The sequence below is a fragment of the Vipera ursinii genome, assembly GCF_947247035.1.
Source record: "Vipera ursinii genome assembly, chromosome: 2".
NCBI classification, from domain to species: Eukaryota; Metazoa; Chordata; class Lepidosauria; order Squamata; family Viperidae; genus Vipera; species Vipera ursinii.
Window position 1 is genome coordinate 266,774,814 of NC_139513.1, and position 72,089 is coordinate 266,846,902.

The 72,089-nt window shown below is 39.5% G+C and overlaps 1 protein-coding gene across 1 annotated transcript; it reads left to right on the plus strand.

Annotated features, from left to right (window-relative positions):
• Nucleotides 1-15,770: 15,770 nt before the first annotated feature.
• LOC310634979 (endogenous retrovirus group 3 member 1 Env polyprotein-like) lies at nucleotides 15,771-47,366 on the plus strand (the record flags this gene model as incomplete). The annotated part of the gene is made up of 3 exons (XM_083353516.1): nucleotides 15,771-17,537; nucleotides 47,016-47,080; nucleotides 47,318-47,366. The coding sequence occupies 3 exons, from the start codon at nucleotides 15,771-15,773 to the stop codon at nucleotides 47,364-47,366; spliced, it is 1,881 nt and encodes a 626-aa protein (XP_083209642.1).
• Nucleotides 47,367-72,089: the final 24,723 nt, after the last annotated feature.

Here is a 72,089-nt window from a genome sequence, read left to right on the forward strand (position 1 = left end):
CTTTTAATATCTACTTTAAAGGTAAAGGTAAATGTTCCCCCGCACATGCGTGCTAGTCATTTCCAACTCTAGGGGCCGATGCTCATCTCCGTTTCAAAGCCGAAGAGCCAGTGCTTGTCTGAGGACGTCTCCGTGGTCATGTGGCTGGCATGACTAGATGCCAAAGGTGCACGGAACGCTGTTACCTTCCCACCGTAGTGGTCCCTATTTTTCTACTTGCATTTTTACGTGCTTTCGAACTGCTAGGTTGGCAGAAGCTGGGACGAGTAACAGGCGCTCACTCTGTTACGCGGCACTCGGGATTCGACCCGCCAAACTGCTGACCTTCTGATCAACAAGCTCAGCATCCTAACCCACTGAGCCTAACCCACCGCATGCCTCCTAATATCTACTTTACGTATGTTTTAATATAATCTACCTTGATGTATATAGAGAATGGACACTAAATAAATAAAAAGCAATTCTTGATAATATAAAAAGAAAGCAAAATCATATAGAATAATTGTATATAACCTCTACTAAGTTTGGGAGTATTTCTTCTCAAAACTATATAATTGGAATTCACCCTGAGCTATACACCTGCATTTAATGGTATTGCTCACAGCAGTACATAACATATTTAACAAAAGGCAAATGAAAAGTTCACTTCTTCAGCCATATATAATAAGACATTTACATGACTGGAATTTTCATTGTATTTATTTCTAAACAGTAAAGTAGCATCCATTACATCCATGGTGAGCAAAAGATCCAACTCTTAACTATATAAAAAGAATTATGTAATTTTCTTAGTAAATGGTTTATTGTTGCTTTTTTGCAAGATGTTTTTTCAACTTTCTAGTTTAACCCCCCCCCCCCTTCACTCCTTTGAAGGTAGGGCTACAGAGCTGTAAAGCATAGCATAATCACAAAATGCCAGCAAAGAAATATAGAAAAATTTAACTATTCATGTATTGTCAATCTTTTGCAGCCTGGATTTGAGGGCTCTTCATGATAGTTGTCAATTAGACTCTGCTTTGCTTTCAAGACTAGATCAGGGCACTGCTGATGCACTGCTACCAAGGCACTTCCTATATAGCATTTTTAAAATATTACAATAGTTTTTTATATAAAGGACTATTCTGTTATTATACTCTGCAATAAAGATCATTTCTGCAGTCCTTGTGGTGTCTGCTTTTGCAATATTTCCCTTCATTTAGTGTCCTAAGAAAATAATTGCAGTCTTAGCAACTGCTAGTATTTTTCTCTGTAAGAAAAGAAGCATTTTTATACAGAGTAAACTCAGTGGTAAAAATTTTTGAGTGAAACAATTAAGCTTGCATTACAGGCAGAACATTGATAAAATTATATTAGCACTTGATCAGGCCAAATGTGTTGTTTATATGTACTCCAAATCTTTGTTGGCATTAATGGAACAAGATTAGGAAGAATAAAAAAGGCATAGTAAATTGGACAGTTTATTGAAGTGCAGATCTGGACTTTTGAACTGTCCAGAATTCTAGAAGTAGAATTATGGATATATGGTTTTTATTGTTATTACCTGCTCTAATTTGACAGCAGAAGCTAACAATTTCCTTATCAGGCCAATTTATAAAAGTAATATTATAGGTAGTAAACCATCTGCATTTTCTATCAAAACACCTCTATGTAGATTGAGTCAACAATAGACATTGTTGATCATTGTATCTTTTGTCTTATAATTACCTCTGATCAAAGCTTTACAAACATTGCTATTTATTTATTTATTTATTTATTTATTAGTTTTTATAAACCGCCCTTCTCCCGAGGGACTCGGGGCGGTGTACAGAGGAAGGGAAGGTATACAGACCGAACAATAAAATAATAAGAAACACTAATGCACACAAACTGGGACCCCAATTAACGCTATCATGCCAGGCCAGCCTGCTGGAACAAAAAAGTTTTTAAGTCGCGACGGAAGGTACGGAGGTCAGGGGCCATCCGGATTTCGGTAGGTAAGGTGTTCCAGAGGGCTGGCGCACCCACTGAGAATGCCCTCCCCCTGGGGGCCACCAGCCGACATTCCTTGAGCGGTGGCACCCTGAGGAGGCCCTCTCTGTGGGAGCGCACAGGACGGTGGGGTGCTGACATCGGCAGAAGGTGCTCCCGTAGGTAGTCCGGACCCATGCCATGTAGGGCTTTGAATGTCATTGTTAGCACCTTGAACTTCACACGGAAGGCAACCGGAAGCCAGTGCAGCGCACGGAGGAGAGGTGTGATATGGGAGTATCGGGAGGCTCCCAAGAGTGTCCGTGCCGCCGCACTTTGCACCAGTTGAAGCTTCCGAGTGGATCTCAAGGGCAGCCCCATGTAGAGAGCGTTACAATAGTCTAGGCGAGATGTCACAAGGGCATGGGTGACTGTACGTAAGGAATCCAGGTCTAGATAAGGCCGTAGTTGGCGAACTAGTCGAACCCGGGAGAAGGCCCCCTTGGTCACAGCTCCAATGTGGTCTTCCAGGGAGAGCTGCGAGTCTAGGAGGACACCCAGGTTGCGGGCCCTATCAGCCGGGGGAAGTAACTTGTCCCCAATGTTAAGCAGTGGGACGTTCTGACTCTCCTGGCTTGCCGGTACGTACAGCCATTCAGTCTTGTCCGGGTTCAGTTGAAGCCTGTTTCTCCCCATCCATTCCCGGACCGCTTTCAGGCAGCGGGACATCACGTCTAGGGCATCACTGATATTGTTAGGAGTTGAGATAAAAAGCTGGGTGTCATCAGCATACTGATGGTACCCTACTCCAAAACTGCGAATGATCTCACCCAGCGGTTTCATGTAGATGCTGAACAGGAGAGGCGAGAGGACCGACCCCTGAGGGACTCCGCAAGCGAGAGGCCTCGGGGTCGACCTCTGTCCCCCTGTCAGCACCGACTGCGAGCGACCCTGGAGAAAGGAGGAGAACCAACGTAGAACCGTGCCTCCCACTCCCAGTCCCCTGAGGCGTCGCAGCAAGATACCATGGTCGATGGTATCGAAAGCCGCCGAGAGGTCTAATAAGACTAGGACAGAGGAATGGCCCCTGTCCCGGGCTCTCCAGAGATCATTCATCAGAGCGACCAATGCCGTCTCCGTGCTGTAGCCCGGCCTGAAACCCGATTGGTACGGGTCTAGATAAACCGCTTCATCCAGGATCTGAGGAAGTTGGTGCGCCACCACGCTCTCAACAACCTTCGCAAGGAAGCGAAGATTGGAGACTTGTTTTTTTTAACTTGGGAAATATAATGAGTGTATATGCCATGGAAATAACATTTCTGTCTACTATTTATTTATTTCATGGTTTTCTAATATGTTTTTCTATTTCCATTGGACTCAAGGTTGTTTATGAAATGAAGCATAAATACAGTAAAAATAAAAATGGGCAGCATTTAACTAATTACCTAAATTGCAAGATGTATATCAATGGGAAGAGCCAGTCTAGTTTTAGTGGTTAAGGCTTGAGTCTGGAACCTAGGAGATCCTGAGTTCAACTGAATAATTTTGAGCCAACTTTGACTAAATTCTTTGCAGAATAGCCAGGTCTTGAACAGTTTTCAAAAGGCAGGAAAGTTTGTGGTATTTCATATCTCAGGAGATGAGGTGTTCTCCAGCAACAACAGAATAGGCATTCAGTAGCCACCTGTCCCTTGACTTCATGTGGAGTGGTTACCCTCAGTAATCCCCCCTTGTAAAAAATTCATTGGGAAGAACAAATCTTGGCGTTTCTGTTAACTTTTATCTCTTTTAGGTTTTTTCACAACCTAAGGGTTAAACAGATAGCAGGTAAAGATGGAAGCAAATTTGTGTTAATTGATAAACACAATGTTTTTTTAAAAATGGGGAAGAACAACTAATTGTTGATCTTTTCCCCCATACCCGATTGCAACTTAGCAACAGTCTGCATCTGATCAGAATAATGTGCATGTCTGTAGTCACCAGAGGTATTTTAACTGATGCAAACATGCTGTAAATACCAACCATTTTCCTATTTGTTCCACTACTTTCTCTGCTTTTTTAACCAATATGACACTCAAAAGCTTTCACATTGTTTGAGAATCTTAATATGGTAGATTGTGAAAACAACTAATCTTCTTAAGATAGTCTTTATAACACTACTACCATTGGCTGGGTTTTATAGCATCTGAGCAAGCATTAAGACCCACTGTTTCTATCTGAAATGTTTAATCTTGATTTTATAACCTTAATTTAGTTTGTTCCTAGTGAATAGCTAAAGCTCAACAACCATTTTTGCACCTGTAATTCTATGAGTAGAATTTTGAATAATACAAGGGAGGTGTTTTTTTCATAATTATAAGCGACACATAAAAGAAGGAAAAAGCAAAATTTAGGCACATTTCTAATTCTAGTTTGCACCTGGAAACATTTCTTCACCAGGGGTTTACCAGATGTTTGGGACACTGGATTTGGGGCAGCTATTATAATTATACAAATTAAAAGATGTTTATTCATTTTCATGCTAAAATATGCTGGAAGATAAGCCAGGGAATTAAAATAATGTTAGAAAAGGCTGCTTCATTCAGTATTTTTAAGATAAACTTATGAAAAGCTTTATTTGCATTCCAGTGGGACAAAATGGGATTCTAAGAAAGATATTTTTGTAAGTATATATGTATACACACAAGTGGTGAAAACAAATGGATTTGATGTAAGATAAATACTTTGGAAATTTGGATTTCCAGAGCATTTAATCTACATTTTAGAATAAAACATACAGGATATAATATGCTTACTCCTTCATAAGAATTGGGCAATTCTCCATGAAGAATTGGGCAACCAAATATAGAAGAGTCCACTGGGCACAAAAGGTAGGGAGACAGACTTGCATAGTAGCCATTCTAAGTTTATTTCCTACCTTCAGAGGAAGCCTATTTATTTTGTAGATGCTTACTTAGTCCAGTTTCATGTTTAAATCCCTAAATGGCTTGAACATATGTATGCATTTAACAGCACATATAAACAGTCCCAATCCTAAAGGTTTCTGAGTAGTGTACACCAACACAGAAAACAAAATATCACATAAAAACATAAAGAATATCTAAATTAGTTCATCTTTATTTCCAGCTCTCTCAAGTTTTTGGACAGTGAGCTTCAATGCTAGTGGTCAATTCTGAAGTTCAACCACTACCAACTATGAAAGCCTACACCAGTATATTTCAAGATTTTCTTCTGTGTTCCAGGTCTAATGGCATATTTGCATTTGTTCAGCTGATTCCATGCTATACCATGGTGACTTGACTTCGAGTTAGCTTTTTAAAAAAACCTGTCAGGGCTGAAACACTTTTCTTGCAAGGTCTTTCATCCAGACTGCAGGCTACCACATCTTCCCATTGGACGATTTCTCTGCTGCTATACCTTCCAAATTTCTCTTCCATGAAAACAACAGGTAGTCACTGTCCTTTTGGTGGGCAGCTTGACCACAGTTGCCATAGGCTTTCTGAAGTTGAGTACATTTACTGGAAGTAAACTAGTGACAGCTGGTGTCCTAATATCCGTTTACTTCCCCCCACCCCCGGAGATATTTTTCTTTCTACTGAAAATTCTTAGATCAGGATGGCGTCAATGGATGGAGATTGGAAGAGAAGTTAGAGAGTCTTGAAAGTCCAAAGAATATTCATCATTCTCATTCTCAGCCTGAAATATGATAGAATTTAGACCAGTTTAAGAACTAACCTAAATGTAATCTCTTTTTCAAACGGACCTCTAGGATTGAAACCATTTGTGAAAAAGATAAAAATGTTATTGCAACATCACAATGTGAGCTTTGTTTTTTGTACATGTATGCTGTATAAAGGGATGTGGTGGCTCAGTGGGTTAGGATGCTGAGCTTGTTGATCAGATGGTCGGCAGTTTGGCGGGTCGAATCCTGAGCGCCGCATAACAGAGTGAGCGCCTGTTACTCGTCCCAGCTTCTGCCAACCTAGCAGTTCGAAAGCACGTAAAAATGCAAGTAGAAAAATAGGGACCACTACGGTGGAAAGGTAACAGCGTTCCATGCGCCTTTGGCGTCTAGTCATGCCAGCCACATGACCACAGAGACGTCCTCGGACAAGCGTTGGCTCTTTGGCTTTGAAACGGAGATGAGCACCAGCCCCTAGAGTTGGAAACGACTAGCATGCATGTGCAGGGGAACCTTTACCTTTACCTTATGCAGTATCATATCATAAGTACAAAGTAGTGGCACTTGCATCAGATATCTTTACTAAATGAGACTGCTTGTGTCATTTTCACTGTGTCAATTACATCTCTGTGAACACCTCTGATTTTTCTTTGTGTGCAATAGGAAGGAAACTTTTTAAATTCAGTTATAGGTTGTCAGAAAATTTTAAAAAAGCATGAAGAGTCCTAGCCATAGAAATGGAAGTCCATGTACTAAAACCACTGATAAGAGGACATCCCTTCATTTGTTTAAAATTGCCATATGTAAATGAAATCAAATCTGTAACTGTATACATTTTACCTAGAAATAATTCTCATTATACGCAGTAATAGTCAGTCCAACAAGAAATAGTAAGGACACATTCTCTTATCACCAGAATAACTTTGGAAAACAAGAACAACAGAAGTCAGAAAGTTAGCCTATCTTTAACAATAATATCAGGGAACAGATATTCCCTTTAAAACAGGATAAGAAATATCCCAGGTTTCTAAATATTTGATTATTAAAAATGTTTTTCAACTTGACTTTGTCATGCCACAGATTAGTAAGCATTTAATATACCTTAATCTTTTTGTTCACATAGTAAGATAATTAAAGTTAACAAATTTTTATTGCTTCCTTGATCCTCCCTGAGTTCCGGGATTAAATGAAAAACCAGATTTTTTTTACTCTTATTTTCAAGAGAAATTAAATCAAAATCTATCATTCAACCTGTAAACCTCTTCCTTTCTTTTCATATGCATACCAATCTCCTGCTCCTCTTGGGATTGTGATGAGCAAGATGGAGTGAGGTATCACTTATTTTTCTCAAGCAGCCAATTAAAAACTATAGGTTTCTGAGGCTACTACAATGAATGGGCCTTTGGAAAGCTGGATTTCTCAGGAGAAACGGTCTGACATTCTATTATAACTGCTAATGGAAAAATGTCAGTAGCCAAGCGGGGTGGGGGGTGGGGGGTTGTAATCTCACTGAATTATAAGAAAGTGTGGAAACCTATTCTGTTGGTTGACTGACTGTTCTTGAAGTAGGAAAAATTAACAGAGACCAGGCCAAGCTCTTCAATGTAGGAAAGAGTTTATTTGCACAGGTTCAAACTGCACCAAGCATTAAAATGTCTGAACCCCGAAAGGTTCAATGCAGCATACATTTATCCAGTTACAAGTATTTAGTATTCATACGTCATAATATAGGCGTTACATGGGGAGGAATAATATATGGTAATGTAGATAACATCATATAGAGAAGTGAAATATGCTTAGTACAGATAAGCAACAGAAAAAGGAGTTTTCAGAAAAAGGAGTTTACATGTGATATATGGTTGCCTCAGAGGAAAACAACAGGATGCATATGTCTGGGTCAAGATAAAAATACTAACAGCTGAGCACAGCTGTTGGCTGACAAGTAGAGGGAAGTACGACATGGGTCAGAGGCCTAGGCCTCAAAAGCTCTACCACAGCCTGAACCAAAGTTTCATACTTTCTTCAGGAATATGTTACACCTGAGTTGGTACCTGGGCTTGCACCATCTCATTCTGGGAGCCTAGGAGATTCTTCTCTTTCATGCATCATTTCATATCTTATCTCATTTACTTACGTTTTATTCCATTTCTTTTGCTAATACTGCATTATCTTCCATGTGGCTAAAACATGAAGCCATGGTAGATGGCTTCTGCCTTTTAGGATTAACTGTGGAGTCCTTGGTGCTTTCTGAATTTGGTTGTTTTTGTGCAGACATTTTGTTACCTCACTAGGTAACATCTTCAGTGCTAGAAGGAAGTGGTGTTTGCTTTCTGTTTATATACTATAGCTTGCCTGTCAGAGTGGGTGTGGGGGTCGTTTTTCTCCTTGATAATTACTTGATTAGGCTGCTATTTACTGCTTGATTGTCTGAGTTGCAGTTGTTTGATTAGGGTATTGTTTACTACTTGACTGGCTGGTATTAATTCTGGTGTGAATTCCTGCTTATCTGACTATTCATTGCTAGTGTGGAGGGATTCTGGTCTTTTTGTTTCATTTTTTTATTCCCTCTTTTGAATGGTGTGTAAATATTGTTTATGTTTATGTGCCTGTTGATGGCTGATTTGTGTTGAGTGCCAAGCTTCTAGGGATTCTTGTGTTGGTTATCCTGTAGTGCTTTGAGTGGCCAGGCACATTTGATAAAGTTGTGTATCCATTTTGTTGGAAGATTTTATATATATAAAAGGTAAAGGTTGCCCCACACATGTGTGCTAGTCATTTCCAACTCTAGGGGCTGGTGCTCATCTCCATTTCAAAGCCAAAGAGCCAGTGCTTGTCCAAGGACATCTCCGTCGTCATGTGGCCGGCATGACTAGATGCCAAAGGCGCACGGAACGCTGTTACCTTCCCACCATAGTGGTCCCTATTTTTCTACTTGCATTTTTACGTGCTTTCGAACTGCTAGGTTGGCAGAAGCTGGGACAAGTAACAGGCGCTCACTCTCATATGCAATCAGCCCTGGTTCGAATCTCAGATGGGTATAGCTGGCTGATGACGACTAACAAGTCAGAAATGCATCTCAGTTTCCCTTTAATTCTTTGTTAGTAATTTACACAAATATATGAATTGTCTGGTGTGACTACTGCCTGTTCGATAGCCTTCAAGATAGGCTGAAAACAGGAAATAAAGATTTGCCCCATGTTTGGGGCCTAGCAAGGTAATCTAAATAGTTAACATTTGAAACATATCTTCCCTTGCAGAAAAAAAAAGCTAACAGAGCGAGAGAGACCTTGTGGCTTAGAGGCAAATAACACTGCCTCATATGCAATCAGCCCTGGTTCGAATCTCAGATGGGTATAGCTGGCTGATGACGACTAACAAGTCAGAAATGCATCTCAGTTTCCCTTTAATTCTTTGTTAGTAATTTACACAAATATATGAATTGTCCGGTGTGACTACTGCCTGTTCGATAGCCTTCAAGATAGGCTGAAAACAGGAAATAAAGATTTGCCCCATGTTTGGGGCCTAGCAAGGTAATCTAAATAGTTAACATTTGAAACATATCTTCCCTTGCAGAAAAAAAGCTAACAGAGCGAGAGAGACCTTGTGGCTTAGAGGCAAATAACACTGCCTCATATGCAATCAGCCCTGGTTCGAATCTCAGATGGGTATAGCTGGCTGATGACGACTAACAAGTCAGAAATGCATCTCAGTTTCCCTTTAATTCTTTGTTAGTAATTTACACACACACACACACACACACACACACACACACACACACACACACATATATATATATATATATATATATATATATATATATATATATATATATATATATACTTAATTTATGCTTTAATGTTTTGAGCTGCTGCAATGTATTGGTGCTCATCTCAATGATGTTCTTACACAAATCGTCTTGTAGGAGGTTAGTAATGGACACTTGGTTAATTTCTATCAAGAAATTAAGAAATATACTGCAGAGTAGCCCTTGGTAGAGCAACATGAAAAAGATATTTGAAAAGATATTCAGATGCATGATATCTATACATACAAATATCAAAATAATGTTTTCCCTGTCATAGTCAATGGAAAGGAAAATTGAAGAAGCAGGATAGAAAGAGAATACCTCAGTTAGTCAAGAAAACCAACTAATGAATCATAGTACAAATCAAATTAAATTTCTTATTCAAGGCATAAATAACCAAATTCAATTTATCATATTTTGGACATGCTATATCTTTCATGAGAAGTATATAATGCTAGTAAAAGTGGCAGGGAAAAAAAGAAAACAGACAGTATCAAGATGGATACAATTGCTTCATCTCTTGAAAATTATTTTCTCACGTTTTAGAACAGCTAAGCAAAAAACCTCAATTTTTTCCTTTTTGTCCAGGCAGAGTGGGAGAAAATGTGTCTTTGGGACATAATTTTAATTGTATTGAAAATGCTGGAATTTAAGTGCCTAATGAATAATTTAGTTTCTATCCATTCCTTTTTTTAATAGAACTTTATGTGCATAATTGTGGTTTATGGATGAAAATTTCTTCCAATTTTTATATCCATATATATCCATTAAATTCACTAAGACTCTAGGCACAAACAGAAACCAGAGACTTTAGTATTGCAATCATAACCCTTAAATCATACAATGTTTTAAATGTTGTAATTATCTACATGTCCAGCATTGCAAGGATATTTTTGAGAAAATAAAACTTTTCTAATATTCATATTTTCATCATCTACATTCAAATGGGTATCAAGCTACTTTCTCTTATGTCTTTGGTTCTTTGACGGTGAGTTAATTGATACAGAACGTTCCTGTCCCCGGCAATCTAAAAATTATAAGGTTATCAGTACATGTGTGTGTGGACAAGAATATCAACCTTACTGTAGGAAACCTGTCATATTTCCACCTTAGGCTCACATAAAATGGCGCAGGTCTGGCTCAGGGCAGAGATAAGTTTCATTTCTGTTCATAAGTTGTGTTTTACCAAAAATCAGATGACCTTGCTACGTGCAGACGGACACCCCCGTTGGAACACGTACAAGAAAGTAAGAAGAACAAAGACATTCCATACAGATATGTAGCTGATTTATAACCTTGAGATAATTGCTTAGTGCATGGCTGAGATGTAACCATTCGCAACCTTAAGATAACGGTTTTCATGGATAGCTGAACGCTGAGATAATTGTTTGTTGCTAATTGCTTGTTGCTTATGCGCTGCTGGTATCTCAATAAAAGAGAGCTTGGGACTTCGGTCTGGGCCCTCATCCCGAGAAAGCTCAGACACGTGTCTTCATTCATCAGCAAGTTCATGAGGAGCCCGCCGGGTGCGAAAAAACCCACAACTGGTGACCCCGACGTGATCTGCTGCGAGTGGATACGTCTCTGACGGTCTCCATACTCATCGCCTGGAATAGGCTGTGCACACGATCTCGCCTCGTGAAGACGACGATCCATTCGTGAGTATGGGGAACAAATTTTCTAAGCAACAGGCAGCGCACCTGAAAGAGCTTGAGGAAATAGTCAGAACTTCTAATATTTTACTTAAAAGTAGTGGCAAACAATTACCAGCAGTGTCAAAAAAGGAGTTGATTGCTTTAATGGAATATATTTGGGAAAAGACTCCGGCTTATCCGGAAAAGGGCTCGTTGAAAACAGGGACTTGGAGAAAAATTGGAGAATGGCTCCACAAACCTCCTCGAGCACCTCCAGAAATGTTAACAGCCTGGCGAGTCTTAATGGAAAGTTTGTGGATTCACGAAAAGGGACTTAAAGAAGCCTTTTCCGTTTCTCCGGCTCCCCCTCCTTATGAGGAACCTATTCAGCCGCGAGAAACTCAGCAGGGCACCTCAGCTGCGGCTCCCAGTGCCCCTCAGGCTCAGCCAGAAGTAATTAACAATTATCCTAAGAAGGAATGGTGGCAAATTCTGTTAGACAAGCCGCCTGATCAGGACAGCTAACATTGGGAGATTTGTCTTGCTATCCAGTAAACATCTAACCAGCTCCGGCAGCTGGAGGAACTAGAAGTCCATTGCACACATGATATTGACACCTTCACAATATGTAGTTTGGGAATCTGAATATAAATAAAACAGAAATAGAGAAAAAATTCTTGCTGGATTACCTCAAGGGGTAAATAGGGATCAATTATTTGGCACAGGACAATTCATTACTAATGACCAACAGGCTCAAAGCCCAAGGGAGGCTTTTAATTTGATACAGGAAGGTTTTGCAAAGGTTTATCAAGGTCCCAATCAGGCTTATTCAGACTTTGTGGATAGACTGCAGGAAGAAATAACAAGGCAAATAGACAATGAATATGCCCGAAATGAACTCCTGTTAAAATTGGCTTATGTGGGGCTTGAAAGAGCCTCTTGGGGCGAGCTGTTCTCAGTAAAGTCCAGGGGCGCGCCTGTTGATTTCAACAGCCTGGAGTTTTCTGGGGTCTAGCTTCCCATTGTAGGCTCCCAGCCAAACTAATTTGACAATTCTGGTCTATCAAATCAAAGAATAGGAAGTAGTTGTTGTTGTAAAAAGAAAAATCAAAGAAATAAAACCAAGTTTTTCTTCTATCTTTTTCTTTTAATCTAGCTTTTTGGACTATTGTTTTGGCCTAAACCCCAAATTGATATGTGTGTTTTGTTTTGTTTTATGTGTATGTATATATATATATATATATATATGGACATTTGGAACATTAAGCTTGGACTTGGAATGGTGGGAAAAATAGGAGACGGTTAAAGGGCCCTATAGAAACCATGTTCGGTTGGAATCAACTCATGATTTTTCTCACCTCTCGTAGGACAAGCCATATGTCTAAATAAATGTTGTTTTAATAGTATCTGTGTATATATGTCTGTCTGTGTTGTTCTGTGTTCTTTCCAAGACTTATAAGAGGGTCAAAATCCTCTCTGATAACACCAAACAAAAAGGCCTTATTTAACAATGTATGGTTTGTCTGGAGAAAGTATGAAATGAAATTTTTGTATGAGAAATTGTTTATGCAGGCAGTTGGAATGGAAGTGAATGAGTTAATTTGCTGATATGTAAATGTGTGTGTTAGTCTTCAAACATCACTCACCCCCACCAGTCCCTGGTGTGAAAGGAATAGTAAATTGCAGAAAGTAATTGAAAAAACAAAAAAACCAATGAGACAAGTTTCATGGACAATGTGTGTGAGAATTTATAGAAAATGCATATAAAGGAGAGCAAACTATTTTTTTTAGTGGTGAGATTTTTGTAAAGTTTCTTTTACTCCCCCCAACCCTGCTCTGTTACTTTAAGAGTGAGAAAGGGAGAGACAGCCAGAAGAGGGGGGGGGGGGCTGGTCCTTTTAACCATTTTTTTTTCTCTGCTTAGAATTCCAGTCTGAGAAAGGGGGGTGGATGTGAAACTTAATGCCCACTCTTGCAGTTTCAGCTTGCAATTTTTTTTACTCGAAAGAGGAGAGATTAATTTTTGGACAAATTTTTTTGGAAATTGAGTTTTAGTTAGACATATATATTCATCAACCAAAAGAAATTATTTTGAATTGTTTTGCTTAGATTTGTAAGTTTTAACCTACTTGATGGAAATTTGTTTCCATCTGATTGGAATAGGATTAAATTGGAATTTGACTATCTTTATATTAAAAGCAATATTAAAGTTTAATATAGGACTATTTCAGTAACTCAAAAAAAAATCTTATTAAGTTTATTTATTTATTTTTGTAGAGTTGCTTTTTGTTGTTGTTTTTATTTTTATGTTTTTATGTCTGTGTGCAGGACACACTGATAGAAAATAATACCTAAGAGAAATTGAACAGTGTAAAAAGGACATTGAAAATTTTCCCTTTGATAAACATCCAAATATATCAGCCTTCCCCTTAAGGGAGGTGCCAAATGGGGTAGATGGGAACAATGTCCCAAGGATACATTTTGTCCAAGAGCCATTAAAGGCATCTGAAGTAAGGACATTTAAAAAAGAATTGAGAAATCTAATTGAGGACCCGCTGGGGGCTGCTGAACAGTTGGATAATTTATTAGGACCAAACATTTATACCTGGGATGAACTGACGGCTATTTTAAATTCTTTATTTTCGGCTGAAGAAAGACAATTAATTCCAACTGCAGCAGCAGCAATTTGGACTAGGGAACATCCAAATGGTGGGGTAGTGGCAGATGTAAAGCTTCCTCTTGCCAGACCAAACTGGGATAACAATGATTTGGCTGGAAGACAAAATATGGAAGATATGAGAAATCTTATAATTAGGGGAATGAAAGAAGCAATACCAAAGGCTCAAAATATGACCAAGGCATTGCAGATAGAACAAGAGAAGGACGAATCCCCAGCTGCCTTTTTGCAAAGACTAAAAGATGGTATGCGTAAATATACAGGGATGGATCCAGATGATGATGCCAATGTACCACTGGTCAGAGTTCAATTTGTTACTAAATCCTGGCCTGATATAAATAAGAAGCTACAGAAATTGGATGATTGGACAGCCAAACCAATCAATGATTTATTGAAAGAGGCTCAGAAGTGTATGTTCAGAGGGATACAGAGAAAGTAAGGCAGAAAAGTAAGATGATGGTAGCAACAGGTACAGCAAGTGATAAGCAGGAAAAACCTCCTAGAAGAGAGTTTGGGAACAAGCAGAGTTCCTTTGAGACAAGATATAGGAGGGGTGAAAGGAACCAGTATGTTAATGAGAGCAGAGGAAGAGGATTTGGAGGATTTTGGAGTGGATTCATTTATCCCACACGCCCAAAGTTTCTGTTTTAACCAAAGAAGCACAATTGGCTCAATTGATTTTTAAAATTCGTCACCGAACAAAAGCCTTGATTGGGCTGGAGATAGACACTCTTTTTGTGCCTATGTCTTTGCGGATTTGGGAATCATTTTTTTAAAAAAAAAACCTCGAGTGAATTGCAATTTTCCTTAGCTGATTGGCATGGCAAGGTTTCTTGCCACCCACCACCCGATTATCGTTTGCAAATTGTTCACACTAAAATGGTCAATGGAGAACCAAGCAAACAACACCCCAGCGGTCAGCTCAAAAAGCTGAACTGGCTGCTTCAATTTTGGCTCGTCACCTTTTTTCCTTTCAACCTTTGAATCTTATTGTGGATAGCTTTTATGTTTATCACACAATTCAAGTGATTTATGGATCTTATTTATCCCCCTCCATTCAACCAGATTTGTTACAACTTTTTTTAACCTTGCAAAATTTGCTTTTTGAACGCCAACATCCTATTTTTGTTGCTCACATTCCTAGTCATCAGCCTTTTCCAGGTTTTTTGCAAGAGGGAAACAATGTTGCAGATCAGGCTGCCTCCAGACCTTCAGCCTGTTCCTTGCAACCCCTCACCCCCTGGGAAAGTCATTCATATTTTCATCAAAATTCCAAAGCTTTGCAGAAGCAGTTTGGCATCTCCGCTGCAGAAGCTATTGCTATTTGCCAGCAGTGTCCAACCTGCAGTAAACAAGCCACTGCAATCCCTATGGGTGTCAATCCAAGGGGATTGGAGCCTTGCCAAATTTGGCAAATGGATGTCACACAATATGCACCATTTGCCCCATGGAAGTATTTGCATGTTTCAATTGATACCTTTTCAGGATTCATCATGGCCACCCCCCAAAGGGGAGAAGCCACCAAACATGTAATTAATCATTGTATTCGGACCTTTGCAGTGCTGGGATGTCCAAAAGAACTCAAAACAGATAATGGCCCTGCTTATAGCAGTCAAGCCATGGCAGAATTTTGTCATCATTGGCAAATCACACACAAATTTGGAATTCCATATAATAGCCAAGGCCAAGCCTTGGTGGAAAGAGCTAACCAAACCTTGAAACATGCTTTAGATCGCTATAAAAATCAGAACGGGGGAAAACGAAATCCCAACCTCCCAGCAATGCAAGAAATTCTTAACCTTTGCCTCTACACTCTGAACTTTTCAAACTTGACTGGCCATTCCTTAACCACAGCTGCAGAGCAGCATTTTTCTTCTTCTTCTTCTTCAGATCTCCCTAAGCCACAGGTTTGGTACCGACAACTTCCAGACCTGACTTGGCAAGGCCCCGCAGACCTTATCACCTGGGGCAGAGGCTACGCAGCTGTTCAACTGCCAGACAAAGTGCTGTGGATCCCCGGTCGTCATGTTCGCCCATATCACGCCTCCACAAAAACAGCTACGGACCCCGCTAAAGACGACAATATGGTTTGTGACTCTTATCGGTTTTTCATTAACATTACCAACTCACACGACCACGGTGCTTCAGACTAAAGGACAATGTGAACTTTGCATGGCAACCACCAAACAAGGCACCCTCATAACTAGAACATTGATTTTTCACACTCACCTATCTTGCAAAACCAAACTTTCACATCAATGCACCTATAATGGTACATCATATTCCATCTGTACTGATGCTGGTAAGATTCAATGTTTCAATCCAAAGGGACCCACTCATCGATACACAATTAAAATTGAAGCAGGGTCAGCTCTCCTGGTTAGTCATGATTTTTATAACAAAGAGGTTTCTCAATCTGTCATCTTTGATGCGTGCAGAGCCATGGACGAAGGGGCCAGTACATGCGGATCCTTAGAATGGCGGCAAACTTACTCCAACAACGAAAAGTATCTATGCGCCCGACGATCCGACTACCGTGACTCTTGCGGCAGAGGCACCTATTGTGGGGACTGGAAATGTGTGGATTTTCAGTCCCGAGGAATGACTGTTCATCCAGATACCATACCCAGGTATAATCAGCATAAAACACTTTATATTACCAGGTTGCCAGCAAACTCCTCCTGCCACCGGCATAATTGCAACCTAATAAATTTGACATTCCCGGTCCCACAAAATTGGTTGGGATCGCATTCCTGGAAAGGGGTCAACAATCAATATGGGCTGGGTATCGACGGAACAGGCTCAGACCCCAGTGTAATCTTAACAATCCAGATTATTCAGCACAATTTAGATCCCCTTAGTCAGTCACTTTTTCATTCTTATTATCAAGAAAGCCAACAAATGGAGGGGTTGGTACTTCCCCCTAGAGCTCACAACATGTTTTTGGCCTTGGCAGAAACTATTGCTAAGGAGCTCACGGTACAAAATTGTTTTGTGTGTGGGGGCACTAACATGGGTGATCAATGGCCATGGGAAGCCCATGAACTCAATTACACTCAAATGTTAGAAAATCAGGCCAATTACACCTTTAATCAGAAAGGACAAGAAATTTGGGCTATAACTACCAAATTGGTAGGCAACGTTTGTTACCAACGCAAAAAGACTGATTTTCGCCATAGTAACGTGGGCTCATTAAGATGCAAAGGGACTTGGGAGAACATTACTTGGTGGTCAGGTTCTTCGGACGCACAGCCCAACAACGCATTGGCACAAATGACAAACATGGCCTTCCTGTTAGATCCAGAAAACAACACCTTGCAATGGAAAGCTCCTACCGGCCTATATTGGATTTGTGGACGTTTTGCTTATAATTTTCTTCCCAAGGACTGGTATGGTTCTTGTGTTCTAGGAGCCATCAGGCCTAGCTTTTTCCTTTTGCCCCTCCAACAGCGACAAGTGTTGGGTGTTCCAGTTTATGAAGAAATTGGTAACATCCGTAGTGAAAGAGACACAAAAAACATTCATCGGGGTGTTTGGAAGGACAATGAATGGCCCCCCGACCGTATAATCCATTATTATGGACCTGCAACTTGGGCAGAAGATGGGACCTATGGCTATAGGACCCCAATTTACTTACTCAATCGTCTGATTCGGCTGCAAGCAGTTGTAGAAATTGTCACTAATGAAACAGTTTCAGCCATGACCCATTTAGCAAAAGAAAGTGCTAAATCAAGAACTTATATTATGCAAAATCGATTGGCCCTGGACTATCTCTTAGCTAAAGAAGGGGGGGTATGTGGAAAATTTAATCTTACAAATTGTTGTATTGAAATTGATGACAGTGGGAAAGTGATTCAGGAGATCACAGATAGAATGGTTAAAGTAGCTCATGTTCCTGTTCAAACATGGAATGGTTTTAACTTTCAGGAATTATTTGGCTCCTGGTTTCCCAAATTACCTGGTTTGCAAGCTATTGTAGCTTTAATTAGTATGATTGCTTTAGGATGTATTATTTTGCCTTGTATTTTACCTATTTTTGTTAGAACTATCTCTAATAGCATTTCATTTATAGCAGAGCAACGTGCCATCAAGCATGTAAATGCCTTGTGGGAAAAGAAATATCAGTTATTGCCTCAAGAAGACCTTGAGTCAAATACAACGGACCGCGCCATTGAAAAGGCCTCCTTCGTATTAGACACAGATGGCGAGGAGGGCCGAATGAAAGCCTTATGCTTATCACCGGAATGCACCACATCTCTGTCCTACTGAGCCCTTTGGGTCAAAAAACAAAAAGGGAGGAGATGTAGGAAACCTGTCATATTTCCACCTTAGGCTCACATAAAATGGCGCAGGTCTGGCTCAGGGCAGAGATAAGTTTCATTTCTGTTCATAAGTTGTGTTTTACCAAAAATCAGATGACCTTGCTACGTGCAGACGGACACCCCCGTTGGAACACGTACAAGAAAGTAAGAAGAACAAAGACATTCCATACAGATATGTAGCTGATTTATAACCTTGAGATAATTGCTTAGTGCATGGCTGAGATGTAACCATTCGCAACCTTAAGATAACGGTTTTCATGGATAGCTGAACGCTGAGATAATTGTTTGTTGCTAATTGCTTGTTGCTTATGCGCTGCTGGTATCTCAATAAAAGAGAGCTTGGGACTTCGGTCTGGGCCCTCATCCCGAGAAAGCTCAGACACGTGTCTTCATTCATCAGCAAGTTCATGAGGAGCCCGCCGGGTGCGAAAAAACCCACACCTTACTGTCAAGCAAAATCAAGCTTTTAATAGTGAGTGCCACACAATGTGCACTAATCAAACAGGTGATAAGAAAATATGGGAACTCAGGCACCACACAGGTTATGTAGAAAGTAAACACAGGGTTAGTCATAAAGGACTCAAATGTCTATATAGCAACACACAGAGCATGAGCAACAAACAGAGTGAATTAGAAATTCAGGTAAATGAGGGCAGATATGATATTGTTGTCATTATGGAAACTTGGTGGGATGAAACCCACAAATGGAACATACAACTAGAGGGATTTAAATTATTTAAAAGAAACAGACCAAATAAAAGAGGAGGTGAAGTTGCTCTCTATATAAGAAATAACTATGTCTCTACAAAAATAGAGCCCAAGAATGAGGAAAGCTGTCTTGAAAGCATTGGGTCAATAGGTGTATACTATAGGCCATGGCTTTTCAACCTTTTCAGAGATTGTACCGCATTTAGCACATGACAATTTTCAAGTACCACCAGTACTTAGTAAGGTGTCAAAAATTTGATGACTAAAAAAAAGGGGGGGGGATTTGGGGTTTTACTGTTAGATTCATTTGTTGTTATAGAAATGGCTAGTTTATAATATTATAGAAAAGTAAAAAGTTGAGGTTCAATGTTAATGCTTCCTTCTACTGCAACAGAGAAAGTCAGAAGTCAATGCCTTTTATTTTTCCCTTCTCCCCCTCACTTTTTTCCTTTTTTCTTTCACCCTTCACTTGCAAAGGTCCCTCATTCTCTCTCACACACTTCTCCCAGAAAACCTTTCCTCCGTCTCTCTCACACATTCTCCCAGAAAGCCTTTCCGCTGCCTTTCTCACACTTCTCCCAGAAAGAATCCCCCCCTTTCTCTTCACTGCTTCTCTGACAAAAGCCTTTTCTCTTATGTCTCTTTCTCTGGAGTCTTTTTTTCCTCTCTCTCTCCAGCCAAAACTGCCTTCTTTCATAGCCTCTCCTGTCTGTGCCCCCCCCTCCTCCTTTCTCTTTTGGGTGAGCCGGAAATGCCGATCCTGGGGCCTTTGTCTCGGCCCAATAGCCCTGCAACTCCTGAGGGCTCTCTCATGGCAAATCCTGCCTTGTGCTGCTTTACCTTGTTCCCTCTCCTGCTACTCTTTTCTAGGCTAGGCAGGGCCATGTACCATCTGCCAGGTGCCAATATACCACTGGAGGTACGTATACCACCAGTTGGAAAGCCCTGCTATAGGTCACCCAACCAAACAGAGGTAATAGATGAACTTTTTGCTAGTCAGTTAACTAAGATATGTAGGAAGCACATCACAATAGTAATGGGGGACTTTAATTACCCTGACATCAACTGGGAGACAAACTTTGCACCAAGTAGAAGATCAAACAGATTTCTCACAAACCTAGCAGACAACTTTGTCTCCCAAAAAGTAGAGAAGGGAACTAGGGGATCAGCCATATTGGACTTAATTCTCATTAACAGAGATGAAATGATAGAAGGTGTTGAAACCACAGGGGAGTAGTGACCATGCAATATTGGAATTCAACATTATGCAAGCACAAGCAATAGAACACAATCAAACTAGAGTCTTGGACTTTAAGAGAGCTAATGTCAACAAACTTAGAGAGAGCTTGGGAAGGATTCAATGGATGAGAATCCTCAAGGGAAAACAACTCAAGAAGCTTGGGAAATTTTGAAAAGTGAGATTATAAAAGCCCAGTCTAGCACAATACCAACGAAGAAGAAAAATAACAGCTGTCAAAAGAAACCAGCATGGCTGCATAAAAAACTCTCTGATAAATTGAAATACAAAAAAGACAAGTATAAAAAGTGGAGAAAGGGGCTCATAATTAAGGCAGAATATCAGCAAATAGCCCGAGCCTACAAAGATGAAGTGAGGAAAGCTCAAAATGAACTAAGTCTTGCAACAAAAGTCAAAAATAACAACAAAAAAGCTTCTTTCAACATGTAAAAAACAATAAAAAAGCTAAGAAAATGATTGGTCCATTAGTGGGAGAAAGTGGCAAGAAGGTGACAAGCCACAGGGAGAAAGCAGAACTACTTAATTCATTTTTTGTACCTGTATTTACACAAAGGAAAAAAAAAGACCAACCTATCAAAAATAGTGTCATAAAAAACAGAATAGAAACACAAGTTAAGATAAGCAAGAAATTGTAAGAGAGCACCTGTCCAGCCTAGATGAGCCCAAATTACCAGGACCAGATGAACTACACCCAAGGTTCTGAAGGAACTGGCAGATGTAATCTCGGAACCATTGAACTGTATCTTTCAAAGATCCTGGAGCACTGGGGAACTACCAGAGGACTGGAAAAGAACTGAAGTAGTTCCCATCTTCAAAAAAGAAAAAAATGGATCCAGGAAACTACAGACCTATCAGCCTTACCTCAATATCTGGGAAGATCTTAGAAAAGATAATCAAGCAACAAATCAGCAAACATCTAGAGGCAAACAAAATTATTACCAAAAGCCAACATGGGTTTGTCAAAAACAGATCATGCCAGACAAATCTTAGTGCATTCTTTGACCAAGTGACAAAATTAGTGGACGAGAGGAATGCTGTATATATAATTTACTTGGACTTCAGTAAGGCATTTGATAAAGTAGACCACAACCTACTACTTGATAAGATAGAAAAATGTGGGTTAGACAGCATCACAACCAGATGGATTCGTAGCTGGCTGACCGGCCGTACTCAGCGTGTGGTCCTCTACATGAAGGGAAGTGTGTAGTGGGATGCCCAGGGCTCTGTTCTGGGCCCAGTGCTCTTCAACATTCTCATCAATGATTTGGAGGAGGGGATAGATGGGGAACCCATCAAATTTGCAGATGACACCAAGCTGGAAGGAATAGCCAGCACTCCAGAAGATAGGCTTAAGATACAGAAGGATCTGGACAGACTTGAACACTGAGCACTATCTAACAAAATGAAATTCAATGGTTAAAAAAGTACATTTAGGCAAGAAAAACCAAATGTACAGGTATAGTATAGGTGGTACCTCGCTCAATAGTAGCAACTATGAGAGGGATCTCAGAGTCCTAGTGGACAATCACTTAAATATGAGCCAGCAGTGTGCTGCAGCTGCCAAAAAAGTCAACACAGTGCTAGGCTGCATTAACAGAGGGATAGAATCAAGAACACGTGAAATCTTTATACCACTTTACAAGGCCTTGGTAAGGCCACATGTGGAATACTGCATCCAGTTTTGGTCACCATGATGTAAAAAAGATGTTAAGACTCTAGAAAGAGTACAGAGAAGAACAACAAAGATGAACAGGGGACTGGAAGCTAACAACATATAAGGAATGGTTGCTGGAATTGGGTATGTCTAATTTAATGAAGAGAAGGATGAGGGGGGACATGATAGTAGTGTTCCAATATCTCAAGGGCTGCCACAAAGAAGAGGGAGTCAGGCTATTCTCCAAAGCACCCGAATGCAGGACAAGAAGCAGTGGATGGAAACTGATCAAGGAGAGAAGCAACCTGGAACTAAGGAGAAACTTCCTGACAGTTAGAACAATTAACCAGTGGAACAACCTGCTTCCAGAAGCTGTGAATGCTCCAACACTGGAAGTTTTTAAGAAGAGACTGGACAACCATTTGTCTGAGATGGTATAGGGTTTCCTGCCTAAGCAAGGTTTAGACGAGGTGACCTCCAAGGTCCCTTCCAACTTTATTATTATTGTTGTTATTGTTATTGTTGTTGTTGTTGTTGTTGTTGTTATTATTATTATTATTATTATTATTATTATTATTATTATTATTATTATTATTATTATTATATTGTTTAGGTACAATTCCTTATGAGGTTTCCTTCCTGAGCAGGGGGTTGGACTAGATGACCTCAAAGGTTCCTTCCAAATTATTATTATTATTATTATTATTATTATTATTATTATTATTATTATTATTGTTGTTGTTGTTGTTGCTGTTGTTGTTAGTTAGAAGGATAAATATCACTTCCTAATTAATTGTGTTTGATGGGCAAAATTAATATAACTGCTGATACTAAATTCTGGTTAAATTATCATCTTAAAACCAAGCAGTGGATAGTTATAATGTGGGCATAGACGTCAAATATAGATTCCATCTGTAATAGTGGCTTGATATACAGTAATAAATTGTTTTAGTTTGCAGATCTGTCATGTAATAATGTAATGTGAATAATCTTTATTTTTCTAATCTCACATGAATTGTTATGAGGATTAATTAGTTCAAGAGGAATTCTGAGAGACTTTGAAGATTTAAATGCCTAAATGAATCTCAGAGTTAAAGCAATAAAACAATAACTGCTCAGAATGGAGCCATCCCCAATATATTGCTGCCATGTAAAGCAATAGGATTGATGAATGAAGTGGAATGCCCTTGAGAATGAATTGCGGATTTTGTTGAAAAAGCAGTGCAAACTTATGCATTCAATATTTTTTATACGGAATTTTGGTAGCCTGGGTTAGAATGACTTCAAGAATCAATAATCTAAGGTAGAAAACTGATTTTCAGAGCTTTCACAGCATATAATTTTATTAGTTTCTAAGCTGCATATATTATAAAATTTTCCTCCTTTGAAAAGCTTTTAGGAAGAAGACTATTTTTTGTTGTTGTTTTTGTAATTAGTTTGTTCTATCTACTGGTAATCTGCTTTTCCAACCAAATATATTTTACCCAACTTTTGACTCATGTACTGTATATTCCACAGTGGAATATTTGGCAGCATTATAAATATAATATATCTTCATCACCATCATCTGTGGAATTGCATAAGCTTTGTGAATGTTATAATACTCTGCATCTTACCATTCTCACTTCTTTTCAGAGCAGCTCCTATGAATTATCACAGTTCAATAACTGTTGTTTGCTCTCCCCAATTTTTTCTTCTTTTTTTAATTCTTGAAATCTGGGGAAAGAGAATGGAATAGCAGCCGAAGCATCCACTAGGAAAATTCATCTTCTAATTTATAGATTTTATTGATTATTTTGAAAACCAGAACCCTTGTTACTAAGTTACTACTAGTATTTCATTCCAATCTACTCCAAAATGGCTTCAAGTGGCTTAGATTGCCTATTTTTTGTTTATAGTAAGTTGGTTTAGTTGGTTTTTAAGGACAACCTAAACCAGATAATAAATTGCAATTTTACAACAGATTTTGAATGAAAAATAAATGACCAGACAAAAATCTGCTATCATTAACTTGTCTGTTTAGTTCATAACATATATTAAACCTTGATAACATGCCATATTTAAGATGTACAATTCTCACAGTTTTCTTAGAAATGGTTTTTGGATCCATGTTCCTATCAAGAATGAACTGGGCAAAAAAAATATTCCTTCACTTTTTTCCTTACCAGTACTCATTCACTTTGATTCAAGAGGCTTTGCTTTAGAAATGCTTTCAAAAGAAAAACAAATTTCCCAGAAAATATTATGAAGAGCATGTTTACATATGAGGGTGAAAGTTCGTTCTCCGAGCTTGTGGGTTAGTTTCTGAATGTTTCGTTACCAGGCTAGGTAATATCTTCAGCAGAACATTTTTTCATGTTTACATATCCTATCTTTTATTGTATGATTCATTCTACAACCCCCAGAAGTTACCTGGCTTGCTATCTCTCGATTAAAAGAGCTTTTGAAGATAATTTATTTTTGGTGTTGGAAGATCCATTAAAAGGAATGGAAATATTAATGAATTTTTTTTAAAAAATGGTGCATTAGCCAACTTTAAGGTTAATAAACAGAAGACAAAAATGGTAACAAAAATATCAAGACCAAGCAGAATTAATTAACATTATGTTTTTTAAGCTTGAAAAAAAGGGAAATACTTGGGTATTAATTTGACAAATTTGAATTATATGTGATTTAAAAATAATTATTTTAAGACATGGAATGAAGTTAAAAAAGATATGTCAAAATGGGAAAAATTACTATTGTCATTGCTGGAAAGAATTTTTATGAATAGATGAATGTTTTATCTAGAATCTTAGTTTTGTTTCAGACAATATCTGTTTTGACAGCTGATAGTGACAGATAGACATATTTAAATTTGTGTGCCAAGATAAAAAACTGCAAGTTAAGTATAAGGCGCTACAAGACACTAAAGGAAGATGAGGTTTAGGTCTACCTGATTTGAAATGTATTTTGCAGCTTGTTTAGTTTGGCTGAAACAGAAGGTTATTGGCAACTAAAGGGGCAAGAAGCACATTATAGAAGAGAAATGATAACTAAGCATACATTACCATGAATTTATGGTAATGTATTGAAATTCTTCTAGGGCTATTTTAAAATAAAATCAAGAAATTTTATTTTAAAATTTTAATAAAGATATAAAAATAGTCATATGAAAAGATCTCTTCTTGTTATTAAATGCAAGCTTAGTAGCAATGCGTAGATATTAAGCAAGGGATTTCATTTTGCACCTCTGGTTTTCAGTTTTAATCCACAGTGTGTAAGCTATGAGATCACCCATTTCTGGAATTTTCACATCCCTCAAAACCTAAGGAGTAAACATTCGTGTGTGTGTGTGTGTGTGTGTGTGTGTGTTATACTATATATCTGAGGACATTTTAAGAAAATGTTAAACTCGATTGATAATGCTGATGTCTGTTTTTCTTTCAAGATAGCATGACTGCATCCTTCTTTACAGTGAGATGTAAACTAATGAAAATATAGAGGATGTTTTTATGTTTGCTAGCTGAAAACTTCCTCTAGAGAATCTCTGCTATTTTTATGATTTAGCAAGAACTACCAGCAAGATTTTTCTATAGCTAATATAAATCCAATATATTAAATCAAAGAAGATGCTAGACTTCCTGCAAAACAACTAGAGACATTAGCAGGAAGTGAATTGTTGAGAGAAGCCAACCTACTAAGAAAGCTTCATTGGTGCTATTATTTTGGGATCTTTGGATACATTTCCTTATTACTTTAGAACATTGTCCCTGAGAAGGGAAGTAGGATCTATGTGGTCCTCTGCACCATGAACACCAAACCAATATGTTCTTTTCTACAATATACATCAGTTCAGCAGTTACCTGAACAGTTCATAAAAAATACCATTAGTTTGTTGGAATAGGCTCAAGCTCCACCTACATTGGGGTCCCCAATCCCCAATCCATGGACTGGCACCAGTCCACGGCATGCCAGAAACTGGTCCATGCAAACAAGTGAACCCCCATCCACAGGATGCAGGCAGCACATGAAACCACATCCCATCCGGTCCACAAAAAAACTTCTCTCCATGGAACCAGTCCCTGATGCCCAAAAGGTTGGGGACCTCTGACCTACATGACCACTGATTTTGAATAATAATAATAATAATAATAATAATAATAATAATAATAATAATAATAATAATAGTAGTAGTAATAGTAATAATAATGAAGTTGGAAGAGATCTTGGAACCAGGGGTTGGAACCTTAAGCACTCAAAGAGCCATTTGTACCCATTTCCCACAGAAAAGAGAACTCCGGGAGCCACAAAACCCTTTTGACATCTAAAATGAAGATAACACTACATATATAGTTTTTTTTACCTTTATGCTATGTATAAAAAAACAGAGGGCCACAGCAGAGGGGTGAAAGAGCCACATGGGTTGCTGACCCCTGATCTAGTCCAACCCCCTGCTCAGAAAGGAAACCCTTCAGCCATTTCAGACAAATGGCTGTCCAGTCTCTTCTTAAAACCTTCCAGTGTTGGAGCATTCACAGCTTCTGGAGGCAGTCTGTTCCACTGATTAATTGTTCTAACTGTCAGGAAATTTCTCCTTAGTTTTCATTTGGTAATGGATCTTCCTTCTCTCCTTCACGGTCATTTCCTATAACCTCTAGAACTATACACAATACTTAACAATCACTAAAACCAAGTTGTATATTTGTATATTTCTGGTTTGTACTTTTGTTCCAGAATATTAAAATGTCCTCATATGTTTCAAAGTTGTACACATGGGAGATGATTCCTGCTCCTCCAAACCACTTGCTGAGGGAATACATATGTGAAGGGGAAGAAGCATATCCCTTTAATGGTGTCATCATCATTTGTTCTTTAGCCATTATATAGCCTGCTATATCACCTAAACGTATACCAAATCAAAGCGGCTTTTTAGGAAGTGGATTGAAAAGTGTCATAGTAGATCCCCTCATCTGGTTTGTCCTTTGTGCTTCAGGCACCACAGGACTGCTACTTCTAGGCATTACCTTAATTTCCATAAAAATTAGATCAGGAGTTTTGCAGGACTTTTAGTGTCTGCGGCTCCGTTCAAGCATCTGTGCTGGTTGGAATATCAGATCATGTGTCTGCCAGACATCAGTAAGGATCCCTCCACGTTTATTCTGGGCCTAATGGAAAAAGAACTGGGGAAAATGTTTCTGGAACTCTGACTTAAAGATGGTGATGGCAGCAAGATTGCTTTATGCACAAAAATGGAAGGATGCCTCGATCTGGATGGCCAGATTGACTGTGCTGATAAAAGAAAAGAATATAAGCACTTTTGTTTCCACTTGGAAACCACTTCTGGACTTTGTGCTTGAGGTGGAAAAAAATGATATCACGATTTTGGCTTTTACCAATTAGACTGATTTGCTGATACAAAAATGGCTAGTGCGTATTACTATGGAAATGTAAAAAGTTGAGATTTGGCTTTAATGTCTGATTTTACAGAGAGAGTCGGAAGCAAATGCCTTTTGTTTCTTCCCCTCCCTTTTATTTATTTATTTATTTATTTATTTATTCATTTTATATACCGCCCTTCTCCCGGAGGACTCAGGGCGGTGTACAGAGCAAAGTAAGTATACAATAAACCAACAATAAAACAAATAAAACCCCAGATCTACAAATAAAACCCTAAATCTATCAGGCCAGGCCGGCTTGCTGGAATAGATAGGTTTTTAAATCTCGCCGAAAGGTGCGAAGGTCGGGGGCCATCCGGATTTCGGCTGGTAAGCGGTTTCTTCACACCTTTCTTGTTTTCCCTTTTTCTACTGTTGTCCCCTACTATTTGCTTTTGTATTTTCACATTTTATGTTATAAATGAATAAAAGTTATTTTAAAAAGAGTAAGGATTCCTACCAAGTTTTCTATGTCTGGCAGTTGTCCAAGTAGTGAGGCAGATCCTAAATCCAGGTCAGATTGTATAATATCAACATATTTGAAAATGAAACATTTATTTTGGCTCCTAATAAAGTAGTTTTAATCTTTAGCAATATGTTCTTTAGTGTTAACTCTGCTAAGGCACCTTTGCTTAGCAGGATACATTTTTAGTGTGTCATTTTTAGTCGTTATATTTTTAATGTGAGTAATTTGGAGGCATCACTGGGAAGTAAAATGGAATGTTGTTGCTTAAATCATGACTCTTTTCGCCTAGGCTGAGCAGCTTTTGGAAATTCATGCTGTTTTCTGCTTTTGAACACAGTTGCAATTCTCAGAAGGAACTTGATGGAAAAATTATTATTAAGCTTTGATACACCTTTTAATCCCTTTCCAATGACCTCAATTAATAGCAAACTTAACCTCTCCATAGAAGAAGCTAAATTATATTTCTAAGACCATGTTATCCCACATGGCATTTTATTACCTACTACATAATTAAAAAGCAAACGAGCAGAACTTGACTGACATAATCTTGAACTGACAATGGAGAACAAAAAACATGTAACTATGTACTGTAGAATGTATGTATTTTCCACTAATAACAAGTTCCCAAAGCAAAAATGCAATACTTTAAAATATTTTTGCTAAAACAATTTTATAATAAAAGCCCATAAACAATTTTTTTCCATATTAAAAACCACAAAGCGGCTTAAAATTTTGTCACACAGGCTAGAAATACCAGAATATCAATAGCAAAACAGAAAAGGCAAACTCATAAATTTAACCAACAACCTGCATAAAATAAATGTGTCTTGAGGTTGTCACTGAACAATTACACAGCTGGAAGCAACCATGTATTTTAACTAATTAAATCAAAGTGATACTCATCACTCAAGCCCAGCAGAAAGAACTAGGAAAAAATACAAAGAAGACTGAACTAAGAAATATAGGGCATGCTACTCCACAATTTTCCTCTTAATTTACTCTTGACAATATGTAGTACATTAATAGTTTGGGAGAATTAAGATATACTATGGATTGGAAAGTCAAAAAACATGCTACATAGGCTTAATCAGATGTTTTTAGTGGAAGGAAAACTAAAATAAGCTCCTTTCTCTTTTCTCTCATTTGTTCAGTCAAATTTAATGCAAATTATTGCATAGAAGACAGATGCAAGGAAGTAGCCATGCACAAGATTTTGAATGGAGATGGTACATCAACTGCTGGCCACACATCTGGCATCTGAACTGTTCAGCCATATTAATTATATAGCTAATTGGGGTTCAGGGGCTGAACCCAAAATATATCTCCATTATTTATTTGACATTTTCTATTGTTGTACTAGATCCCTCTTCTCTATTTTTTATTCCCTTGTCTTCATCTATGCTTCTCACTTCTTAAAATTAGTGTCACAGTCCTAAATCAGATAGCATCAGCACAGCAAAGTACTAGGAATGCAAAATGTATGCAATGCATTTGTGTAAAAAGTGGAATATAAATCTAATAAATCAACAAATAAATATTGCATAGAACACAGTATTAGGGAACATAAGAAAAAACATTACAGCAGAATCTTGGCCCATCTAGCTTAGCGTTGCAAGCACTACATGTGGGTTTCAAGTAAATATTAAATTCTCTTTAGCCATTGTTGCGCATGGCAGGGGATCAAATCTGGGACATTTTGCCTGCAAAGCATGTACTCTGCAACTCTACCCCTCTTTTCTGAGACATGGGTCTTCTCATTGAATAAATTTAAGTTGCTACTTTTCAGAGACATTCCAATATTATGGAATCAGCCATGACATTAAATTTCAGTTGCTACTTTTCAGAGGCATTCCAACATTATGGAATCAGCCATGACATTACTTCCTTCTTGACCTGGCTCCTTATGGATGACATCACATCAATAAAAGGACCTGTGTAAAAAAAGATGTTTTCTCACCAAACACTTTTTCCTTAAATGCAGCTTGAACATTGGAAGATAAATCTCAGCAAAAGTCTCTTTTGAAACTAGAAAATCAACTCCTTCAAAAGCTAATGGGAGAGAATTGTTACTTTTATTTTTTGCATGCTCGTTTTTTCAGAGACATTTAATTAGCAATTGAAGGAATTAGCATGCAGAAATGGATTGACCCTTTGTCAGATCCAGCAATTTATGTTCTTAAATTGTGACAAAGTCCTAATGTTTGTACATTTCCCCCTATTTGTAAAATGTACAGTATGTTGTGTATAAACACAGATGTTGCTTCTATGGCAATATATGAAAAATATCTGATGAATAGCATTAAATTCTGATTACGTGTACATTCCCTTTAAAGCAAAAACAGCCTTAGTGCATCTGCAGCAATTTATAGTTGTTTACAGCTTGTTGGTAATTTCCCTTTTCACCTGGATCTCTTCCCTAGGAGTTTAGGAGATAAAAACACATACTGATTGATGTCAAATGAAAAATATTATTAGCGCAGGGCGGGGGGGGGGGAGGGAACCCAGCTGGAATGTGAATATTAGTCATTTTCATTTTTCACTTATAATTAGCCAAGGAATGTTTTTTTAAAATGAAAAAGACAGAAAAAAGCATAAAAACTCGCAGTCATTAACTGTAGTGGATTTTTAGTTTTTTTTATTCTTCATTTGTAAAACCTGCCCTTTATCGTATTCATTTAAAGAAGTGTTATGCTGTCATTTGGTCTTAAAAGGAAGATATTTCTATCAAAACTCTTCCAATGAAATGTTAAATTTACCCAGGCTCAAAATTTAAGAGAAATTTTTTATAAAATGTTTTATAGATGGCATCTGGATCCCAAGAAGCTGTCCAACATGTATCATAATTTACAGTCTAAATGTTGGAGATGTGGTAGTTTAGAAGCTACCTATTTTCACATGTGGTGGACTTGTAGAAATATAAAAGCTTTTTGGATTAAAATTTGGTGGAACATTCAAAAGATTTTTAAGAGAAAGATAAAGTTTTCCCCGCAATTGTTTTTATTGGGCATTGTTGTAGATTGTGATGTTAAAGAAACTAACTTGATGTTGAACATGATAACGGCAGCACGATTACTGGTGGGACAATATTGGAAGAAGGATAGTTTGCCCACTGTAGAACAATGGGTGTTTAAAGTTTCAAATCTTGCAGAAATGTCTAAGATTTCTGCTTATCTCAAGGATCATTCACAGGAAAGATATATTTCAGTTTGGAGGAGATGGATAAATTATATTCAAAACAAATATGGGACTAAAAAGTACCATTTAGCTTATGAGTAGATTTTAGTGGGATATTGTTATTGGTACGTTGTTTGTAGTTATGTTAAAAGAGAGTTAAAGCGCATTATGAATTTGGTTAATTGTATATTATGCATAATTTTTATTTAGAATATGATTATTGTAACTATAATCCTGTATTTAGCTCTGGGAAGTGGGGGGGGAAGTGGGGGGGGGTTTGGGGTGGGAGGGATTTGGGGATATATTGTAAAATTTTGTTTTTGTAAAACTCTTTAATAAAAAAAAGTGTTTCATAGGATACCATTGAGGATTTGTCAAGCAGCTGAAAATGAAATCCACGGTAGCAGTTTTTTTAAATAAAAGAAAGTTATCTTGAACTTCTAAGTGGAGGTATTTTTCAATTAGAACTACAGTACATGGAGAGGGAGGTGATAAGCCCCTCCCTTTTTTATTTTCCCAGTGAAGGGTTATCTTGTCAAAATATTGTCCTGTTAGAATACTCCACTTCTTGACAAATTTTAACCAGAAAAGTCAATATTTGTCTCGCAGTATAAGAATATAAGCAGTAGTCTACTGGATTGGAGGCCTGGCCATCTAGCCCAGCAGGCAGTTCTCCTAGTGGCCAACCAACTGCACAAGGAAGCTGGTTGGCCCAGTGGGTGGGCTTCAGAGGTTGTCACTCTGCCATCATGGTACGTGATCCTGGTAGCTTCCAAGCTGGTAATCAGCCACATCTCATAGTCATGAATTCTGGATTCAGTTATGCTTTGTGTAGAAACAAATTCTTTTTGTCTGTTCTGCTTTATTTACTACTGGTGGTCCTCAACTTACAACAGTTCATTTAATGACCATTCAAAGCATAACACCCTGAAAAAGTGACATTTTCACACTTAGAACAATTGTAGCATCCCCATGGTCATGTGATCAAAATTCAACGACTTGCAACTGACTCATATTTATCATGGTTACAGTGTCCTGGGGTCATTTGATCACTTTTTCTAAACTTCTGGCAAGCTAAGGCAATGGTGAAGCCAGATTCACTCAACAACTCTGCTATTAACTTCACAACTGCAATGATTCACTTAACAACTCTGGCAAGAAAGGTCATAAAAACGAGACAAAACTCATTTAACAAATGTCTCATTTACCATCAGAAATGTGAGGCTCAATTGTGGTTGTAAGTTGAGGATTATCTGTATTGCATTTCATTGGCTGACCTCTGTTTCTAGTATTTCGGGAAAGGGAAAATAGCTTCTCCTTGTCTGCTTTATCTGTACTATGTATAATTTTGTATACCTCTTGGTCTTTCTAGATTCTAGAAAGCACCAAATGTTGCAACCTTTCCTCGTGGGAAATTGTCCCAACCCTTTGACCATCATAGGCCAAGTCTGAGCCTAGAACTACACACCATATTGCAGATTTGACTGTGCCATTGATCTATATAAAAGCATTATGATATTGGCATTTTTATCTTCATTGCCATTTCTTACATGCTGTTGACCTTTTCTTACAGTGGATGTGCACTCTGTCAGCAAAGATGATTGGGGGACTGGAGGCTAAAGCATATAGGGAACGGTTGCTGGAATTGGGCATGTGTAGTTTAATGAAGAGAAGGGTGAGGGGTGACATGATAGCAGTGTTCCAATATCTCAGGGGCTGCCACAAAGAAGAGGGAGCCAGGCTGTTCTCCAGAGCACCTGAGAGCAGGACAAGAAGCAACGGATGGAAACTAGTCAAGGAGAGAAGCAACCTAGAACTAAGGAGAAACTTCCTGGCAGGTAGAACAACTAACCAGTGGAACAACCTGCCTCCAGAAGTGGTGAATGCTCCAACACTGGAAGTTTTTAAGAAGAGACTGGACAGCCATTTGTCTGAAATTGTATAGGGTTTCCTGCCTTAGCAGTGGGTTGGATTAGATGACGTCCAAGGTCCCTTCCAACAACAACAACAACTTCTTCTTCTTCTTCTTCCTCTTCTTCTTCTTCTTCTTCTTCTTCTTCTTATTATTATTATTATTATTATTACTATTATTATTATTATTATTATTATTATTATTATTATTATTATTATTATTATTACTATTATTATTATTATTATTATTATTATTATTATTATTATTATTATCACCTTTTTTGAGCTGCTTACCCTACTCCAAGACCTCTTTCTACTAGTCACATCCAGTCATTTATAAATATATTAAAAAGCAGCAGTCCTATTATAGAACCCTGGAGGATCTCAATAGTAACATTCCATCATTGTAGGAAAAATCCATTTACTTCTCCTTGTTTTCTATTCTTTAGCTATCATTTCTAGCACTTGCTTGTGGTAGAGTAACAAAAGAGAATAATAGAAGGAAATATGGTAGTGTGGTGTAGTGGTTAAGGGGAGATCTAGATTCAAGTCCACCTCAGCCAGAGATACTCACTGTACCACTCTCTCTCTTAATTGTCACTGTGAGGAGAAATCCCTATATAAGGTATGCCAGGCTCCTGGTGGGATATAAATATAATTTTTGTTTATTGTTCAGGTGTATCTCAAAACCTCTGATTTTTTTTTGTCTTCCAGATGGACTAGGATCAGTGAGATCTTCAAATAAAGGCTGCCTTCAGTATAACAACTATCCTTTAACAACTCTTCAGAAACAACTGTCCTGTGTCAGGTAAGAAATATGGCTACTAACTGGACATGGTAGATATATAATTATTGTATGAATGTTATTAATCCCTTCCAGAGAGGATGGGGACAAACATACAAACATACACTCTGCTAGAGAAAAGTTCCAAAAGCTCTGAAGATAAAACCCCTGGTCCTGGTGACCGGTGACCAACTCAGATTGGATCCTGCAACAAACATACATATTCAGGTGGTCTATAATAGCAGGGGAAGATGAATGTGCCTGAAATCAAAATAAAGCTGGCCAGAGATAAAGCCAGTGACAGTCCACACATAAATATATCTTCTCCAATATTTCCCCATTTTAAAGCTATTTCCTTAGCTTGGATTGTCCAGTTGCTACAGATAACATCAGTAAGCTTAGACCATTTCAATTACTTTTTTCTAAATGAAGTCATCAGAGAGTCTAGTTAAGTATTAGTCAAAAAAAATTTTATTGGTATTAATTTAAGGAAGATATTTGAGCACAAAAGGCTTTTAGCTTTTTCAAGCACTTGACCATTGCCTGCGAATGTCAGTGAATGCCCACATTCTTTTCCCTTTTCTGAACAGACTGAGTTAAAATCTGGGATGAACAATGAGAGACCTCTACAATAGGAGAAATTATTGCAGCGAGCTTGTCATGGCTTTTGTGACAGAAGGAGATACAGTGGAAATTTGTTTTAATGCTACTAGGAATATTTTACAAAATATGAGGAAAATGTAAATTGCAGAAATTGGAGGAAATCATTACTGATAAAGCATTTATAGTTGCCTTCTAGATTATGTCTTCATTGTATGCAAAAAAAGAAATTTCAGAATTACAGTCTACCTTTTGGATAACTGCACTCTAACTTTCCCTAATTCATGTCTTTGACATATGTTAATGAATCTCATATAATTACAAAGTATGACAGTGACTTTACTCAGAAAAACTGAAAAGGTGTAGCATTGGGAAAACAACCAATGAACCTATAGATCAGGGGTGCCATGGCCAGATGCGTCATGCCAAACCGCGTCCACCCTATTGCCGGCAATGGAAAAAAAGTCACGATACGTTGTGACATGTCATGTGACATTGCAAATTTGACACCCCTGCCATAGATGATACATTAAATCCCTGACATCTTTCTTTCCATGAATTTCCATAATGAGAGAGAACATTTAGGAAGGCAGATTTCAATATGTTGTAGAAAGCTACAATCTTCAGTAATCCCATACTAGAACAATGTGCTATGAGTAAAAAAGGAATTATAAATATGTGCATAGTTAGTAACACAAACACCCAACCACCTCAAGAGGTTAATTCTATTTATTAGGTCAGTGTTTCTCAGTATTAACAACTGGAGATGTGGACTTCAGTTCTGGAGTTGAAGTCCACATCTCTTCAGGTGGCCAAGATTGAGAAACACTGCCTTAAGTCAATAACAACAGCTGCACCCAACAATATATAAAAAAACTAAACTTTATTCTTTTCTTCACCTGTGATATGGAAGCTAAGAACAAAGCCTATGTAGAATGTGTAGTAATTAACCTTGATAATATAGTACATTAATTCAAGCTGTGCATTTTGTGTGTGATGTGCCAGTACTGAGAACTTATCACAAGTAAATGGGTCTCTAAGAGACAAGTGCTAATCTTTTTTTCATCTGACTCTAATTTGAATTCACAATTACAGGTAAATGTCCTTATAAAATAGTTGAAGTTCTATGAAAATTGTTGTGACATTGTACAGTCAGACAAGTTGTAGGAAAAGAAGTGGATAGCAATACAGCAGTAGTTATTCTATTTTGTGATGAAAAAAGCCGCCATATGCTTAAAATCCATTACAGCAGTACAAATATCTTATACATATTTAGTATGTTTCAGTTATTTTTGGAAAGCAATCTCCTTCCATTTGAACAATAATAAAACATGCAGTTGCTTTTTTCCAGACTTCTCTTAAGTTTTTCTCCATAATGAATTTGAAGAGTTTGTATAGCAAGAGGTTCTGAAATAAGTTGCTTTATATTATCTCCTTAAAGTGAATGTAAAATCCAGCAGAAAATTATTACAAAATGGCTTATAAAAAGAGTTATAAATATAATGTGTAATGCAGAATAATCTGCAAAGTTTTTTTCTTTCTAGGCTACGTATCTTGATTATCAAGAGTTTTTAATGAAGCTCTTAACACTTCATGAGGACAGCTGTGCTAGTTAGTTTCCTTACAGTAAATCTTTGGGAGTTGTAACCCCAACACATCTGAAGAATGCCAGGTTTGGGAAAGCTGCCTTAGGAAATGTCACCATTCATATATCTGAAATGAAGCTGCGTATTATAAAATTTGAGTGGATTTCAATTTCCTCATTTTATATTTGTCATCTCCACCAAGATATTGTCTTTTTGTGTTCAGTTTTTACAACATTATTTCACTTTAGTTCTTAAAGCCTGTTTTGTCTATTTTTACCAGATTTATATCTCATAAAAACAACTGTTATGAATTATTTTATCCATCCCTTTAATAATTCAGAGACATACACCTTGTTTGGAGAAAAGCTGAGTAATTCTTTGAATAGTAAATGTTCCATTTTTAAAAATTATAGGAGCTTGGAAAAAAACAGCAGTAAGCAGGCTTATTATAAGAATCTTCAGTTTGGGTTTGCTCAAACATTTTGTTAAATAATCTTATTGTAAACCAACAGTGTGCAATTTTTTCTCTTGAGGCTCTTATTCCCTTGGGCATAAGCTATGAAAGCAATGTGGAGTAGAACTCAAGGGAGAGGTACTTTTTCTAGACTGCCATCCTTTTTTATTGCCTTTCTGTCTTATCTTTTCTCTTCCTTTCCTTCTTGTTCCTGCTAGAAGCTTGAACAGAGAGCTAGTAGAGGTCTTCTGAAATTAGGCCAAAGTTGCCCACCCTGTCCTCCTTTTCTTATACTTAAGATGAACCATATTCTACAATAGTCCAGGTGCAGAAACAATCTTATCCCTTCTCAGACTATTTAACACTGTGAGCTTCAGGTTTTGGAAACTGTGTGCATTCCCAAAGCCTATCAAGTGGTAAGGAGAAACCACCCACCTATATTTCTACCAACAACTGAGAGTATACAGAAGTGAACTGAAGAAAACACAGAGTGATGTTCCATTCAGCTGAAGTTGTCACTTTGTACAATAACAATATCTGGATGAAGATAGTGTGATTGCATCATATGTTTAGTTTATGAAATACCCAGATTATTTGGCAGTTGAGCAGCCTAAAAGTGTGATAAATAAATAGATAAGCAAGCAAACAGTGTTCCATGTGCCTTTGGTGTCTAGTCATGCCGTCCTCATGACCACGGAGACGTCCTCGGACAAGCGCTGGCTCTTCGGCTTTGAAACTGAGATGAGCACTGGCCCCTAGAGTTGGAAACGACTAGCACGCATGTGCGGGGGAACCTTTACCTTTACCTTTTTAAGCAAGCAAACACTTTCCTTGGAAAGGGAAGGCTGGAGAGAGGTCAATAATGCATAGCATATCTGGGCTGAGTGATGGTTTCTTGAGGGGAGGATGCACCATTGTGTTTTGTAGCAATAATACCTCTCTCTCCAGGATGCATTCAACCTCCACAGATTCCTCTCACCTCCCTGAACTCCATCATCCAGGAAGGGCAGGAATCCCACAAGTTGGCTGAGCTGAGACTAAAGAACATTCTGTCTACTTTCTCAGGATCCACATGATCAAACTCATGCCAGATATCCAAGAGTTCATTTTACAAGCTTATCTGTTTTGGATGTGTCCAGCTAGTACCAAGTCCAAATGATTCTCGCTTCTCTCTTTGTATTTTATCTTCCAGATTTTGGGAAATCTACACCAGTCCCCTTAGAACAGGCATGTCAAACTGATGGCCTGTGGGCCGGATGTATCACGCTGAAACTGCACCCACCCCATTGCCAGCAATGGAGAAAAAGTCCCAATACATCATGGGACGTCACATGACATTGCGAGTTCAACATGCCTGCCTTAGAAGGTCCTCTTTTCCACCTGTATCCAAAAAGGTCCAGGTCTCTTTAAAAATAGCTGCTGAATGGCAATCTGTGGATGCAATAACAGTGGAGAAATAACATTTTTCTGCTCTTATCACTAAGCTACAGACTCAGATATTGGCTCTTGTCAATGCTCTATTGGACTCACTCCTTGTTTTATACCAGAGGCTTAATTCCCCAGAGCTACTTGGAATGCCATGGAATTCCCTGGGTAAAATTTTTATTGCATTCTTTGACCAAGTGACAAAATTAGTGGATCAGAGGAATACTGTGGATATAATTTACTTGGACTTCAGTAAGGCATTTGATAAAGTAGATCACAACCTACTACTTGATAAGATAGAAAAATGTGGGTTAGACAGCATCACTACCAGATGGATTCGTAGCTGGCTGACAGGCCGTACTCAGGAAATTCAATTGTGAAAAAAGTAAGGTTCTACATTTAGGCAGGAAAAATCAAATGCACAGGCATAGTATAGGTGGTACCTCGCTCAATAATAGCAACTGTGAGAGAGATCTCGGAGTCCTAGTGGACAATCGCTTAAATATGAGCCAGCAGTGTGCTGCAGCTGCCAAAAAAGCCAACACAGTGCTAGGCTGCATTAACAGAGGGATAGAATCAAGATCACATGAAGTGTTTATACCACTTTACAAGGCCTGGGTAAGGCCACATGTGGAATACTGCATCCATTTTTGGTCACCATGATGTAAAAAAGATGTTGAGACTCTAGAAAGAGTACAGAGAAGAGCAACAAAGATGATTGGGGGACTGGAGACTAAAACTTATAGGAAACGGTTGCTGGAATTGGGTATGTGTAGTTTAATGAAGAGAAGGGTGAGGGGTGACATGATAGCAGTGTTCCAATATCTCAGGGGCTGCCACAAAGAAGAGGAAGTCAGGCTATTCTCCAAACCACCCGAACGCAGGACAAGAAGCAACGGATGGAAACTAGTCAAGGAGAGAAGCAACCTAGAACTAAGGAGAAACTTCCTGACAGTTAGAACAATTAACCAGTGGAACAACCTGCTTCCAGAAGCTGTGAATGCTCCAACACTGGAAGTTTTTAAGAAGAGACTGAACAACCATTTGTCTGAAATGGTGTAGGGTTTCCTGCCTGAGCAGTGGGTTGGACTAGGTGACCTCCAAGGTCCCTTCCAACTTTATTATTATTATTGTTGTTGTTGTTATTGTTGTTGTTATGATGATAATGGTTATTATTATTATTATTATTATTATTATTATTATTATTATATTGTTTAGATACAATTCCTTATGAGGTTAGTGCCAATTACATATTTTAGTAGGTGGCTAAGACCACAAAAGAACCATCAATTCAGACAATTTGCTAAATGTACTGTGGAAGCCAAGCAGTTCTGTTTAAATTTTGATTAATCAAATTGTTCTATTTTTTTTCCATTGATATCAGACAACTCTAAAATGATTAGGGAATAATCAGACAACTCTAAAGTGATCAGGGAATAATCTGACCATCCAAAGGACAGATGTTAATATTAGATTAACAAATCTTAGTTTCCAAATCTTAGTACCCATCACAACTACCTCAGGATTTAAAGAAAACAGCTCTAGTGTGCCATTCACCTATGACTTGGGACAGTTGTACACCTGTCATGGTCACCATAGTCATCTCCAAGCCCCTTCTGACAGATAAATTAAAATCTCTCAGAAGAATCAACTTTGGAAACTCCACCATGATATTTCCAGAAGCTCAGGCAAAGAAGCTGGCCTGCCACATGGCAGATAGTACATGAACAGCATCTCTACCTTGTCCCTAGAACCCAGCTTTTACAGTAAAGTCTCACATCCAGTTGCCTGCAGGATGATGCCCTCGAGGCTCGCAGGCTCTTCAGGATGACAGTACTCATCCATTTTCCAACCTTGACTCATAGTTGGTGCAAAAACTGAATCCCAAACCTTCTCACTTTTGAGCTAGGTAAGTAGTAGTATAGAAATATGTTGTTTTTGGTACTAGAGTGACTACAGTACATCTGGAGAGCAGGCAATAAAGTGTTACTGTTTCTTTATCTTGATTATAAAGATGTTTGTTCACCCACTATAAGATCTTCTGTTTCCCTAACCTGATTTTTGTTTCAGCTAAATAATTTAAGTGAATATAACATATGGAAATTGGCTGCTACAGCATTGTTACCAGCTGATGTTTGCCAAAATATTTTGGAAAGCAAAGCAAATAAAATAAGCTATGTAGCTTATTTGTTTTAATTTAGCAATGTGACAGGATTTATGATAATCTAAAGTGTTTTCCGTTCTACATTTTTTTTTCTGCATTGTTTGGATAAGTGGTTAAGACAATAGGCTAGATCCACACTTTATGATACTTACATTGATTTAAATGGATGTTAAGAAACCCTGTTATTATTTTTTTAAAAGTAATATTTAGAAGATTGAATATCTCATTTAGGTGACAGAAGGAATCACACTCCCATCACTGATGCAGTATCACTGGAAACATGGTACATAATTAATCTTTTCAAACAATAGAAAATTATGGTATGAATGATATGTCTTGTTTCAAATGTATTGCTATTCATATATTTTTTACCTTGCAAAATCATAGTTGGTTATCACTTTTTCTTGATAAGGGGAATATACTTGAAAAATTGCTTAGAATCTCAACAAAGAATGGAACTAAAAGTGCAAGTTGATTGAGTATATTTTACATTCTTAAAATACATTAGTTAGTGCAGTTAATGTGCTTTGTGTGTCTGTGTGTTTGTGCCTTCGAAAGACTTTTAATTTCTGCCAACTTCTTGAGCAAGTCCATGCAGTTTTCTTGACAACATTTTGCCAATGCTTTCTTTTTAGGACTCAGAGAGAGTGAGGGGCCAAAATCACCTAGCTGGCTTTCTGCCTAAAGCAAGACTAAAACTCAGTTTCCAAGTTTTTAGCGTGGTGTTTTAACTACTATAACAAACATGTGTTTTCTCATATTTAATAACTATTCCCTTCCATTAACATTAACAAGTGCAGTTTGGTGGTGAGTTTTGAAGTGAATCTACAAGCAACTTTCAAGACTGTACAGAGTTCTATGTAGATGTCTAATTACAGACAAGCCTCCCCCAACTTGATGCCCATCCAGCTAGGAATTCCGGGAGTTGAAATCTGAAATATTGACAAAACTATCCTAGTCATACAAAGGCAAGAAAATCTCTCTCTCTCTCTGTCTCTCTCTGTCTCTCTCTCTCTGTCTCTCTCTCTCTCTGTCTCCCTCTCTCTCTCTCTCTCTCTCTCTCTCCCTCTCCCTCTCCCTCTCCCTCTCTCCCTCTCCCTCTCCCTCTCCCTCTCCCTCTCTCTCTCTCTCTCTCCCTCTCCCCCTCTCCCTCCCCCTCTCCCTCTGTCCCTCCCTCTAATCTATTAACAGTCACTGGCTAACATGATTCCTGAGCAAACTTTTCACTGTCAATGTGACAGTGCTAAACATTTTATAATGTGTTCCTTTCACCTTGTATTCAGCTTTATCCTAATGTATTCTACCACCACCATTCTTGCTATTTTAGGACAAAGCATTCTATTCATTTTCATGCAAGTTTAGTCTTCATTTCAGCAGAATTTTTAATTCGCCATTTAACCTTCTTCTTTCTTATCTCTGTTGTCCCTGGCATTTCCATTAGGTTAAAGCAAGCACTGATAGTCTGACACTTGACATTATATCATTTAGGGAGAAGATATGAATGATACTACCAACTATATATTCTCAGTGACATTAAGACCAAAGGCATAGTCCAGTATCAAAGAAGAAGTGTTCTCAGAGGAAGCTGTTTATTGTTCTCCTTCCATAATAAGCAACTATTTTATATGGATTAGCTCTCCCATTTCCTTTGTTGACCTCCAGGCCACAGCAATTAACTAGAGTATTAATAAGGGAAAAGATAATGATGTGAAGATCGATGCCTGCATCCATATCAAGGTGATTTAAAACCAAATACAAGAGCTGTAAAGAAAATGATCGTGCCCCCAGTTGGATTAATAGCCCAAGATTGAGAAAGCTAAATCTCAAATGTTAAGTGCTTCAAAATTTATACGACATAGGATTTTAAAGTCCCCACTCTCAACAGGTGAATTAGTCTTTCAGAGCACTCTAAATGATCTAAAGTTTGGCATTTAACAAGAAAAGAAATGGAAACACACTCCAACATGAACTAAATTAAAATGAATCAGAAACTTTGGTTCTATACATTTGGGTGGGAAAAGAAACAGTAGATCCTTAAGCCATTATAGGTCTGAAATAACAAAGTAAAATTATGATAAATAAGCACTGGAACACTGAGCTGAGAAGAGGCATACCTTTTGCTCTAGCATTTCTCATAAGTCCAGGGACCATGAGAAAAATGTGCTGTTTCCCAGGGCTAAAATCATAGCAAGATGGAGCTCAAACTTCTGTCCTCACCATTAGCAAAGGGAGGGTCATGCAAATTCAGCAATGTGAATTTGGAGGTACTTGGGAGGAGAACTTAAAACAATGAGTTGCTTGTGAAAAGCTTGCAACTCCAAACCTTGCTTTTTTTCTTTTCCTTTACTAGTTGCTGTTCTGTTTTCTGTTTGCTTGCAGGGAATATATCTTTCCATCTTCTTTTTATTTATCTTTACTTCCTTTACTTCCTCTTAAGGAAAGAGAATGTTTTATGCATCTGATAACGTTACCTCTATCCAATTTTAAAAAACCTTTATAAATGTGTTAAGTTTTAAAGGTTCCACTTATCTTTGCTCCTTTCTCTTAGCCATTTCTCAATGGTCTCAATTTGTTGAACTGAGAATTCAACATGGCTTCAGTCTGTATGTCCCACCTGTCAAAATGGGAGAGAAAATCATGACTTTTCTACCAACAGAGACATTTCTGCTTTCCTTCTGTGCAATTTCAGCCCTCAGGCATCATGCTGAGTACCTGTCAAGTTAATAAATTGGCAATCTGTAAATTTTAGCCTTTTATATAGGCTAGAATGTATAGTACAATGTTTTGTATTGCTGAAACATTTTGTGGCAGTAACTGGTAGAATTTACTCTTGTCACATTCTGTGCTATAAAGAACATGTACATTTTTTCCAATATGTAAGCCCTGGAGTCTGCAATGTATTTCATAGTTGCAAGTTCACATAACTGTGAATTGCCAAGTAGCAAAAAAGTTGGTTTTTTATTATTCAAATTGTCCTAGGAATGTCCCAGACAAGGAAGCAAGTGGGCTGTCCTGAAAGAGTCTCATGGTTTTAAGAAGCCAAAGCATTTTCTCCCAATTTTCTTTTCCAGCTAAAGAAAGACATTTCAGCCTCTCCACAGCTATGTTGGAGGATTTGCCTTTCTGCGCTTCTGCAAGATGGATGGGGCGGGGGATGTTGGATTCCTGTTATTCCTAGTTGGCTGCATTTTTAATTCATCTACTGAAAATTTATTGCAGTTCCACAACTAAATGGGATTGCAGTGGACTTGAATTTTATTTCAGTCAGACAATTCATCCATGGTGATAGGAACACGACTTAGTTAACAACTGTATTGATAATTTATTAAATTTATATGTTTTCCCACAGCAATTTGTATTGGCTATGGATTGATATCCAATTCTTGGAATAGCTTGCCTCTCTAGTTGGAGGTGCTCCATCTTTGGAGGTTAGCAAAAATAGACTGGACAACCATTTGACCAGGATGATATAAGCCTATAAGGTCTTTTGTCTTGATCAGGGGATTGGAATAGAAGACCTCCAAGGTTCCTTCCAGCCCTATGTTCGGTGTTTGGGATGTTTATTTCCACAATCTTTACATTTTATTGTAAAACTACCATGGATCTTACTTTTCTCCATATAGAGATTATCTTGAAACTGCACTTGTGTTGTTCTGGGCATTTAGTACATGTTAATATTGCTGTCTGGCTTGTTTTAAGCAAGATTCATTGTCTGTTTTTCATTTTCTGTTGTGATTTTACTGGATTATTTTACTGCTGATTTAAATTGCACATCAGTTTATAGCCTCAGGTAGGAAAGCACTTCTTAAGTAAGAAATAGTAAAGACAAGTGCAAAACAGGCAATATTTAAAGGTAATGATTTATTTTTACTGATTTTTTAAAAAAATAAGAGAACAATGTACTTTTTGGAAGAGTTATCAGTTTAAATGACCCATAGTAAATGCAGACTTTAAGACATACAGAGAAGTCCAAAATAACACCATAGAGAATGCAAACACTGGCACTGCTCTGAAGGATCAGGAATTGTAGATCAATATCATGGTGGCAGGGAAAGAAACAAGTATGTCTTTATTACAAAATCAAAAGATGAACAGAAATTGGAAGGATAGGAAAGTAGATATGCTCTCCTGTCATAGTTTCTATGGAAACCAGTTTAATTGGGTTTCCTGTGCCTGTGCTTCTTGGAGATGTAGATTTTATATCTAAAAGTGAATTACAATTTTAAAAGTTGTGTTCAGACAAAAAACAGGGAACTAGGTCAAAGTTGCAGACATTATTACAGAGTTGTAATAATTCTGAATGCAAAGTGTGGTCAGGGGCCATGCACATCTTAGCAGTAGTCTTTTTGTGTTCCCCAAGCTTCCATGTTGGAATAGGCTCCTGTACTGGCAAATTTTCTATGTTAGGAGAAGATTTTAAGTGAAATGGATTAAGTCTCACAGAGACTGAAATAATCCATTTCATTGTTAGGGAAAAAGCACAGCTTCTCAAAACTGTGGAATCTGTTTCCCAACATACTGTGCAAATCCCAAAGAAGCTCTCAATCTACCAGAAGCTGTACATCCATGCATCAATTGAATAGAAACCTGCTAGAAATTGGGAAGGTGCATTTGTTTCAAGCATAAATGTTCTAGAAGGAAAGCTTCTAATGTGATAAAAAGTGTAAATGGAGAAAATGGAGGTGTTACAGCTTTGTTCAGAATACAGAATAATAGAGTTGGAAGGGACCTTGGAGGTCTTCTAGTCCAACCCCCTGCTCAAGCAGGGAGACCCTATACCATTTCGGACAAATGGTTGTCCACTCTCTTCTTAAAGCCTCCAATGATGAAGCACCCAAAACATCTGAAGACAAGCTCTTCCAAAGGTTAATTGTTATCACTGTTAGGAAGTTTCTCCTTAGTTGTAGGTTCCCTGATTAGTTTCTATCCATTGTTTCTTGTCTTGCCTTTTGGTGCTTTGACCTCCTCTTCTTTGTGGCAGCCCCCCACATATTTGAAATTAATTAATTCCAATATTTCAATTAATTCTGTGCATAAATCTGCTTTAATTTTTTTATTCCCCCTGAGAAAGAAGCTTTCTATTATTAGGATAATGAGACTTTCTTTCTTATTTCTCTTGATATATTTGAGCTTATCTATTTGTTTGAAATAGAGGACAGTACTAAAATACAGTTGTTTTCTGCACAGTCTTCCTAAACTGAAAAATGAGTTTCCTCATGGTTTGCTTGTTCCTTCCCTGGGATTCCACAGAAGTGTGCAAACCGGATCATAGGAGAGATGATTGTTTATGATAAACATATATACAGGCACACCTTGGCTATGCTGCTTGCAGATAAGTGCAAGGATCACACTTCACCTATGATAATTTAACATAATTTTCCTTTTTCTTAAAAGAATTTTTGAAAGTCAATTCTCTTTCATCAAATAGAAAAATGTTCAAAAAAATGTAAGAAAAATGGTCTTCAAGATACTGATAAACCATAAGGTGAGAGCAGCTGTTCCCTTTTTACAGTTTTTCACTTTTAGGGACAGGTCAGGAGTAGTGATGTCATGGATTCCCCCCACCCCAACTAAGTGGGCCTGTGCCTTCTGGGAAGTGGTTTTATAGGGAAGGGAGAAATTTTCTGGTATTAAACCTAAAAGAAACTAATTGTATCACCACTTTTAAGGAATTTATTAGTGCATTTTAGTGGCATGATTTATGAAGGCTCTGAAAAACTAGAAAACAGATGTTCAAAGCTTCTAAATGGAAATATACAGTACATCTGTATTCTTCTGTGCTCTTATATACTTTGGGTGACAACCATCCCAGTCAGGTGGAGGGCTCAAGCACAGAATTAGCCTGGACTCATAGCATAAACACAAGAGGGCAAGGTCTCTCTCTCACACACACACAGTGCCCCAATGCCTCTGAGCCTTATCTAATCTTTCGCAGGTGAAAGCTGCCAGATGAGATTCCAGGGAAATGGACATAGAATAAAGTAGCTGTTTTGAACTCTACATGTGTGGGCTTGATTGTTTGCACTTGACATACATTCTGAAAGAAAAATATGGAAAGATACTTAGTCAGTTTATTATTATTTTTTGCATGAAAGAGAAAAAAGGAAAAATATGTTGGACAAACGTTTATGCAGGGGCTGTTCATCTGTAAATTCTTTACCCTTCATTAAGCATTCTGAGCTTAAAGACAAATCCCTCTCTCCTCTAATTCTAATCCAAATTCTATATTTTATGGATTTAGGTAGCAATTTTGTAACTTCTATGCTGAAGACTCAAGTAGCAGACTCTTCCTGTTCTTTTAAAGGAAAAAAAAAGCCCTGATGGAGATGATTAGAAAACTGTAGAACTGCTGCCTTTTCATGGACCACAAAGTTAGTTCTCCTGACACAATCTAAGGGGGAGGTTTGAGACTTTAATCACTGCAAAAGAGAGGTTTTATTAAGTGCAAATCAGCTTCTGACTAATCAACCAGCAGCAATTGAGGTCCTCAAGGTTTCCTCCTCAATCTAAATGGAGATTACTGAGACAGGAGAAACTCTTTCTATTTCTATTTAAATTACACTCTGCATCTAAGAAAGGGTCATTCATGAAAATGAGAGCTTGGACATTTAGAAAACAATAAGATTTCTGATTTCCATGGACATTTATGAAGTTTTATTTCTCTGTAGTTTATTTCTCTGTAGTCCAGCTAGTCCAATGCTTTTCTGACTTTTTATCTAATCTCTAGCCTAGCAGAAAACTCTCCAAGTTCATAAATATGCCAATAACTATGTCATCTGGAGATGATGGAAGTTAAAGTTCAGCCCTTCAGGATTGGGTGAGGTTGGGAACAGTTGATTTACAACACCAATAAATAAATGTGGCATGTAGAAGTCATTCTGAGCTTTGTTTCTAATCTCTTTCCTGAAGTCTTAGTCTACTATTTGGATTACAAGTAGCCTTCAGGCTACAATCCTGACTGAGACTGGAATTTCCATTGCTAAATGAACTGGTCATGATGCTTCAAGTGACCAGATAGCTTAGCAGCTACAGTTTCAATAGTTCCGGTTGTGGGGACTAGCCAAAAGTTACCCAAAGGATTTTTGTCTAAGGCAAATCTCCCGGTTTCTAGGGTGGTGCCTTAACCACTATACTAAACTGGCTCTCCCTACCTCAAAATGGTCTTTTCCTGGCAATTGTTTCTGGAAAATGTTCCATTGCCACACACACACAAAAAACAAAACCCAACACCTCACGTGCCTGGTTAGGAATCATTTGTGATCCTGGAGTCTCAGTTTGCCCATGACAATAAAGAGCTTACTTGGAAGGAATATATGGTACTATTTTATGCTTCTTTTCTTCTTGCAGGAACAAGCCTCTGCAGAAAGGAAAATACAAGAGCAAGAAAATAAATGTTTGTCATCTCCTCAGAAGTGAGCGGGAGGGTGGGCACAGTGTTGATCTAAGGGTGAGGCATTTACCTTCCTAAAGCTCCACCCACTGGAGAGCTGAATTCAACCTTGACTGGATTTTCCAAAATGCATCAAAGCATCTAGGTAATGTTTGCACAGTTAGTCCTTGTTTCATGACCACCATTGGAACTAAAGTGGTCACTAAGTGAAACCACAACTGTGTTTATCATCTTATTTCAACTTTCCTTTACTTTACAGCTTCCGCTTTAGCTGCATTGGTGAAAGTCAGATGCAAAGAAATCTTTAATGATATGCGGGCAGCTTCCAGAAAGGCTGGTGAATGGAATATTTTGAAAGTAGTTCTGCCATTCAAAGCATGGTTTATAGATCAATTGTCTATTCACTCATTTATATTACTCATTCAGATAAATTCCCTGGCATATTTTATTCAGGATGGAATTACTCATGATAATATTTATGGCCTGAAAATGTAATGAGAAGGATGATGATGATGACGACGACGATGATAATGATAATAATAACAACAACTTTATTGTCATTTTGAATGTATACCAATCAACATACATCAAAATGAAATTTCGTTGCATACCACTCTCAAAGGATCACTACCTCCAATATACACTCCTTGTTCATGGCTAGCTCAAGTTTCAGATCATCCATTTTAGTCTCTAGGGAGCAAACGATGACAAACAGGACAGATGGAAACAGAGCTCCATGTGGATTAGCCCTCAGATTAGCTTGTATTCCTGCACATCATTCTGTCTCTTCCACCTTTTCCTTAAAGGGGCCTCACTCCTTTTCGCCCCTGGAGCATGCTGCCATCACCTCCAACTCCTCCAAAAGCCTCTCTCTTCCTCTGGAGCTGCTGACAGCTTCATCCAGTTAATTTGCTCCATAAGCCCCAGGACATCTCCTCCTCTGCCTTCTTTGGAAACAGCCCTGATTTGCAAAGAAAATGTCAGATCTTGCTGCCGGCAGAACAATTTCAAACAGTGCAAATGACTTTTAACAGTCTCACCAACAGTTCCAAAACAGCTAAAAACTCGCCATGCCAGCAAAGATTGTTGGTCATATGTTAGCTTAGTCCCACTACATTGCTCAAACACATTAAAACCTTCCCAATCATGTGCCCTATATTCCTTATATCCCTCCAAAAACTTTTCACTTTCGAGAGCCAATGCAACCACAGCCGATCCAGGCCACCATCTTAACTAAGGAGGAGGAGGAGTTCAAGAAAGAGTTGAGGGATATTTGAGCTTAGTTGTTTTCTGGTAGATGTTTTATTATCTATACTAGGTAATACCATCAGTGCTGGTCTACAATGATAACTCCAGTTTAAATAACTGCAGTGAGAAACATGATGGATAATATTATAGTCAAGGCCATCTTCACATCTCATCAAAATGTGAAGTAAGGGCTTTAAAAAGGACCATCACAGATTAAGTTGTTATAGCACAGAAGTGTCCCACTTCCAAAGCCAGGGTCAACAGTGTCTGCAGGGGGGAGCAACTGGGTGGGGAGGCAAAAATAGTTTTGTGTCAGTGCAGTTCAAGCTTCTCCTCTGTTGTATGTGCATTTATATGCTACATGCACATATAAAAGGATGGCATTTGGATCACAACAGTTCACTAATGTTTTCAGCATTTTCACAAAAATGGTGGATCCCATGTACATGTTAGACTAGAACACCAATGTTCCCTGTCTTGTCAAGCTATGGCTTAAGGACAGGCAATGAAATACCTGCTTCAGAAATGAGATAAATTTCACACACACACACACACACACACACACACACACACACACACACTTCAGACTGACAGTAGAATTGGGCTTTCTTTATTCTTCTTTATTCTTACCTGTATTATCTAACAGTATCTGTATAAATAAAGATTCCTTTTGGATCATCACATTCTTTACATTAACCTTAATTGGCTAGGCTGGATGAATTTCTTAAACAAGATGAGAAATAGCCATTCCTAAACTGTGAGCCTTTTTGTTTGAATGGAACAATTTTAATTTAATTTTATTTTTTAAAACACACACACACACATATGCACTAGGCAATGTATATACCACAATTATTCTTATAAGGCTGTATTAATGAAGATGAATAATTCATGAATTCAAAAAGTCATTTCTTTTTCATCTGAGACAGTTTATTTGATCAAGACAACTAAGCAAAGATCAGACAAATAAGTATCTGTCAGGAACACTTTATGTATTGGGGATTTTGTCTTGGAGCAATCTGTTCATGCACCCTGAAAATCCAATTTGCAATATTTTCCTTGAAATATATGTAAAAATAAGTTTGTACATAAATGGAATTAAAATGTTTAGTTGGCCAGTGCATGCTATGGGCTACATGTCTATTCCTTAAGAGGGGTTCCAAGTAATGAATACATTGGACAAGAAAATCGATGTCTATTATTATTATTATTATTATTATTATTATTATTATTATTATTATTATTATTATTATTATTATTATTATTATTATTATTCAATGGTGAAAAAAGTAAGGTTCTACATTTAGGCAGGAAAAATCAAATGCACAGGTATAGTATAGGTGGTACCTTTCTCAATAGTAATAACTGTGAGAGGGATCTCAGAGTCCTAGTAGACAATCACTTCAATATGAGCCAGCAGTGTGCTGCAGCTGCCAAAAAAGCCAACACAGTGTTAGGCTGCATTAACAGAGGGATAGAATTGAGCTTCCGGGTGGCGCTTCAGTGTCGTGGACAGTCGGGATCGACTGCCAACCTTCCGATTTTGTGAAAGCCGTGGAGCAGCCGACGATCAGCTGTTCCGCAGCTTAAAAACCCTTCCCCTCGGGTGAAGAGGGGAAGGGGAGTCTCTGGGTAGGGGTAGAGCTTCCCTAGAGCCCCAGAATATACATTCTGGGGCTTGAAGGGTGAGAGCTCCCCCGAAGCCCGGAAACACTCCAGATCGGAGGATTTTTCTGCTTTTAAGCAGAACAAGACGCTGAATCCACTCCTGCTGGATTTGGTTGTTTTTGGAGTAATTGATGCAGGCGGAGCGGATGCGAGAGCATTATAAACAGCATGTATAAGACTTTAACTCTGGATCTTTAACTTTTTTTCTGTTTCAACGATCATTTTAAAAAGGACAGAAAGATGGTGCCTGAGTGATTCTTTGTAACAAGCATTGAAAGTGTCTTTTTTCTCTCTCTCTCAAAGTGAAAGTGATTGTTTGGATATTGAGGAGGAATATTTAAAGTGGATTTTCAGAACTTTAAGATTTTGTTAAATTTTGGAGCTGTTTAAAAGTGACTATAAGACTTGGATATTTAACATTTAAACTACAACTGCAAGTGGGGCGGAAAAGTGAAAGTGTGTAAAGAAAGTTAATTAGGTGCTAAAATGGCTTCCAAACTGCCTAGAATTCCTGTTTCTAAAAGTCCAGGGGCATCACCTTTTCAGCAATTTGGAATTCAATCTTTGGTGTTACCTGCTGTAGCTGATGCACCTCCACTGACTTTAAAAGACTTACAAGATTTTTTAAAAGATGCTTTAAAACTTCAGTCTGAAAAAATATCTGAGTAGGTGGCAGAACTTGCTGATGTGTTCTGTCCCGTAGGCCGCAGATGAGCCGGTCTCGTAGTTGCTCCTCTAAATTTGAAAACTTGCATAGGTGTGCAGCCTGCCTTAGGCCCACAATGAACTCCGATGCTGACTCCCCGGGAAGCTGTACTCTTTGGTCAAACTTGAACCGCCAAACCATCTCAGACATCTTGGGCTAGAAGTGCCCAGTTAGCCTCTTTTTGAGATCTGTGTAAGAGACTGCTTCGATTGGTGTTGGCGTGAAAAGGTTCTCAGCTAAATCAAAGGTAGCAGGGCCGCACACGCAGATTAGCATTGCGGCCTTCAGTCCTTCTTCCACGATCTAATTGGCTCTAAGGTAGTTTTCTACTTGCAAAAGATATGATGGCCATTCGTCCAGGTGTTTCAAGTCAAATTCTCTCAACTTGCCAACCTTCGGCATTCTTTCTTCCTGGTTCCTGCGTTCTCCGGATCCTGCTTCAGGCTCAGGGAATGAGTCCACTGAGCACAAGGTCGCTAGCGTAGCTTCCTAGCCAAACTTGAAGGGGGGGAAATGCCTCTTCCCTCTGGTGTGTGCTGCCTTTCCCTTGTAGACTTCAGCTCTTTATTCAGTGAAGCGGAATCCCACCTTCGTCGCCACTGTTAAATAGCGGGTTCTTTGGTGCAGGAATGAAGATGCAAAGCTGAGTACAGGATAACTCATTGTTTATTTTGTGCTGGAATTGTACTGGGCAAAATGTCTGCAACTAGCCACAATATATAGTCTAGCCCCTAGGTGGCAGCCAATAGGCTTGAATCAACTATTGCCACCTGAAGATAGCCAATTGCAGTGCAGGAGACTTGTAGTCTGGGTTGCTGGAGAGCCATTAGCTGCTCCAGCAACCCTTGTGGTGTTTTACAAGAGCCCAGTACATAACACCACCTACAGGTTAACTAGAGTTTAAGTTTTGGAGAACATCCCAGGTTTTTTCTTTGGTAAACTTCTCACCTCCAATTCTATTTATTCATGATGTTGGAATAGCAGCTGCCTTTTAAAACTTTCTGTACATGTTGTGCCTGTGATTACAGTCATTATGACTGGAAATGCCTACATCTTTCACCACTAGTTGCTACAAGGAAGGTTATTGCAGTGTTCAGTCTTCCCATATTTGCCAGAGTAGGTGTTTTAATGATAACAGCAACATTTAATTATTCCCAAATGGTTCCAGTACCCCTCAGCTATGCTTCAAATACACAGTGCTAAAACAGGCAGCCTTCTTTCTTGAACTACATATTTAAAACTATGGGGTATTCGGTTCAGAATGCTTTTTATAAACTTAACCATTTCAAACAATGGGAGACTGCTTCCCACACGTAAGTCTAATTTTACAAAGTTGCATTTTAATCGCAAATTACTTCTCTCAGGAGATTCAAGATAAGTTATATATATATATATGTTTTCTGAAAACAAAAGGAATGTGGGTTAGAATAGGGCAATTTTCATCTCCCACAACAAGTTTTAACAACAAAGACTGCAGTTATTCACATGGGAATGTCTAGGAATACATAGTCTGCACATTGTACACATTTTACACACTTTGCTAGAGAGATGTTTCCTGAGGCTCCATCACAGATCCAAAAGGTTGGAAGACTAAACCTTTTGTCCTGGTGAACAACCCAGATTGGATCCTGCAACATTATCCTGCAACAATATACATACAGTATATTTGCCTTCATTCATGTCTAGGAATAGCCATGTCATGATTATATACTATAGCAGTATCCAGCCAACTTGGTCAGAAGTTAAGAAACCTAAGTGGGCATTGTATGGAAGTCTAGCAAGAAATCCCACAGCTGTAGGCTAGACTGGAAAATTAATAAGACATTCTGGAAGAGGGCAGTGGCAAACAATTTTTTTAAAAAAATGACATGAAGAGGTCAATGAAGTCACTAGGAGTCAAACTCACCTCGAGGAGGACTTATATTTAACTATATCACTGGTAGCATTTCCCCTGGCAGGAAACTACCAAATAGGTTCCTTTGGATTATCCAGTTCTAAACTCTCCATTCCCTGTATATTGTAACCCCTAGCTCAGCTAATTTTTACTTGGAGGGAGATTGCCCAGTTTCACTGACAAGAAAATTGAACTGTCTCATTTATCAGAACCATGACATAGAAGATGTTTATTCCAAATCCAGATGTTTATTAAAAATTAAGCATATTTCTAAAGAGATTTTTGCAACCTTACAGTATGTTGAGCCCAAGAGATAAATTCTGAACTGTGCCATGTTCCATTTTTTTGCTGTTAGTTACAGTGAGTAGCTCCCTAAAATTTGTGGAGAAAAAGACTTACTAAGATAAGGCAGCAGATTTATCTGAGCTCTAAAGGTATTGGCTCAGTTGAGAGATGAGACGATTGATTTTCTTTTTCCTAAGGATTGGTCCTGTTAGTCTTTTGCAGCAAAGCCAACAAGGACCTTTTCTGGCATAGAGGTCCAAAGCTAGCTGGAATAAATAAAAATAAGATATATATAGTGGTGAAATGATGAAAGCAAGACCTTTTGATACTTGTATCCCGATACAAGTATGCAGGTCACAGGATTTGCATTATGATGTTATTATGTTCCATCACCCCTTCCCCTCTTTGTCCCGGGGCACCTATACTTTATGATACTTTATAGATAAACCAGTTGCATATTGCCTACTATGTTTTTCTGAGATGCATTCTATATCATCAGTTGCACAGAACAGTGGCCTGAAAAACTGCATAGGCACCAAGAAAGAAAAAGGGAAAGTGCTTAAAAACAGAACTGTAAAAATATTCAGGTTGGAGAATCAATTCAAATCATTTAAATTGACTTGGCCAGTCAGCTTTCCAGATAGAATCAGGAAATTGATTTGAATCACTGTACTGAATGGAACCCCTTCATGGATTACTGCCTTGTCGTGGTGAAGGGGCTTGCGTAATTCAATGAAGCTATGAGCTATGCCGTGCAGGGCCACCCAAGACGGACAGGTCATAGCTGAGAGTTCTGACAAAACGTGATCCACTGGAGAAGGAAATAGCAAACCACTCCAGTATCTTTGCCATGAAAACCCTATGGACAGTACCAAAAGGCAAAACGATATGACGCTGGAAGATGAGCCCCTCAGGTCGGAAGGCGTCCAATATGCTACTGGGGAAGAGCAGAGGGCTAGTACTAGTAGCGCCAGAAAGAATGAAGCGACTGGGCCAAAGCCGAAAGGACGCTCAGCTGTGGATATGTCTGGTGGTGAAAGGAAAGTCCAATGCTGTAAAGATTTTTTCTCCATAGGAACCTGGAATGTAAGATCCATGAATCAAGGAAAGCTGGACGTGGTCAAACAAGAGATGACAAGACTGAACATCGACATCTTAGGTATCAGCGAACTAAAATGGACAGGAATGGGTGAATTTAATTCAGATGACCATCAGGTATACTACTGTGGGCAAGAATCCCTCAGAAGAAATGGAGTAGCCTTCATAGTCAATAAAAGAGTAGGAAAATCAATACTGGGATACAATCCTCAAAATGACAGAATGATCTCAGTTCGAATCCAAGGCAAACCATTCAATATCACAGTAGTCCAAGTCTATGCCCCAACCACCAGTGCTGAAGAGGATGAAATTGACCGGTTCTATGAAGCCCTACAGCACCTTATAGAACTAACACCCAAAAATGATGTCCTTATCATCATGGGGGATTGGAATGCTAAAGTAGGAAGCCAAAAGATAACTGGAATAACAGGCAAGTTTGGCCTTGGAGTACAAAATGAAGCAGGGCACAGGCTGATAGAATTTTGTCAAGAGAATACGATGGTCATAGCAAACACTCTTTTCCAACAACCCAAGAGACGGCTCTACACATGGACATCACCAGACGGTCAACACAGAAATCAGATTGACTATATGCTCTGCAGCCAAAGATGGAGAAGCTCTATACAGTCGGTAAAAACAAGACCAGGAGCTGACTGTGGCTCAGACCATGAGCTTCTCCTTGCAAAGTTTAGGCTTAAACTGAAGAAAGTAGGGAAAAGCACTAGGCCAGTCAGGTATGAATTAAATCATATCCCTGTTGAATATACAGTAGAGGTGACAAATAGATTTAAGGAATTAGATCTGATAGACAGAGTGCCTGAAGAACTATGGACAGAGGTTCGCGACATTGTACAACAGGTAGCAACCAAAACCATCCCAAAGAAAAAGAAATGCAAGAAAGCAAAATGGCTGTCTGAGGAAGCTTTGCAAATAGCTGAGGAAAGGAGGGAAGTGAAAGGCAAGGGAGAAAAACATAGATATGCCCAATTGAATGCAGAATTCCAGAGAATAGCTAGAAGAGATAAGAATGCCTTCTTAAATGAACAGTGCAAAGAAATAGAAGAAAACAATAGAATAGGGAGGACCAGAGATCTTTTCAAGAAAATTGGAGAGATGAAGGGAACGTTTCATGCAAAAATGGGCATGATAAAGGACCAAAATGGCAGGGACCTAACAGAGGCAGAAGAGATTAAGAAGAGGTGGCAAAATTACACAGAAGAACTATACAAGAATGAGCTTAACGTCCCAGATAATCACAATGAGGTGGTCACTGACCTCGAGCCAGACATCCTAGAATGTGAGGTGAAGTGGGCCTTAGAAAAGCTGAGCAACAACAAAGCTAGTGGAGGTGACAGTATTCCAGCTGAGCTATTCAAAATCTTAAAAGACAGTGCAGTAAAAGTGCTACACTCAATTTGCCAGCAAATTTGGAAAACTCAACAGTGGCCACAGGATTGGAAAAGATCAGTTTACATTCCAATTCCAAAGAAAGGCAGTGCCAAAGAATGTTCAAACTATCGCACCATTGCACTCATTTCTCATGCTAGTAAAGTCATGCTTAAAATCCTACAAGCTAGACTTCAGCAGTATGTGGATCGAGAACTACCAGAAGTACAGGCAGGATTTCGAAGAGGCAGAGGAACTAGAGATCAAATTGCCAACATACGCTGGATCATGGAGAAAGCTAGGGAGTTCCAGAAAAACATCTACTTCTGCTTCATTGACTATGCTAAAGCCTTTGATTGTGTGGATCATAACAAACTCTGGCAAGTTCTTAAAGAGATGGGAGTACCAGACCATTTTATTTGTCTCTTGAGAAACCTATATGCGGGTCAAGAAGCAACAGTGAGAACTGGACATGGAACCACTGATTGGTTCAAAATTGGGAAAGGAGTCCGGCAAGGCTGTATACTGTCGCCCTGCCTATTTAACTTATATGCAGAGCACATCATGAGAAAGGCAGGGATAGATGAATCAAAAGTTGGAATTAAGATTGCCGGAAGAAATATCAACAACCTAAGATACGCAGATGATACCACTCTAATGGCAGAAAGTGAAGAAGAACTAAAGAGCCTCTTGTTGCGAGTGAAGAAGGAGAGTGCAAAACTTGGGTTGAAACCTAACATTAAGAAAACCAAGATCATGGCATCTGGCCCTCTCAATTCTTGGCAAATAGATGGGGAAGAAATGGAGGTAGTGACAGATTTTATTTTCCTGGGCTCCAAGATCACTGCAGATGGGGACTGTAGCCAAGAAATTAAAAGACGCTTGCTCCTGGGGAGGAAAGCCATGGCAAATCTAGACAGCACACTAAAAAGCAGAGACATCACCCTGTCAACAAAATTGCGTATAGTCAAGGCTATGGTCTTCCCAGTTGCAATGTATGGCAGTGAAAGTTGGACCATAAGAAAGGCTGAGCACCAAAGAATTGAGGCCTTTGAACTATGGTGCTGGAGAAGACTCCTGCGCGTCCCTTGGACTGCAAGGCGATCAAACTGGTCAGTCCTAGAGGAGATCAATTCTGACTGCTCTTTAGAAGGCCAGATCCTGAAGCTAAAACTCAAATACTTTGGCCACCTAATGAGAAGGAAGGACTCACTGGAGAAGAGCCTAATGCTGGGAAAGATTGAGGGCAATAGAAGAAGGGGACGACAGAGAATGAGGTGGCTGGATGGAGTCACTGAAGCAGTAGGTGTGAGCTTAAATGGACTCCAGAAGATGGTAGAAGACAGGAAGGCCTGGAGGAATGTTGTCCATAGGGTCGCGATGGGTCGGACACGACTTTGCAGCTAACAACAACAACAACAACAACTGAATGGAATGTTTCTGAATTAATCTGAACAGTTCACATTTCAGCATATGTGCAGAAAGAGCTTTTTCCAAAGCAGTTTGATCATTTGAACTGAATGCACTCAAGCCAGATATTTGATCTGAACTTCCAAGTTTAATCAATGATTTAAACTGCATTTGAACTGATTTGCACATAATTATTTGAAAGAAAAAAGGAAAGAGTGAGAATTTCCTATGGACAGTGACTGTGAGCAAAACAGTTATTACTACTGGAAAATTAAATTAGTCATTTGGGAACTTTTTAATATTGGCATCAAAGTAACAATTCAGCTTTAAGTAGTAACAATATAATTTCATACACATAAATGCTGGTATAGTACACAAGATGTCAATCACATCTTTCCCAGTAGCAATAATTTCAAGCTTATAAATCTACATTTAGCTAAGCGAATAAATAAAGCAATTGCTGGATGTGAAATATATATTTTACTGAACATTCTATTTACGCTACCTATACATAATTCATATAGTCTCTCATACCTTCTTTTATCCCTGTATATCTTTCTTGGCACCCTTCAAGTTTCTATGCCAAGAAATTTAATGTTTTAAGAAGGATAATTGTACTAAAAATGGGAAACTGTCATTTCAAGCAAAGCAGCACCACAATCTCCATCTACAACAAGGCCTTTGAGACCCACACCGGCCCCACAGGCATTCTTTAAAAATTGCAGTGATGCATGGCTGTGGTCCAGTGCTTTCTTTGGCAATATGCTTAGGTGTCCATGAGAAGACAATGACAAATATGTGTGCGAGTTTGAATGAGATTTAGTGAGAGATTGTTGAATGGTAAATGACTTTTTGTGACTGTCTATGGTCCTCAGCAACCTTTTTGTGAATGCATAATAAACACAGAAACATATCATCAGTCCTTTGTGTGTGTGTGTGTGTGTGTGTCTAAGTTTAGGTGTATCCACCAACCCATTTAACTCTTTCTGATATGCGCAATTAAGCAAAAGGTGAAATGTATGATCAATACCCATGTTTTATTCCATGTTTCCTGCCTCCCTAGAGCATTTGGGGATCCCCTCTGCTGAAACCCAATAATTCATCTGCTGTAAAAAAAAAGACTTTTGAAATGGCTATGCTCCAGCCATTCTTTATTTCTCTAGGAACTGGCAATATATTTCCATTATCTCTGCTGAATGTTAAAGCAACCTTCTCCCTGCAGGTTTTATTAGGAGTTTATAAGCTGTTGAGAAAAATAAAAAGCATTGCCTGAGCTAGTCCAATGCATCTCCATTTACTCCCAATTCATTTGTCTCCTGGCATTTCTTAAACCTTACTGCCATATTATAAAAGGTAGAGATAGATTGAATAAACAGGTATACTGCTGATGAATTGAACCTTATCAGTGAGGAGTCTTACGTAATGAAGATTCAAGGGTTATACTGAAAGGCAATTTCACTCAAACTCAGTTGATAATCCAAAGAATATGAAACTGCAGAATAGTCTTTCTATCCGAGAAATTTGAAATGGGAGGAGAATTATTGATTGATTGATTGAATCAATGAATCAGTGAATTGATTGAAGGGTAATTGAATGGACAACTGCAAGATATCAGAGCTTGGTTTATCAGGCCAAAGGCCAATCTGGTCGGGTATTTTGAATCAGGCCAGATATTTTTGAGAAACTAGTAAAAAGAGAAGGGTAATATAGCACTTTCCCCCTGTTCTAATCAATAATTAGTATTTTTCTCCATGATTTAGGAAGGAGCATACAGACATCAGGATGGATATCTATTGATAGCCTAATATTCCATTAATTTTTCAACCCTTTTTTAAAACCTTCTAAATTGGTAGTTATCATCATTATGTAATTAAGACCTTCCTTTTGTCATTCCCGAATGTCCCTGAATATACAACCAGAGGGCATAATTCAAATCCATTTACATGACAGACTTTGGTGAGTCCCCATTCAGAGCCCCATCAAATATGTTTTTTTCTTGAGGAAAAGTAGTTTAAAAGTAATTTATTTTATTTCAGGACTGTCTGAAGCCCAGGAATGCCCTTCTTTCCACGTGGAAAGAATATACATTTCTTCCTCCAATCTATATATTTGCAAGGAATTTTTTTCAAGGTACATTGAAATCAAATGTGGAAAATAGAATGAAATAATAATTTAAAAGATTAGAAATTCAGGGAGAACAACAATGGGAGAATGGAACTTTAAACTTCCCTATAATTGCTACATAGTTGTGATAGATTAGCACCTGAGGATGTGTTTGCCCCCCTTGCTCTTGGCATTTGAAAAAACTAAAAGCTCATCTTCTTAAACAGGATATGACATTTAAATGGAATGGTGGTTAGGCAGCTTTAGGTGATGTGATCATTACTGGGAGATTGCAAGGTTGCTTCTTGTTGTGGGGCGGGGTAAAGCTAATTAGGAAAGGCTGGAGATTTTCAAAACTGCATCTTCAGTGTTGTTTCAGGAAAGCATTACAGGAATGGTGGAAAGAAATAGAATGTTTATGTGTGTGCATACATATTTTAAAGAAAAACATACAGAAAAAGAAAATAAGGACTACAGAAGATGGACTTCCCACTGTGTTGTGAAGAAGTGTTCAAGCAGGTGACAAGAGTGTGCTCCTGATACATTGGCAGTGGACAATAATAAATGTGTTATAACTGAAGACTCTCAAGAGCCTTAATTAAACATCTTTTCAGCAAGAGATAACTTGTAGCCTTTTGTACATAATCAGAAAAACAAGATTCAGTAGTGTCTTGTGTGTTCTCCTCCAACACCAGAGTTCAATTTACTGATTTCCAAAGTTGTTAAATCCTGGCAACCCATATCTAAATTACCAATTTAGACTGGTGTGTGTGTATACACAAACAGGAAGGAAGTATAGATTTATGTTATGTCTTTTGTGGTTCATTATTGATAAAAAAAACAACCAAAAAACTTTCCTGAGACCCAAGGATATACAATGTCAAGGAACATATTGATTCAATCAGTTCTGCCCTTCTGCCTTCCCCTGAATACACCCAAAGAATATATTTAGTACTGCACTTTTAAGGTGCACCTTTCCTGTGCTGGTGTTTGCTTGACTATAAGCTCAAGAAAATACTAACCCCAGGTATTAGATGTGCTTTTCAAATTGCAAGAACTTTTTTTTTAAAAAAAATCAACTTTCTGTTTAAAAAATAGATATTACTAGTCACAAAATTTATTTAGTCTTACAGAAAGATAGAATTTTGAATGTCTATTGTTTATTCATACTAAAAAGCAATACTCACAAACTGTCTTAGACTGCTAAACAATATTGCAGTGACTGAAGTCAAAAGAAATTGCCTTCACTTTTTAAAAAGCTAATATAGTTGAAAACAAATTTTAAATGCCGAAGCTTTGATCTTTTTGATCTTTTTTTGTAAATCTGAATTCTAAACATCTTAATACGAATACTTTGAAACACTAGTATTATTAAGGACTTGGTTTATGACATTATTTAACTTAAAAGTAGGCACATGAATAAACATTTTAAAATGCAACTATAATGCACTATTGATATACAGTACTGTTAAATATTACATCAAAGGTATACTACTGTCCTATGTCAGTTTGCATGAAATACATCCTTGTTTTTCCTTTCTCAACTTTTTCACTCCGAGCAAGTAGCCCAAAGAGGACTATACTTTATCTTTTTTGCACATAGCACCCCAGTAATTATAAATTGCAGTCAAAATCAGTTTATCATATTCATGGGAATAGAGAGAATCACATTGTGTGATGTTGTCTTTATGCAAATACTGCAAGAGAAGAAAATATTTGTAGTTCAGGGTTGAAGTGTGGAGTCCTTGGCACTTTCTGAGCTTTGTTTTTTCTTTCGGATGTTTCATTACCCAATTAAGTAACATCTTAAATAACTAGAAAGGAGTGGGGTTTGCTCTTTTTAAAATATATATAATAGTTGGCCCTGTCAGTGCTGCTGGAAGTGTTGCTTTCTTCTTGGTAGTTCCTTGATTACATGGTTCCTTGATTAGCAGGAAGTAATGCCCCAGTCAAGGAACTACCAACTCAGCAAACCATCATATAGTAAACAGCAACCTAATCAAGGAACTACTAAGAATAAAACAACATTCCTACTAACAGTGACAGAGCAAGCCACAAGCAAAGAGCAAATCCCACTCCCTTCTAGCATTGAAGATCTTATTGAGGAGGAGAACGCGGACCTGGCCTGCATCACGGAGACCTGGTTGGGCCAAGAGGGGGGTGTCCCCCTCTCGGAACTATGCCCACCAGGCCTCCGGGTGCTTCACCAGCCGCGGGCCCAGGGCAGGGGTGGGGGGGGTGGCGGTTATTATTATGGAGAGTCTTTGTCCGTGAGTGGCCACTGTCCCTCAGATAGGCGGGTGTGAGTCTTAGAGTTCAGTTGGGCCTATTGATTACGTACCTGTCTCCCAGCTGCGTGTCATCGGCCCTGCCAAAGCTCCTCAATGTCTTGCCTGGGTAGGCGATTGAGTTCCCCAGGCTTATAGTTCAATTTCAATCTGCCTTCCGTGGGTGAGGTGTCTGAGTTGGCCCGGGAGTTCATGGCTTCCATGACGGCCATGGACCTGACTCAAATAATTCAAGACCTGACCCATAATGGAGGGCACACACTCGACCTAGTTTTTATCTCTGGGCAGTGGATTAATGATCTAGGTAAGGGGGATTTAACTATCCATCCCCTATCATGATCCGATCATTTCCTTCTCCAGCTAGACTTTCAGTATGCCACCCCCCGCCGCTGGGAGGTGGAAACAACCAGGTGGTTCCACCCCAGATGCCTGATGGACCCTGAGAGGTTCCGGACGGAGAATGGGACATTTCCTGCTTCCCTTGCCCACGACTCTGCCGAGGCCCTAGTGGTAGCCTGGGAGAGGGCTGCTGCTGAGGCCTTGGATCGAGTTGTGCCCTTGTGGCCTCTGACCCAGCGCAGATACCGGGTGGCCCCCTGGTTTACCGAAGGACTCTGAGAGATGAAGCACCGAAAAAGATGCCTAGAGAGCTGTTGGAGGTCCAGCAGATGCAAATCTGATCGAACATGGTTAAGAACTTGTCTTAAGTTTTACCTAGTGGTGATGGAAGCAGCAAAGCGTGTTTACTTTTCCGCTCTCATTGCGTCTGCAGATAATCGCCCAGCTGCCCTGTTTAGAGTGACCCACTCACTGCTTAACCAGTGACCGAGGGATGACCCCTTGCAGGGTAGGGCTGAGGAATTTGTTCAGTATCTGCAGGACAAAATCGCTCAGATCCGGACTGATTTGGACTGCAACTGGGCGGAATCTGACGAAGTGGAGAGGGCAGGTCTTGGTCATACCATTTGGGGTGAATTTGACCCTGTGACTTTGGATGATGTGGACAGGATTATGCGTAAGCTAAGTGCTGCAACTTGTTTATTAGACCCATGTCCCTTCTGGCTGGTTTCGGCCGCTAGGGAAGTAACAGGGGGCTGGCTCCAGGCAGTTGTCAATGCTTCATTGATGGAGGGTGTCTTCCCCTCCGCCTTAAAAGAGGCGGTGGTAAGGCCCCTCTTCAAGAAGCCTGCTCTGGACCCAGCCTCGTTGAATAACTATTGTCCTGTCTCCAACCTTTGCTTTGTAGTGAAGGTTGTCGAGAGTGTTGTGGCACGTCAGCTTCCGCAATTCCTGGATGAAGCGGACTATCTGGACCCGTAACAGTCCGGTTTCAGACCCGGTTACAGCATGGAAATGACATTGGTCGCGCTGGTAGATGATCTCTGGCGGGCCCAGGACAGGGGTTGCTCCTCTGTCCTGGTCCTACTTGACCTCTCAGCGGCTTTTGATACCATTGACCATGGTATCCTGCTGTGATGGCTTGAGGGGTTGGGAGTGGGAGGCACTGTTTTACAGTGGTTCTCCTCCTACTTCTCGGGCCATTCGCAGTTTGTAGTGGCAGGGGGGCAGAGATCTACCCTGAGGCCCCTCACTTGTGGGGTACCTCAGGGGTCGGTTCTCTCCCCCCTCCTGTTCAACATCTATATGAAGCCACTGGGTGAGATCATCTGTGGCTTTGGGGTGAGGTATCACCAATATGCCGATGATACCCAGTTGTTTATCTCCACCCCGAGCCAACCCAGTGATGCCCTTGACGTGATGTCCCGGTGCCTGGAGGTGGTGCGGGTCTGGATGGGAAGGAACAGGCTCAGGCTGAACCCCTCCAAGACCGAGTGGCTGTGGATATTGGCATCTTGTACTGTCCAACAGGTTCCATCTCTTCTGATGGGGGGAGCTATTGCCCCCCTCAGAAAGGGCCCACAACTTGGGTGTCCTCCTGGATTCATGGCTTAATTTGGAAGATCATCTAACTGCCATGACCACGGGGGCTTTTGCACAGGTTCGCCTGGTACGCCAGTTGCGCCCCTTTTTGGACCAAGATGCCCTATGCATGGTCACCCATGCCCTTGTCACCTCTCACCTGGATTACTGCAATGCTCTCTACATGGGGCTGCCCTTGAAGTATGCCCGAAGGCTTCAACTGGTGCAAAATGCAGCTGCGCGGGTGCTTATGGGAGTATCTCCTGTGCGAGCTGCATTGGCTTCCGGTTACCCTCCAGGTGCGATTCAAGGTGCTGATAATCACCTTTAAAGCCCTACATTTATTTATTTTATTTATTTATTTTATTGGATTTATATACCGCCCTTTCCCGAAGGACTCAGGGCTGTTTACAGGGTATTTAAAACAAAGATTGATACAAAAGTTAAAAACAATTAAAAAAGATTAAATCAATCCCTGAAAAAATATAAAAACCCCAATTAAAATTAAAATTCTCAGCCTGGGCCGGAGACCTCGAAGAGCCAGGTCTTCAGGTCCCGGCGAAATGAACGAAGGTTGGGGGCAGTCCTAAGCTCCAAGGCAGCTGGTTCCAGAGGGCAGGCACACCCACTGAGAAGGCCCTCCCCCTGGGTGTTATCCACCGCCAATCTTTTACCGGTGGCACCCTGAGAGAGCGCACTGGACGAAGGGAACTTGATGCTGGCAGCAGGTGTTCTCTCAGATATCCCGGACCCAAGCCATTTAGGACTTTATAGGTCATCACCAGCAGCTTGAATTTCACCCAGAGGGCAACCAGGAGCCAATGCAGCTCACGGAGTAGAGGTGTTACATAGGAGTATCGGGAAACACGCATCACAACTCGCGCGGCTGCATTCTGCACCAGCTGAAGCCTCCAAGTGGTCCTCAAGGGCAGCCCCATGTAGAGAGTGTTGCAGTAGTCTAAATGGGAGGTCACGAGCACATGAGTGACTGTGCGTAGGGCATCTCGGTCCAGATAGGGTCACAACTGGTGCACCAGGCGAACCTGGGCAAAAGCCCCCCTGGTCACGGCTCCTATATGGTCTTCAAAATTGAGCCGTGAATCCAGGAGGATGCCCATGTTGCGAGCCCTATCAACAAGGGGGGGAGTAACACCTCACCCCCCATCGTTAAAGGTGGAATAGTCTGGTTAACCCGAGATGCCAGTATGCACAGCCACTCAGTCTTGGCAGGATTGAGACAAAGCCTGTTTCTCCCCATCCAGACCTGGACCGCCTCCAGGCAATGGGACATCACGGCGAGGGCATCGCTGGGTTGGTTCGGGGTGGAGAGAAAAAGTTGGGTATCATCAGCGTACTGATGATACCCCACCCCGAAACCATGAATGATCTCACCCAGCGGCTTCATATAGATGTTGAACAGGAGGGGCGAGAGAACCGACCCCTGAGGAACTCCACAAACGAGAGGCCTCGGGGTGGATCTCTGCCCTCCCATCAACACCGACTGCGAACAGCCCAGGAGATAGGAGGAGAATCACCGTAAAACAGTGCCTCCCACTCCCAACCCCCTGAGACGCTGCAGTAGGATACCATGGTCGATGGTATCAAAAGCCGCTGAGAGATCTAATAGGATTAGGACAGAGGAACAACCCCTGTCCCAAGCCTGCCAGAGATCATTCACCAGCGCGACCAATGCCATCTCCATGCTGTGTCCAGGCCTGAAACCCGATTGGTACGGGTCCAGATAATCATTTTCCTCCAGGAACAGAGGAAGCTGATGCACCACCACACTCTCAACAACCTTCGCCAAAAAGTGAAGTTTGTAGACTGGACGATAGTTATTTAGAACAGCCAGGTGCAGGACAGGCTTTTTGAGGAGGGGTCTCACCACCGCCTCCTTCAAGGTGGCAGGGAAGACACCCTCCTTCAAAGAAGCAGTTATTGCTGCCTGGAACCAGCCTCGTGTCTCCTCCCGGGCCGCATAAACCAGCCAGGAGGGGCACGGATCCAACAAACAGGTGGTGGAGCTCAGCCTCCCCATGATCCTGTCCACATCATCAGGGGAAACAGGATCGAACTCAGTCCAGATAACATGCTCAAGACCGTCTGATTCCTCCAGTTCAGACTCCGCCCGGTCAGAGTCTAAGCCGGCCTGGATCTGAGCGATTTTGTCCATCAGATGATGACTAAACTCCTCGGCCCGTCCCTGTAAGGGATCCTCCCTCACTGTTCTGTACCAGCCTGCTACCGGCCCTGCAGAAAAAGCAGGGACAACCCCCTTTACAAACAGCAAGAGGCTGGAATAAAGCCTGCCAAATTTATTAACATAAAACAGAGCAAAACAAGACACCAACCATGAAACAGGAGCTATGAAACAGGAACTATTCAAGCGGTTGCCTTCAGCAAACCAGCCCTCCCACACATTCCCCTTTTATACAGTTCAGGGCATGGCTTCTCTCTGCCTCCTTCTGAGGTGCCCCATTGCCTTCCTCTGTTTACTCCTGATTGACTGCCTCCTGCGTCGAGCGTCCTTGAACAGGGCCAGCTGTGGGTCATCTTCATCCACGCTGTCAGGCTGTAAGTGAGGGTGATGGGTATAGAACCAAGCGCCATCTGGAACCGTTCCGGGTCCATTAGGTGCCTGGGGTGGAACCAGACAGGAACAACAGGTCGAGAGTGTGACCCCCCCACATGAATTACTTGGGTCAGGCCCATGGCCATCATGGAACCCATGAACTCCCGAGCTAACTCAGACGACCCTCCCAGTGAAGACAAGTTGAAGTCCCCCAGAACTATAAGCCTGGGGAACTCCACCGCCAACCCTGAGAGGGTGTCGAGCAGCTCGGGCAGGGCTGTTTCCACACAGCTGGGCACCAGGTATGTGAGCAACAAGCCCAACTGAGCCCGAGGGCCACATCTCAGGAGGAGGGACTCACTCCCGGCCATCTGGACAATGGTGGTTTCCCGTGGGCATAAAGTCTCCCAGACAACCACCGCCACCCTACCACCCCTGCCCTGAGCCCGTGGCTGGTGTAGCACAAGAAAACCTGGCGGGCATAACTCAGTCAGAGGAACCCCTCCCTCCGAGCCCAACCAAGTCTCCGTGATGCACGCCAGATCCGCACATTCCTCCTCAAATAAACCAGCCTAAGCTCAGGGGCCTGATCACCCTCATCCCTGGGCAAAAGGGTGCTAACCGGAGGGTCAGAGCACACCACCGCTTGAAGACAGTGGGGGCGCGATCCCAGATGTTGATGTGGCCCTCCGTGCAACCACCTGCTGCCATTCCGTATCGTCGTGGGGATTTGAAGCCCCACCCCAGCATTCACAGAACCAGCAGCCTCCACCCTCAACCCCATCTCGTCAGGACCCCTAACAGGTCCAGTTAATAATTCCCTCCCCACCCTACTATCCCTCCCTCCCCCTCCCTAACATTTTAAAATAACCGGCTAAAAATGTATCAGGGGCCTCTTAACACATCTCAACCCGAGGCCCAGGGTACTTGTGAGACCACCTGCTGCCAATGTCAACCTCCCATCACCCGGTTCACTCCCACAGAGTCGGCCTCCTCAGGGTGCCGTCGGCCAGGCAATGCCAGCTGGCGACCCCCAGGGGGAGAGCCTTCTCTGTGGGTGCACTGACCCTCTGGAACAAACTGCCCCCAGAGCTGCGGATGGCCCCTGACCTTCAGTCCTTCCGCTGTGACCTAAAGACCTGGTTATTCCAACAAGCGGGCCTGGACTGATCATAGTTTTAAAATTTGGTTTTTTATTGGTTTAAATTGTTCTTATTTCTTATATTGTTTAATCCTCTTTTAATTTTTGCATTTATATCTTTTAACTTTTTATTGTTGTGAGCCACCCTGAGTCCTCAGGGAGAAATATAAATTTAATAATTATTTATTTATTTATTTATATTTATTAAATATAAATTTAATAACCCTTAACCTTAACCTAGTTGGGTAATGTCTGCAAGGTAAAAATAACAAGTTTATGTACTTGCATTAGATATTAGGATGTAAATAAATAATGATGGCATTTATGTGATGCCACTGCATACACATAATTTTGACACCATCATAATGATGGTAAGTGAACACCTGTCCAGCCTAGATGAGTTCAAATCACCAGGACCAGATGGATTACACCCCAAAGTTCTCAAGGAACTGGCAGACGTGATCTCAGAACCACTGAACTATATTTTTCATAGATCCTGGACCACTGGGGAACTACCAGAGGACTGGAAGAGAGCTGATGTAGTTCCCATCTTCAAAAAGGGAAAAAATAGATCCAGGAAACTACAGACCTATCAGCCTGACCTCAATACCTGGGAAGATTCTGGAAAAGATAATCAAACAAGAAATCAGCGAACACCTTGATGCAAACAAAGTGATCACTAAAAGTCAACATGGGTTTGTCAAAAACAGATCATGCCAGACAAATCTTATTACATTCTTTGACCAAGTGACAAAACTAGTGGACCAGAGGAATGCTGTAGATATAATTTACTTGGACTTCAGTAAGGCATTTGATAAAGTAGATCACAACCTACTACTTGATAAGATAGAAAAATGTGGGTTAGACAGCATCACCACCAGATGGATTCACAGCTGGCTGACAGGCCGTACTCAGCGTGTGGTCCTCAATGGAACTGCATCTACATGGAAGGAAGTGTGTAGTGGGGTGCCCCAGGGCTCTGTTCTGGGCCCAGTGCTCTTCAATATCTTCATCAACAATTTGGATGAGGGGATAGATGGGGAACTCATCAAATTTGCAGACGACACCAAGCTGGCAGGAATAGCCAATACTCCAGAAGATAGGCTTAACATACAGAAGGATCTAGACAGACTCGAACACTGGGCACTATCTAACAAAATGAAATTCAATGGTGAAAAAAGTAAGGTTCTACATTTAGGCAGGAAAAATCAAATGCACAGGTATAGTATAGGTGGTACCTCGCTCAATAGTAGTAACTGTGAGAGGGATCTCAGAGTCCTAGTAGACAATCACTTCAATATGAGCCAGCAGTGTGCTGCAGCTGCCAAAAAAGCTAAGACAGTGCTAGGCTGCATTAACAGAGGGATAGAATCAAGATCAAGTGAAGTACTAATACCACTTTACAATGCTTTGGTAAGGCCACACCTGGAATACTGCATCCAGTTTTGGTCACCACGATGTATAAAAGATGTCGAGACACAGAAGAGTGATGAGACAATTGCTAGCTGAACAAAGAAGCTACTCCTTTTTGGTTACTTTCTCATTTTTGCATGGGTTTCTCAAGCTTAATGCCACAGAATAGCAATCTGCAAGTATATGCACATTTCTATGTCAAGCTGCCAGAACAGGGATTGATGTTGTTCTTTTATTTTATTGCCAAAATTGCAGCCAGCAGTTTGCAGATGGAGAGCATGTAATCAGAGTTTAAATTGGCTAACTTTAACAACTGTTTAGGTATCATTGTGACCATTTGGGAGTGGGCTTAATGTTGGCAGAAATCTTGTTTGATATGCATACAGGCAATCTTGAAGTAGAAATACAAGCTGTATTGTAAGAAAATTCTTGTTTGATATTAGGATAAAGCAATACTAGGTACAACAAATAGCTATCCCCAAAAATTGAAATTACAAAAATAAAAAGACTATTTGAGATGGTGATTTGCAACATCTCATGTTTATCAAATTAAAGTCTCAAAGAAGGGAGCATCTGAAATATGGTTTCTTTCTCAATGTTTATTAATTTTAAGTATGAGGGGATAATAAAAAAATGAAGAGGAGGAAATCCTTTTTGCTTAATACTTTTGGTTGGCATAAAAGTAAGTTCTGAGATTGCCATCTGTCTAGAACACAGGTATCAAACTCGCCGCGTCACATGATGTATCATGATGTATCGTGATTTTTTTCGCATTGCTGGAGCTGGGGTGGGCACGGCCTCTGCATGATGTAACTGGCCTGTGGGCTGGCAGTTTGACACCCCTGGTCTAGAATGAGAAGGGAAAAGTTTTTCAGTGTAGCTAGTCAGATTGCCTATATGTACTGTAAATATAGCTGCAGTCCAGTAGAAGGCTGCCAACTTAAGTTGAAAGAGGCTAGATATGTTGGAAGTAACCTATATGTAACATTGTTGTTTTCAGTGAAAACAACATATGTTACATATGTAACATATGTAACATATGTTACATATTCTGCAATATACATAAAGTTTTGCATTACATCCACTGTAGCTCTGTGCCATGAGCTATAATTTCATAGGGATTATAGCATTTTGGTCAAAATACTTGAAGGGTACCAAGTTGCTAAGCACTAATGAATGCAATGGCTGTGTGTAAAAGCAGGGTGCAGTCATCCCTTCTTAATTTGATGCCCTGCAGATGACTGACAATTATCATCAACTTGCATGACTTTCAGTCTAAGTCGGAAGGGCTAGCATAGAAACTGCAGGATCATTGTTGTTGTGGCTGTAGTTGTTTTGATTCTGTTAGATCTGCCTGATTCCAAAAGACCTTTGGGCAACTCATAATATAAAGAAAATAAGATAAAAAAATATAATCGGGCAAATGAAAATACAATAAAGGAAATAAATAAGTTTCAAAATCTTGACAACCATTCTCAAAACCCTTGCATCATATCATAAAGGCATTTAATGGGTTTCACCCCGCTCCAAACTTTGGGACAGCAGCCTGACCTTTAAGGTCTTCTGGAATGCCATTAGCGTGAGCAATTGCAGATCTCAGGGAGACCGTCATTCTTCTGAGAAAATGTCAACTATGCATGGATTATAGACTGAATATTTATCTCACTATATTTGGAAATGCTGTGCCTGGAAATAGACGTTGAGAAAGAACACTGCAGAAGATTCAAACAAAAATAACTGCATGGAAATGTTCAGTAGCTTTGTAAGCTCTTTGTATCATCACTGTTTTTTTATATTTGATTGATATATATCCTTTTTAGGGAAGATGGCTGACATGCAACTTGATTGTAAGATTTAAGTTATTTAAAAGATATTTTAGTTAGTAGACCAAGTGGATTTATGGAAAATTGTTTCCATCTGTTGCAGAGCTATGTAGGAAAAGAAACACGGGTAAAGGAGAACATCTGTGAACTTTTGGGTCACCAAAAACTCATCCTTGAAGGTGTCAATTCAGGGATGTGTGAGGAGATAAAACATTCTTCTGGGATGAATTTCTCACCTATTTAGATTCATAGGTTTGTGACTCAAAATATTTGCTCAAGGCCTGGTAATAAGGAAAGTACAGTATCATATTACTTTCAGTACTTGCAGTGGAAGAGGACATTGCCTGCTGCTTCTTTGTAGCCCACAAGATTGTTTCTTCTTGACTGAGAAAGAGCAGCTTCTAATGACCTCTCACTTTGCAAGCTGTGCTTTTTTCCATCTCAAAATACCAATCATTGCACACTGGGTACATTGGACTGAAATGAACAGATGAAATATAACAGGAGAAATATAAAGATCTGCATCTGAGCAGGGGGAGAAAAGATGCAGATATGGGATAAGAGAAAGTTTCCTACTTATTCAAAATTGATATTTCTTTTACATTGGTCAGTAAGGTCCCTGTAGCAATTTACAGAACAGTAAAATTAAAGTTAGAAGCACCTCTTTTCTTTAAAGAATTATTTTCAACATTGATCTTATTGTATGTGAGCCACAAAAATGAACATTTGTTCAGAGAAAAGGTGGAATGGCAAAAAGTTTACTGAGTTAACATTATAAAGTGTTAAAATATACAGAGGAATGTACTGTAATATGTTTAATCAAATTAATAATAGTAGTTATGTCAGGAATTTACAAAAATTAATTTACAGTGTAAGACATTTGTTCTTCAAGGTAAGTTCAACCAGGTTCACAATTTCTCCAGTTCACAATTTATAGCTGAGATGTGAAATCTCTAAATTACTGGCCTAATCAGTCCCACCAGGCTGGATTTCCCAGCTTGCATGGCTACAGTTTTATTCTTAAATCCTTTCCATTGGTCTCTGTTTTGCCATTCAGGAGAATAAGAAAAATACAGGATAGAGAAAGCTGTTAGAAGTTGATCTTGCCAGCAATGAGTATCAGAAAGATCAGCACCACCTTCTCTGGGCCCCAGTTCTGAGTGCAGAAGCCACTTTGGTGTAGTGGTTAAGGCATAAGGCTACAAAGTGGGAGACTGGGAGTTCTAGTCCCACCTTAGGCATGAGTCATCTGGGTGACCATGAGATGACTCTCAGCCCTAGGAAATAGGCAATGGCAAACTACTTCTGAAATTCTCACCAAAAGAATTGCAGGGATCCTCCAGATAATTCCTTGGAATCAAGATTGATTTGAACATACCAAGGAGGAAATAAAGTAGACATAAGGATAATGCCTCTGTGCAGAAGTAAATGAGGAAGAGCATGGAATTTATTTTCAGATTTATATAGACAACCATCTCAAAAATGTAACTCTGGATGATGTACAATAACAGTCAAACAATTAAAACAGTCAAACCAATTAAATTTACAAATAATATTAGAATAAGAACAAAACCATGGGAGAACAGATCAATATCCATCCTACATACTAATGTAACCATCTCATGGGTTTACTATTTCTCTGGGATGCCCAAGCCTGCTGAAAAAAAGTTTTCAGGGATTTCATAAATGCTAGTAAGTCAAGGCTAATCTCACCTTGGGCAGAATGATGTTTCAAAGCTGCCATTGCAGAAAAGGCCAGCGTCCTGGTTCCCATCAAATAAAGCTCTTTAGTAGATGGGATCCATAAAATGCTTGTCTTGCCAGATTTGATGAGACAGATAGATGTAATTGGGAGATTACCTGATAACCTAGCAATTAATGTAGCTCACAAAAAACCATTATAGCATGTGCCACCATCACCGTTTGCACCAGTTGACGCTTCTGAATGTTCTTCAAGGGCAGCCTCATGTAGAGTGCATACAATAGTCCCTTTGAGAGATAGCCAGGGCATGAGTAATTATAAGAAGTACCTTATGATCCAGCAATGGGAGCAACTGGTGCACAACATGAAGCTAT